This window comes from Xenopus tropicalis, chromosome 1, assembly GCF_000004195.4.
Source record: "Xenopus tropicalis strain Nigerian chromosome 1, UCB_Xtro_10.0, whole genome shotgun sequence".
Taxonomy (NCBI): Eukaryota; Metazoa; Chordata; class Amphibia; order Anura; family Pipidae; genus Xenopus; species Xenopus tropicalis.
In genome coordinates, this window is record NC_030677.2 from 40130847 (window position 1) to 40202935 (window position 72089).

The 72089-nt window shown below is 38.8% G+C and overlaps 1 protein-coding gene and 1 long non-coding RNA gene across 2 annotated transcripts; one reads left to right on the forward strand and one right to left on the reverse strand.

Annotated features, from left to right (window-relative positions):
• Nucleotides 1–7095: 7095 nt before the first annotated feature.
• Nucleotides 7096–13509, reverse strand: LOC101730516. Its single transcript, XR_004220949.1, has 3 exons — nt 13424–13509; nt 12273–12375; nt 7096–7123 (listed from the first exon to the last, which is right to left on the reverse strand). It is a non-coding gene; the product is annotated as an uncharacterized LOC101730516 (long non-coding RNA).
• Nucleotides 13510–28083: 14574 nt separating this feature from the next.
• kit (KIT proto-oncogene receptor tyrosine kinase) lies at nt 28084–59230 on the forward strand. Its single transcript, NM_001142073.1, is given in 21 exon segments — nt 28084–28229; nt 41163–41441; nt 41971–42249; nt 44399–44535; nt 46708–46867; nt 47315–47504; nt 47970–48085; nt 48171–48285; nt 48467–48651; nt 49317–49423; nt 49515–49641; nt 50222–50326; nt 50417–50527; nt 51161–51311; nt 51850–51929; nt 52275–52402; nt 53071–53193; nt 54918–55029; nt 55296–55395; nt 55526–55631; nt 56470–59230. Coding segments are annotated over 21 exon segments (2871 nt in total). The 5' UTR covers nt 28084–28180; the 3' UTR covers nt 56581–59230.
• Nucleotides 59231–72089: the final 12859 nt, after the last annotated feature.

Consider the following 72089-nt stretch of genomic DNA (forward strand, 5'->3'; position numbering starts at 1 on the left):
ATTTCATTGGGCACATGGTGCTTACCAAGGCACTGCTCAACCTTCACTCCACTCATTGCCACTATAAAGCTATAATAGCTATAGAAAGCTATGTCATGAACCAAAAAACAGAGGAGTGAGGAGCACACCCTTGAAATGTCTAGCCTATCACAGTTTAACACATTCATAAGATAAAATGCTTGTGACTCAGTGTGTTTATGCAGGATGAATGTACTGGCAGTTTAAACCACAAAGTATAGGGCCCCATAAAGAAAGGGAGCCTGGCAGGTGTGTCAGGGAATAACAGTGTTAGATAAGGTTGCTTGCCCAGACCTGGGTAACTGGACTGGTTAGATACTGGGGCCTAAATACAGGATATGCAGACACTGAAAATACTGACAGAGGACCTAGAAAAAAATCACATGGAACTTAAGCATTGTTTTTGCAAGGATGGGGTAATACAATAGAATTCACAACTTTGCACCAGATCTAGGACACCATAGTAATCAAACATGTAACCAGTGTAAATACCACATGCTAACTGTTTTTTATGGACTACCAGACCTGGTGTAAACTTTGCTACTTTTATTACTTTACGTCCTTCAAGCTGCACTTACCTGGCACAGAATAATGAATCTGTTAACACTTTGGAGTAGGGCTGCCATTAAATTCCCCTCTGGGGACAAAGAAAAGTCACAAAATTAAAGCATCCTAAATTGCAGAAAAATTATGTATTTTGCAAAAGTGTATTGAAATTGTGCAGCAGACAGGACCTCACTGGGCTGTCTACATTCCTGTACCCCATCCTACCTGTGCATGTCTTCATTCCCTATGGTTGCACCCACAGTTAGGATCATGTCCAAGTGGGACATATTTTTCCTGTGTGATGCACAAATAACAGCACTGCATTTTAGGGGTACAGATACCAAATACCTTGAGTTACGATAACAACTTTATATATCCACATAGTTCCATACCTTACAAACACATCAGAATTAAGGCAGCAGTTAGTAGCTGCTACTTGAAGCTGACTAGATACAGGCTCACCTGAATACTATTTGTGGATAGTAGTCTCCTTCAGGACAGAAAGTCCATTTCCAGGCTGTGTGTAGGAGGTGAAAGCAACTGCACCACTCTTTTCCCATTGTACCACTCTTTTCCCATAGAGGGCTCTGCTAATGATCAATAAGTTAGCAATTTAACCAATCAATGTCAGGACTTGTTGGGCCTAGAACATGGGACCTTATGCTGCCAGGCCAGTGCTCTTTTTGGCACAGGAGGCTTGTTGGCTAAGCCTTGTAAGTAATGTTTAAACTACTGCCTCTGATTGCATTAATCACACTTGCAGACTCAGTTCAGATACAGACAACTGCACAATAAAGGCCTATTGAAGCCTGCCCCTTTCTTTCCCCTGTGCTGGATTATTAGTTCTTTTGGTGATTTATCCTTTGTTCCAGTGGTCTTGAGTCCCTTCCTACCCTGATCTAATATGTCTACTCATTTGACAAACTTATTTTGCCTGCAGCCTGCCTTGACTATTAGCCTGATGTAAAGACTTGCCTTTCTGATTACACCTAGAACTCTATATCTGTGGTCAATGCTCATTTTTAGCATTAAATCATTCTTCTTTCATTGCATATTGTTACCAGTCTCCATCTAACTACTACCGTGTATTCTTAATGTTACACAGCACATAGGTTCCTACCAGAAAGTTCTACACCTATGGTACATAACACATGTAGGTCAACCAGTCAAATCACCCAAGAACTGGCCAGTGTGGGCATCTTGCACAGCAGTGCCCCAATGAAGGCACCCTGTGAAAAACAGGGATATTATTATTATTATTATTTTTATTATTATTAGGTGTCTATGGAATGCAGTTTGACATCTCTGGAATAACAATGTAATTTAGCTGTATCAGGTCACTGGATAATTGCAACACCAAATCCCATTTCAGTCTCACTGCTGTCAAATGACTACTTGATCTCAGATCTGAGAACCCAGATGAGGAGGAGATAAAGTTGTTAAGTAAATATTTACATTCCACCAGCTTGCAAAGCATCATGGATATTCTAAAAAAGATCATACAAGTATATATATGTCATAGGATTTTCTAACAGCGTAACAAAGATAAGATATAATGGTGTAGCAGTACTTGTAGCTTATGTACACTTTTTGTAAAGGCTTCATAACAACAAAAATGTTTTTTAAATAAAATGACCAGTTATTTCCATCATCTATATGTAAGGTCCTCCTATCTGTGACTTGTACATAGGCAACAGAGCACTATATATTAACCCATTGGTGAATACACTTCTAAAAATCCCATAGGAATGAATAGGTAGTGGGTGAGTGGGTAAGATTTGCCAAAGTTGCGGAAGTTTCCTCTCAAGGCAACTTCCGCGACTTTGGCAATGCGCTGCGACGCGTTTGCCATCCCACCGGTGATTTACATTCTCGCCGGTGGGATGGCATTTAGGGGAGATTAGTCGCTTGCGACAAGGGAGATTAGTCGCCTACGACAACGGAGATTTGTCGCACGCCGACTAATCTCCACGTCTGTCACAGCCCTTAATAGGAACCAGGCCACCTAACAATGAACAGGGCATAAGAGACAGGGGCTCTTGAATTTCTGGTAAAATCACAGCATTGTTCATAAAAACATGATGAATTGTCCCAATTAGTTTATTGTCACACTTTATTTCATTAGTAAATTATAGTACCAAACGGGAGAGAAAACAAAATGTCCAGGGAATGGAAAGAGAAAAAGAAATTACAATACCATTGTTAAGAAGAATAGGCAGGAATAAGGGGAAACATAAACGGAAGAGAGACAGAAGGAAAAACAACTAAATAAGAATAAAAATATCCTAAGAGGTCTGGTAGGGATTAACATTGGATGAACATTTGGGGCTACTGGGGGGGGTCAGAATGTCAGTAGAAGAGGCTATCCTTTAGAGCAGTGATCCCCAACCAGTGGCTCGTGAGCAACACATTGCTCACCAAGCCCTTGGATGTTGCTCCTAGAGGCTTCAAAGTAGGTGATTATTTTTGAATTTCTGACTTGGAGGCAAGTTTTGGTTGCATAAAACCCAGTGTAAAGCCAAACAGAACCTTCCATAGGATGCCAGTCCACGTAGAGGCTACCAAATAGGCAATTATAGCTCTTTTTTGAACCCCCAAGAACTTTTACCATGCTTGTGTTGCTCCCCAACACTTTTTCCATTTTAATGTGGCTCACGGGTATAAAAGGTTGGGGATCCCTGCTTTAGAGGAACTGTATCAGAAATGTAGAAACAGAGTACAGAAGAACTGGTGCTATTACTGCCTATAAATAAAAAAGAAAAGCAACAGGTGACAGGTGGTAATTTTATAAGATTAAAATGTTCTACAAAATGTCTATTATAAAAAAATAATTTGATAATGTTAAATCGATACAACCCCTATAATTAGAACTGCTCTCATAGCTTTCCAAGGCAGCAAATGCCACCGTGTTATTGATTCGTGGCAAAAAGTTACCATTTACCTTTTTAAGACTGAAATGCTTTCTTTTTATCTAAATGGGTGACCTCTATCCACATTTATTTGAATGTTTATTTGTACAGTGTTATCCATTAGCTCCCAAGTGCCACTTTTCCAGTGAGAACCTGCGCAATTTTGAACTAATCATAAGTTACACTGTGTTATCTGGGCTACAAAATCAACAGTTTTTAATGTTATCACAAAAGGTACAGCATACTCTGAGGACTTGAAGAAAAAGGGTTTCATTAGATACACGAGAGCAGATTTATGTGATTAAAAGAAAACTATACCCCCAAAATGGACACTTAACCAATAGATAGTTTATATTATATTAACTGGCCTATTAAAAAATCTCACCAAATTGGATTATATATTAGTAAATATTGCTGTTTTACATGTTTTACATTGAGCCACCATTTAGTGATGGGCTGTGTGCTCCCTCAGAGATCACCTGACCAGAAATAATGCAGCTCTGACTATAACAGGGAGAATTGTGGGAGTAAAAGGCAGAACTCTGTCCCTTAATTGGCTGATGTGATCTAACATATATGTGTGCCCTTGGCTTGTCTATGTGCAACGTGAATTGTATGATACCAGGGGGCGGCCCTTAGTACATAAAATAGTTTTTTTATTTAAGATTACCCAATGGCACATACTACTAAAAAAAAGTCTATTTTTATAAAAATGGTTTATTTAGATAAAGCAGGGTTTTACATATAAGCTGTTTATGCAATATATTTTATAGAGGCCTATATTGTTCACAGGTATAGTTTTCATTTAACATGAAAAAAACTTGTCTTGTTTCACTTTATCTCACAAAGGAAGCTTGTTCTCCTTTTCTTCAATTTATTTGCAATGCAATAACAAAAAAATAATTTTTTTCCTTCATTTACTGTTATTGAAGACTTGCCACACTCAAAATATTAGCCTAAACTTGCAACCAGTTTGCAAAAATGTACAGTTGTGTTCATTTTCATGCATGGGGTGCAATTGCAGTGGGCGCTTCTACCATGGCAGTTGCAGTGGGAAACATTCTTCAAACTGCCATATTATTCATATTCAAGCTGAAAAAAATGACCTTTATCAAATCTGCCCCAATGTATCATTTATTTACACTAAGACTGTGGCATTAGTTTGATGCCAGTTCAACCATACTATACACACACACACAATTTACCTCTGTCTAATGAATTTAATGGTGTTCACTGTAAACACTACTTTTATGCATCAGAGTATAAACTGTATAGAAGGTAATTGCAACTGAAACTGAAATCTTAAATGAGTCTGAGTATATTGTGCAAATATTTACTCAGCAAACAGACCGAATGCTGAACAGGCTGCGGTTTAATAGCTGTTGTGTATAGTATTTGCTCTTGAGTTATTCTCAGGAAGAAATTAGGCTCCTTTATGTAGATTGTTGTATTCAACTCTGTATGGGAAAAGTGACACGTTTACTCTTACTGGTGCAAGACTGGTAACAATGTAGAAGAAATAAATGAATGTGATTCAGTGCTATTCATATAATATTTATCCATTTCCACAAGCACAGAATGTTTTTCTTGGAATACCGAGCTGCTGTACTTCAGTTGCTGATAGAAAACACCAGTGGGAAAATTTTGTTTTTCTGGATAAAATAACTTTCTGTAATTTGGATTTCTATACATTAGGTCTACTAAAAAATTATGTAAACATTAAATAAACCCAACAGGATCGTTTTGCTACCAATAAGGATTCATTATATCTTAGTACTGTTTTATTATTACACAGAAAAAGAAAATCATTTAGATAAATCTGAAATATTTGATTTAAATAGAGTCTATTGGAGATGGCAGGACTGTAATTTGGAACTTTCTGCACAACAGATTTCCGGATAATGTATTCCATATCTGGATATAAAGATCTGTGGGATCATTTATGATGGTGGGGGAAAGGGGCAAAGCACAAAAAACATACACAAAGCATGGCATGTTGGGCATATTAGGGCACCTTGCCCGTTTGCAGAGCTGTCAACCCCCCGTTTCTTTGAGAGTTACCTAATTTTAAAGCTCTCCCCATTCTCCTGCCCCTGCAGCATTTTTGGCTTTAGCTGTGCACGTGCGTGACGGCAGTTCCCGAAGCGTGTGTAACTAAAAATTCAGCTACAACTTTATTGTGTTGCTGTTTTCATAGAGAGAAAGGAGTTGCATTTTTAGGAACTATGCTCTGGAGCCCATCTGGCCTTTTATTTGTATTTTAAATATAGATTTTATAACATAGGTGTTCTGTTGCATCAGTACAGTAATAAAGAAAATAAATGTCTTATTTTTTGCTATGGGTAAGTGTACATCTGTAATTTAGTAGCTAAGTCAATAAATACACTTCAATAATGAAAATATGACAAGTTGTAAGGTTGTTTTATAGTAAAACCTAGTAAAGAAAGACAGGACAGAGACAGAAGCAAATGTTTATATAAATCTAATAATAAGTCAGCATAGGGAATCATAGGAGACTCTGCTGTAATAAGGATAACATTCTAAATATTAATGATTTAATTCATACAAGCACTAGACATTTTCTTAGACAAGCTGTCTAGACAGAACTGAAACACTGCTATCTTGCATAGGAACGAATATAAGGTGGCCATACCATGCACTGATATTATTGTACATAATCGGTGTGTGTATAGTGGGAGCCAAGGCGACCGATATTGGTAAAAGCTTTGTCGTCTTGTTGATCGGACAGGACTGAAAATTTTGATCATCATCATTGTCAGATAGGGGTAAAGAATTCCTTTGTTTTTACCTTTATATCTGACAATTCAGCTATTAATGTTAGTAGAGTGGACTAACAATCTTTCCTACGACCAGTGGTCATGGAAAATATCGTAACTGTAGTGTGTACACTAAAAAATTACTCTTCCAAATATTAATATACATTTAGGGGCACCTTCACTAAAATATTTCTCATATTTTTAAAAATTCAACTAAACTCACTTCCACGAACGTCATGACATTTACAAAAAAAGAATTGTCGCACAAAAACCAGTCAAAAATTACAAAAATCCCTAGAGTTTTAAGGCAAAACAAGGATCTTTCAAAGAGAGGGAAGGAACATCTGCCATTGATTTCTATACATGATTTCAGCAACTCTTAAGGTGGCCATACACGAGCAGATCCGCTCGCTTGGCGATGTCGCCAAGCGAGCGGATCTTCCCCCGATATCCCCACCTACGGGTGGGCGATATCGGGGACCATTTAGGTAAAAAAAATAATAATCTGATCGTTTGGCCCTGGGGCCAGACGATCGGATTATGTGGGTGGCAATGGGGCAGTCGGATCGGGGACCGCATCAACGAGCCGATGCGGTCCCCGATCCGACCAGATTTTCTAACCTGGCCGATCGAGATCTGGCCAATTTCAGGCCAGATATCGGTCGGCCAGGCCGCTCTGCTCTCCCCATACACGGGCCGATTAGCTGCCGAATCGGTCCAAGGGACCGATATCGGCAGCTATAGTCGGCCCGTGTATGGCCAGCTTTAGCTGGCGAATTGTCAGATTCAGATTTTTTGCCGTTATGTTGCATAGTAAATCTCAAAAAAGTTGCAACTTTTTTTCTTGCAACTTTTAGCGCTAAAGATCCGAATCTAAAAAAAGAAAAATGCCATGGTTAGTAACGGTCTCCTTAAAGTTCCCTATAGAACATGTTGAACATGTTTCACTGATAGGTTTATTTTTGTAAGTAATTGTAACTTGAAGTTCCTAAACCCGGCTGTTTTGCCAACCTGACTGTTCCTTCTCAACAGCAAATGAATATTTGCTACACAAATATGGCAGCCCCCTCATAGAGGAACATGGGGGGGATCAGATAATGTAATGCAAAAGGATTGGGCAAAAACTTTTAAGGCAAAATTATAAATAGCATGCAAAGATGGTGTGATGCTAGATGTAAAAAAAGGTTTAATTTCTTTTTTTTTTAAAGGTATATTTTATTGCTTTTCATACAAACAAAACATAAAGTAACACACTTAACATTACATTAAAGAGAATATGCTGGTCTTTCTTTTCAGGTCTGTCATTAAGGCTTGTTACAAATATCAAAGGGGAAGATGTGACAATATAAGGTTTAAGCATGATTCTGGCAGCAGTTACATAAGATTGGGTTCATCTACCTACTGAGCTAAATGCTCAGGATGTGATGGAGAGGAGTGGAAGAGTGCCGGGGGTTTTACCATGTGAGTGGGAGAAAAAAAAGGTTTAATTTCTGGTGTCAGTATCTCTTTAAGAATCTAATTCTTAACATTCAGATTTATCCTTATAAATGGCCAATAAGAAGTGAGATGACTAAAGACTTTAATTTGCAATCATCTCACCTAGGTGACATTGTCTAGAGTATCTTTATAGAACTAGGAGGGTGGCAAGAGTGTAAATAGAATTTTATGAGTCAGTAAATTGCACTTGCAAGTAAGTCATTTCATGTTATATGCATCGGGTGGCTTTGAATGGACAAATGGACGAAGAGTAAGAATGATTGACAATAAAAACATGACCTTGTGAATCCCTTTAAATGGTGAAACTTGCAGAAGTTTCAGTAAATGATAAACAGGTATGCCAATCCTAGTATGTCAACTTAACAGAATGTACAAGAATGAGTGTAGGTTCATAGGAATGGGACATATCACTTATGAAATGCCTTTAAAGAACAGGAAAACACAATGGGAAGGGAAAGAAGACATATTTTTACAGATGAAAAAATCCTCAAAAGATTATGATAGCAAACTAATGCCAGACGAGGCTGATTTTGGCGATCCACTGGCTTATACTGACTCCTGCATTTTCATCAAAAGGCACTGCCTCAGCCATGGTGCAGATACATGAAGCAGATTTTTCCCGCGCCAAAATCTTCTCTGTGTCTACATCCAGGCTAATACAGTGCCTTTTGGTGCAGACACAGGAGCCAGCACAGACCAAGAATCAGCCCTGTGTGGCTATAGCCTAATATGATGCATGCAGCTCCAAATCGGAGATTGTTACACGTGGCGTAACTATAAAGGAAACAGGTCCGCTTCCTCCATAGTCACGTGCACACACTTGTGAGAGGGGAGTGGGGGTACGGGAGACTAGGCAGCCATGCACGCTGGGTCCCTCCAAAGATCTTCATGCGGGAGAGGTTCGGCGCAATCTTGTTACACTCTTGATTGTTACAGTGGTGGCTCCAGATGATAAGGTTCATGGGCCCTAGCTGAGAATTGTATATGTATTTTATGTAACTCTTTCTGATTATAAACTTGCAGCAATACTGGGAAAACCATTGGTTCTGTTCATAAAAAAAAGCCGATTAAAGCTGGTAAACCTCTACCTAGTACTCGCGTGCCTAAGTGTTATGTTTAGAACCATATATAGATTTATCTCACACCAAAGCTGCCATGCACCCACTTGCAGTACCTATTGATAAAAAAATGAAGAAACAGTTGCAAACTGTTTTTGACAATCAATATCTATGTCATACTAAAAGATTATTTAAAGGTGAACAACCCCTTTTAACACACAATGGGTGCCATTGCAAACTGAAACCAGGAACTACAAATAAATATGTAAATATATGACTGATTGTGGCAAGTGCAGTCATGCTTGTCGGCCAATATTCTGAATAGCAGGTGTTATCTAGTGATGACTTTAAACTGAGCGTGTACCAAAGAGGAGTGGCGTGCACCTGTTTTATGTCAATTCGCTAAGCAGATGTTAAGCAATGGCATTTTCTTCTCAGGAAACTCCATATAATAAAACAGAGCAGGGTGTGGAATCTTCATACAGGACAGCTCCTGTGCACCAACTAATTATTAGTAACTGGTAGGTTTCTCAGTATATCTCTTGCTGATAGAAGCGTACATAGTATAAACAGTTACTAAACTAAAAAGACAGGGTAGATATTAGCCTAAACCTTCCACTTCCATATCTGGTACTAACACATTGCAAAAAATGTTCTGTTTGTTGCACAAGTGATTTCAGGACCACAAATCCCAACCCCACCCACCCCGATATTGATACAATGTACTGTAAACACAAGACCCATAGTTTTTATGGGAATATTTATGAAGCTGCTGAAAAAGTGGCTTTAGCATACAATTTAAAGGAGAAGGAAAGGTGGAATCACTGGTGGCTGCCAAAATCTTAGGCACCCCTCAGTGATTGTATTCACTTACCTGATACCCCAGGCTGGTGCTCCTGTTAGCAAAAAAACGCGACATCCCAGGGTACATGCAGGCCAACGATCCTCTTCCACCTTCTTTCTTCGGACCAGCTGTGCATGCTCAGTAGAGTGAAAAGATCCACTTTAACAAAACTCTACTGTGCATGAGTGGGCTCCAGGATTGTAGCAAAAGGAGAAAGAAGAAAGAGAATTGCTTGCCTGCATGTACCCCAGGCTGGTGTGATTTTCTGGCACCCCCCCCCCCCACCTTTCCTTCTCCTTAACACTATGTATGCTGTTTAAAAACTTATGTCATCTTATGTAATGTCATAAATATCTTATTTATATCTGCATAAAAAAGCAGCATAAGAACGGTGTTGAGTGACACTTCTTTCAGCCTGTAGCGCATATGACAATGCATCATGCATTTTGGCATTTTTTCAGTACTAAATATTATATTTTAGATGTACCTATTTATGTTTCAGTTTTGACTGCAAGAAATGGATATCAGCTCAGTGGCGCTGCCCTTATACTATATGGCCTTTGGTACACCTTGTCACGCCATGGGCCATAGAAGCACCCCATGGAAGCAACTGCTTAGACCATTGCAAAAGGATCTATTTTGGTTAATAAAAGGTTTTATATTTCATGCGACTGTTGCCTACGGGGTTGCACATAAGGGATGTTAATTGAACTGTTCACTTATTGAAAAACTTCTCAAAGGTAACTATTTTGTGCAGCAACATAAGCTAAGTTGCCTTAAAGGTTGGTGGGAGGTAACAATATGGACAACAGAGGCCGTGGCTACATGGTTGGCCCAGAGGGGGACTTAGTGAGGTTCTGATTATATTCAGGTTTGGGGAGTCCTTATAAGATGTGCAAAATGGAAAGTGCAAAAAATGGACACCAATCAGCATGTCTTTTTTACCCACAATGCTTGGCATTCCCCTGAACTCCAGGGTCATTTTGGTTCAAAATACCATGCTCTACAACTTGTGCAATTTGCCATCATAGACGCTATCATAAGCTTTGGTAAATAACTTGAAAGATTTTAAAACATTTATCAATATATTAATAGAAATGTCATTAAAATAGTAAAATGTTACCAAAATCCCATTATTCCAATAGCACTTTAACAACATCATCAGAGTGATGGGGAAATGGTTGATTTTCACTTTATAAGTTATCTCCTGTGTGACACTATATTTATTGGTATGCGGATATATTATATATAGAAATACACTGCCAACATGTAAGAAACTACAATTCCATTGAATTATGGATTTTATAAATAGGACCAAATTCAGCCTGGTGAACTACCCTAAGGCTTTCTTGAACTCCCTAAAGACAGCTAGATTGAAGTTAGTATGGCTTGGAGTTTGATAATTGAAAATGGTTTGTTCTTGAGATGTAAAAGAATGAAAGAAACATTTGATCATGGTTTTACTACCAGCAGCAGCTTGGGAGTTTGAGGATGCTAGGAGATATGGTACAAAAGTGCTAGAGGGCCTTGACTTTCCTATCAGTCATCTAAAGGCTTATTAGATGCAAGAGAGGCTAAACTTGCCAACGCCGTGGAACAAGCAGGATTAGCTAATATAAACAAATTGCTGACAATCTTCCAAGTTGGACGAGTAACTTCCTAACCTGAAATGAATACTGTCTATCACTGATCTCAGCATCTGCAAAGAGTCTCTTTTTGAATATGTATGAATATGAAATAGACATAAGTGATTTTAGGGGCAGATATAATAAAAATGTGATTTGAGTTTACCAGAGAAAAACTCACTCGCTTTCTACTAATTTCTATGGTTTTTTAGGAGCATAATTATCTAATGGTGAGCTCAAACTTTCACCCATTGATAAATATACTTATAGAAACCCCATAGGAATGAATAGAAAGTGAGTGAGGTTTTCTAAACTCAAATCTCACATTTTGATAAATCTGCCTCTAAGGGGCTGATTTACTAAGCCACGAATCCGAATCGGAAAAATTCCAATAGGAAAACGAACATTTTGCGACTTTTTCGTATTTTTTGCGATTTTTTTCGTCGCCGTTACGACTTTTTCGTAACCATTACGACTTGCGTGAAAAGTCGCGACTTTTTCGTATCCATTACGATTTGCTCGTATCTTGTCGCGACTTTTTCGTATTGAGCGCTCGAAACGAGGTTTCGTACGATAATATCGGTGCATGTATGGCCACCTTTAGCATGATTTTGGAAGCCTCCCATAGGACTCAATGGCACTCTGCAGCTCCAACCTGGCCCAAGAAAAGTCACCATACTGAAGCTTGAATGAATCCGAAACTTTCGTACTCGGCACGAAAGCTGCGAAAAAGTCACTACTTTTCGCGCAAGTCTTAGCGCTATGAAAAAGTCGCGACATTTTGCAAAACAGTCGTAATGGATACGAAAAAGTCGCGACAATTTCCGAAAAAACCGCAAAATACCGATCATTACGAAAAAAACGCATTCGGACGCATTCGGAGCGTTCGTGGATTAGTAAATGTGCCCCTAAGTGTATGCCACACATCCAACAATTAAAAATTCCCATTGTAAACTGTAGATTTAAGTGCATGTGCAAGACCCCTTCCCTATACTGACCAGCATGTTGTGCTGTGTCCTTGCATTCTCTGGCACCTAGAGTTACCTTTAGAGGGGGTTCACATATGGTAGAGTGCTCATGTGGTGCTTCACAGAATAGCAGCTGTAGGTAGAAAGATACATGGATAGTAGGGCAAGATTTTAAAACACTATGGGTCTAAACAATGATTTCAGTTTCTACATATATTAACAAAAAACAAAATCACTAAATCCAAGTGAGACAAACAGCATTATTAGTCTGGGAACATTAGTTCCTAAAGCATTAAGTTAGGATTACATAGTAAAATGCAAATTATGCTCAAAAGCTGAATAACCAGTAGAGCCTAATTAACAGATTCTATTTATAAAGACTATGATAACATCTCCAAAACTCCCCTGTCTTGTTTCTTCTAAATTCCTATTTATTCCTGGGTAAATTGAAACATCCATGTACATTATTAAGCCCTTTCTTCATGAAGCCGATAGGCCTTTAGCAATTCTTTATGCTGTACACCAGGGCCGCCATCAGAAAATGTGGGGCCCCGTACAAGTTATTTATGTGGGCCCCCAATTAACACAAGCCACGCCCCTTGTGTGTGCAATATAACAGATGTTACTCTATAATAAGCAGTTCATACAAAGAGTTCTCTTAATTAATGTGCTAATTAACAATTCTTCAGGGGTCAGTTTGCCCTGAGTTTAAATCATACACAACCCCAGCTCTGCGTTGTCCTTGCTTGATTTGAAACTTGTGTGAATTTTTGCATCAGTAACATAAACTACATAAACTTAGGGGCCCAATAACTAGTCAGTATTAGTTCATAAATATATAGTAAAAAAATGTGCCAAGTCAGTCTTAAATTGGGGGGGGGGGAGGGGGCAGTGGGGTTTATAAGTAAGTTCTTTAAAAGGTTCTTTAAAAGTAATGCAAGTTTTAGGTAAGCATAAGTTACATAAATTGCATAGGGGCCCAATGATTTTGCTGTGGGACCCAAAAACCAGTCATTCTCTTGCTGAAAAGTTAATGTAGAGATACTCATATAAATCAGTAAATAGATCCCAATATAAACAGCTGACGTTACTCCAAAATAAACAGTCCATACAAATAGTTAATAAACAGTTAAATAATTTGCAAATAAATCAGTCAGTTAATTGGGGGGAGTGAAATTTACCTTAATTTTGAATGCACTGGTGGAGTTTGCCCCCTTCCTGCCCCTCTCAAGCTTCTAAGCCAGGGATCCACAACCTTTTATACCTGTGAGCCACATTCAAATGGAAAAGCATGAAAAAAAGTTTCTGGGGGTGCCAATAAAAGCTGTAATTTCCTATTTAATAGCCCCTATGTGGACTGGCAGCCTACAGAAGGCTCTGTTTGGCATTACACTGGGTTTTTACGCAACCAAAACTTGCCTCCTAGCCAGAACTTCAAAAATAAACACCTGCTTTGAGGCCACTGGAAACAACACCCCAAGGGGTTGGTGAGCAACATGTTACTCACGAGTCACTGGTTGGGGGGTCACTGTTCTAAGCACTGTATTTGCTTGATACACAAGTTTCCAGGCAAGTTATGATAAGTTGACTTTATATATAACTTATGTAATTTGCATAACTTCATTCCCCATTCAGAAGTAGAATTCACCAGGCACGGTACCCCCTCTCCCCCCACCAATGGTGGCCCTGCTGTGCACTCATGCTCTTACACATGCTCTCATGCTCCCGAATGCATTAAACCAGTTCACGCAAAAAATCCCACCCACAATCAGTGCACTTCCAAGGAAATAGAGTTTGCAATATTCAGCTGGTGTGTTGCTTTGGTTCTACCAATGGGTCAGGCTTTAGGTTGGAAAAATCTGGTCAACAGGCTCATCTGTGTACGTCATTAGTGGTGCTTAAAGGAAAAGTAAACCCCAAAAACAAATATGGCTAAAATGATGTATTTTATATACTGGACTTATTACATCAGCTTAGATGTTGGGCATCCCTATAATAGCCAGTGATACTTACCTCCTTGACATAACAAGGGAGATACTTATGAAAGAGTGCAAGGTAGAAAAGAACAATTCTCCACAAAACTAAACATACTTTAAAATCTGGATTGGGTGGTACGTTCTAAGAATTTTTACGAAAAAGTACAGGTATGGGACCCGTTATCCAGAATGCTTGGGACCTGGGGTTTTCCAGATAAGGGGTCTTTCCGTAATTTGGATCTCCTACCTTATGTCTGCTAAAACAATTATTTAAACAGTAATTAAAACCAGTAGGATTGTTTTGGCTCCAATAAGGATTAATTATATCTTAGTTGGGATCAAGTACAAGGTACTGTTTTATTATTACAAAGAAAAAGGAAATCATTTTAAAAATGTGAATTATTTGATTAAAATGGAGTCTTTGGGAGATGGCTTTCCATAATTTGGAACTTTCTGGATAATGGGTTTCCGGATAAGGGGTCCCATACCTGTACTTTAAAATATGATAAATATACCCTTTTATGCTTAAACAAACTGTAGTGCTAGTATTCAGTAAAAGAGAGGTATTTAAAAAGAGGTATTTAAAACAGAGAAAAAAAAGCTCTCGCATTGGGTTCATATAATACCCATAATGCTAAAGCTATAAGACCATTAATGCTAAAGCTATAAGACCAAAGTTATACCATATACTTATGCATTTTGCTGCAATTTTTTATCCCACATAAAAGTATGATTGCTGCATGAAAACATAGAAGGCGTTGGAGAAGTCGAAGGAACAAAACAACCAAGACCTGTAAACCTGAAAATAACTGTGGATAAGAACTCAATGAGCCGTGCCAAAAATCTGCTACTAAACAAGTGTAGCTGTTCAATAACTGGAGGCCGGCTGTCATATTTTTGGATAATAATTAACTGAAGGGTAAATGTTTGCAAGATGAATGTTCTACTCAATACACAATTATCCTATTAGATGTAATAGGGTCAGTAAGAAGATGGCAGAGACTGATTAGACAACACAAGGAAGGTTTAGGGATATATTTCTTAACGGCTGCCCTGCAATGGCTTCAGGAAAAAATATCCAAGATCTTAACGCAGAAAAGGTTATCAGTTGATCCCTCTACTGTGTGACCTATTAGCAATAAAAGTAAATGCTTGCTGCAGACTGCACTGGCTTGTATGCAGACATGTTAATTAACTGCTATTTAGCCATACAGTCTGAGGATTTAAATCGTCTACATTTTTTAGCAAATTAGTCGCAAACACAATTAACACTAGGCTACATGTATAAGGGGTCATTTAACACACATAATGCAGTGTGCAAAGTGCAAAAAAAAGGCTGTAATTAGCAGGTCTCCTTTTCAGAGAACAGAGGCAGGTAGATTCTCCCCCATGAATACAGCGCTCGTGCTTAAGTTAAGGAACAGCAGGAGGTGCACAACTGGCCATTACTGCTTTCCCAGGGTACAGGTGCTTGCTAAGTGAGCACTGAGGGGTAGGAGTTCGGAGAATAATTAATAACCCCAATAAGATCTCATTTTATTTAGGAAAAGGATTAAGCTGTAGTCTTTTATTGTTACTGATGCATTTACATGTAGACCCAATGGAAAACAATCATCACCAAAGACACTTGCATTGTGTAAGGGCTTGCTGTTATTTTTGCTTGTATATACTGTGCATAGATTCCACATATTCAACAGCACGTAAGACACACGGCACGATTACAAATGTATTTTAACATATTTAAAAAGTCACGGGGAAGTGCTTTGTATCAATATACCTCAGCTGATCTCTTGAAGACACAACAAGATGTCTGTAAGCCAAACACGGATTAAATGACACAGTTATGAAACATGTATGTATGTAGAAATAATTTTGCATAATTTGTACATTATGTATACTTCACAGTCTGCTCTCAGCTTCCCTATTAGTTCACTGTATTCTGCCTATGCACAAAGTGTTTCTCAACAATTGTTGTGCACAAAGAAATTGTTACAGCCCTACATGAATCTATAAACCCACACCTCTCATTACAAGGCTATCATTGAAAAAAAATCACAATTTTCAAAAACAGTTGAAAAGGTCAACAAAAACAAATGTGACTTCACCACTCACAGTAAATTTAATATTTATCAGTACACTAATGGTATCCCTTATCCAGAAAAATCCCAGGTCCAAAGCATTATGGATAACAGATCTTATATTTGTACTAGTATCGGAATAGCATTGTGCCAATCTGTAATACTGTGCCACTTATGTGTGATCTATAAAAACTGAAAGTAGGAAGCAACATATAACCTGAAAATAACTTGAAAATAGAAACAGAATAAAAGAGCAAAGGAGGGTCAAATACAGGAAGCTGAACTAGATTCAAGTATTATCTTGGAATGACTTTAAGACAACAAAGGTGCTGCACTGGTAATTGGACATATTCATACACGTCTTGGATTTTTAGAACTCTTGTTATTGCATGACTGCAATCTTTTAGCAACAGGTGTCTTGTTGAATGCAGTCAGATAAACAAACCTGATAATACAGCCAAGATGCATTGTACACTCGATTGCGCACATACTACCTGCAGACATGGGTGGGATCTATATTTCAGAAAATACCCACACAAGTGAGTCTAATACTCTGAGTCATCTTCCCACCTCCTCTAAGTTAAAAAATAACTTGTTTTGTAAAGTATGAGAAATATATGCAGAGCTTGCTGATTGGCTGGAAATTTAAATACCAAAGCATGGATGAAATGTACAGTTCTCCCACTTTTCCAGAGTGCTAGTTTGAACTGATCTTGGCACAGAAGATTCCCTTTGGGAAAGGAAAACTGCATGTCCAGGCAAGGCCCATTAAAAGATACCTTTTGTCCAGATTCATTTACCGTTAAAGATGCAGTAGGTGCAACTGGAACAGCCTAAGGCAGCTATACCCAAATTTGGTGGGAAAGGGTCTGTTTTGACAGACCATTATGTGATTCTAGTAGTCAACCTGTTCAGACCTTGACATTTATATGCTGATGCCTTGATGCGATGGAATGCAGTACTGCAATATGTAGAAGTAAAAGGAGCTGCAGTTCATGCTGACTTCCCCAAGATCCACTTGTTTGGTCCAATTAATCAGTTCCACGTGCCCTTCTTTTGGTTGAATAGCCAGTGTAGGGCAGTGTTCCTGTAGCAATTTCCATGAGATATTTGGTCATACCTTACAATACCTGACCATGACCCATTATGCTCCGACATGCCCAGACCACACTCCATCTTGTCTTAATTATGCCATGTAGATGCACTTTATTTACATGGGCACAATATTTCCTTGACATGCTAGTTCCATGGGGAAGTTTCTGTTAAAGGCAAATACAATCTGCCTGGATGAACTCCAGAGTGAATTAATTAATTTCCAAATATTCCCAATTCCCAATAATTACAGTAACTCAAACCGTTCTTCCTTAATTTCAAAATGTAAAAAAAAAAATTAAAAAATGTAAGATCTTTTTGGGAAAAAGCCCATTTTATGAATATATCCAGCCAACGAGACAGTTAGCTTCTAAAGTAAATCGTTGGACTCAAAGCAGTGGGGCAAGCTAACCCTATGATACACGCCAGAGGGATCAACAAGCAGCTATAGTCAGGAAAGGTTAGCTAAAGGTCTCTTGGGGAATTAAGGTGTTAACATTATTTTCTGCTTATTGCTCTAATATAAGTGAACAGGGATCAAGTTGTCTTTACACATTACAGTACAATTAGTACAGGCTGTATGGTACTGCTATTCTCTTTTATACTTACTGTAAATGTACTTATTGTTAATAACTATTTTATTTAAGACTGACTGTTCCTTTCTTGTGTGCTTCCTTGTTTAGCCAAAGGGCATTTGCTTGGTGAAGGCATTATGCTACTGGAGAGCCAGTACACTGTCTCCCCTACACCAACAAATACTTGGGGATGCCAAGATATCAGGCAGGAAACCAGGGTGCCAGAACCCAGAGGCTTTTATCACAAATATGATTCTTATATAGAAACTGTTATGTCTTTTGGGAACCTAGTGAGAAGATAAGGTGCCAGTAAGTATATTTTTATGTCTCATTTCTGTCAGAAAAGCAGTCCAGCCATGTATTATGACTTAGTTCTAAAATATGTTTTAAAGCAGAGTCCCAAGACTGCAAGATGAATGGAACTCTGAATGGAGTATTAAGACGTTTTTTTAAAGAGCATTATAAAAACGAGTATGTGCCAGGTACCAGGGAAATTCAAAGAGGGCTTGGGTCTGGGTGGGCCATTTCTCCACAACATGGAGCGTTAACAGTTTCCTACATTTTTCAGATTTTCACAGGTATTTTTCTTTATTCCCAGCAATATTCTTATTTTTTTAGAGCAAAATGATTTGGAAGTGCCTGGGATAGCCAGATCATATAGGAAAAGCATTTGAGCAAGATTAATCTAGGTCTGTTATAGGTCAGGAAAAATACAGATTCAAAATGTATAGCCAAAGGTGAACAGGCTGGCAGGGTCTGTAAATGGGAGAATGAGAACTCATCTGGGCTATAAAAACTGTCTGTCTGTGTTATTGGCTGCAGTCTGTCTGCAACAATGTTCTCTTGTATTAGCAAATGGAGCACAATGCAACAAACAGAAAACTTAACATTAGGCTTGAATATGCATTGTGAAAGCTGCCACAGTGGCTTATGTGATATGTCTATATATAAATATTTCCCATAGAGTACACTAAAATGGAATCCTTTATTCTAGAAAGCAAAGTGCTTTCAAAAACAATGCCTACATGGCTATATTAAGCAATAAGCTTTGATTTTCTCAGCAGTAAGAAAATACTTTGAGGTTGTTGGTCAGACATATAACATTAGGCCTCAGTCTGTCTTTGTGGAAGATGTCACAGTGGTTGCTGTGAAGAAAAAATACCACTAAGCATTTTCTTATTGCTCAGAAAATCAAAGGGTATTCCATAATATAGACAAGTAGGCATTGTTTTTGGAAATAATTTTCTAAACTGTAGGACAATGGAAATCTCTGCAAATGGCTTTTGATAAAGGTCACTCGAAAATTGGAATTCTCAAAAGAAAATTCATAGCTACTCAAGGTGCTTCCCATTGTTGGAAATTTAAAGCAAGGATTAGGGCAATGACAGAGGGGATGTTTTGTCACCTAAGGCTGATGTCCCACAGACCAGGTTGCACGGAGGGGCAGGGTAGGGTTGGGTGTCAGTCAACTATTTGTCAACCCCACACATCACTAGCCAAGATTAATCTTAGGCTGATGTTCCACGCAGCGTGTTAGTTGCCCGCGATAGATCCCTGCTATTGCGGGCGACTAACTGCTCCAAAATGCCTTTTCAACTGCAACAATAGGAGTCGCTGGTGGAAAGGCCTTTGCAACGCATCAGTTTTCCTCCAAAAACCAAAGCGATGCAAAGGTTTTTACACTGGCTACTCTTATTTTTGCCAGTGGAAATGCATTTTGGAGTGGTTAGTCTCCAATGAGAGCATATATCTATCGCGGGCGACTAACAGCCTAAGATTAATCTTGGCTAGTGATGTGTGGGGTTAACAAACAGTCGACTGGCACCCAAGCCCAATCTGCCCCTTAAAGTGATACTGACAGCCAATTAAATTTTTTTTTTTACACCTGCTGTTGTGTTTTAATTTGTATCAGTTTTAAGTTCCTTCTAAACTAAAAACAAACAAGCAGCCATGTTTGTTACCCTCTTCTCGGTTTTAATTGAAATGCCTCCCAAGTGAATAAATATGCCCAATCTGCTTTCAGTCGGTGTGTGACAAGAGCTCAGCTCCATTGTCTATGTGTAATGGTGGGGGGGGGGTGCACGGGAGAGCTTAAGTTGGCCTGCTATTTAATTCTTTGTGGGAAGAGCAGAGAGGGGGGCACAGCCCTTTGAAGCAGGCAGGCAATGGAAAGGTCAAGGCTGCCTGCTATCTAGTTCACAATGCGCTGCGAGGAGCAAGAGTGAGGGAGGGGGAGCTCTTTGAAGCAAACTCCAAGCTGAATCCTCCCAGTTTATGACGTAGTCCTTTTGACAGATTGAGAAGCAAGAGTCGGGTTGCCAGACAGTCAGGTTCAGGATCTTCAGTAGCATTTATGTAGAGAAACAGAACTTTTAGATAAAAACAGTCAACATGACCTATAGGTAGGTTTGGAAGTAGGTTCATATTTTTAAAATACATTTTTTGGTGTCAGTATCATTTTAATCCACATTTCCATGTCTATTTATAGACCCATGCTCCACAGAGGGGACAGGGCAGGGTAGGCAAGTGTCTATAAATACACGCTGCCAGAGCTTCAGTTAGGTCGCAGTTGTGGAGGGCTGCAGAAGAGCTTGGACTTAACCCGCCCACAAACCGTTTCTGATGTACAGATATCGGCCTGAATCAACTTAACCCGTGGGTGAATGCACGGGTCCCGCAAGCTTTGGGCGGCCTTCACATCACTAATCTTGGCTACAACAGCAAAACACACCGCTTATTTCCTCTCCACTAGCTAGCATGTGAATCTCTGCTGGGGAAACATACATGGCGCAAAGTTTCCTCTCAAGGAAATTATGGGCTACTTCAGAAAGTAATGTAAATGTCTCAAGGGAATTTTAGGGAATTCACTAATTCACTGATTTTTTATAATGCAATTTTAAAAGGAAAACTTACTCTGGTTTAATATTCTATGTTTATCATAAACTAACTTTCAGTTATATTTGTCTGTGCCAGAGAGTGCAGCTTTTTGATTGGTGCATGACTGAACTGGACATGCATGAACATTTTCTTTCCTGCCTACTCAGCAATAATGTGCTCTAAACCCTTCTTAAATGGCACTTTTATAGTGTTTCCAGAAAATGTATTAAAGTATACAGTGACATAGCTAGGCCCTACAGTAAGTTTTTTTACAGCCCCCAAACTTCTGATAAGATGATCTGATTTGCACACTTATACTGAAATGGTGTGTGAGTCAAGATCCCTACTGACCCCTTTATTTTCCTGGGCCCCTGAGCAGCTGCTGCCTCCATTGTTACACCCCAGTAGCAAAATGTGAGCACTTCTCCTGGGGAATCAGAGTTTTGCATAACCAACAAAGTGGCTCTTTTGTGAAAGAGATTTATAACCACTGATCTGTAACAGACACATTAAACAGCACTTACATTATCCTGCTTTGTTGCTGTTATATATTCTGTTCCTGGCATAAGCAACAATTACAGTCAGGCACAGAGGTAAACAATAAACCTGAATTCCGTGTTAATTCTTTGGAAGTTAACAGAGTCGTCTCTAAGCAAAGTCTGCAACAAAAGAAATGTTTAAAGCAAGGATAGGAAACTTTTAGCCTTACAGGTTTTTGTTGATCAACAACTTCCAGCATCTACTGACAGACTACAAGGGCTGATAGCTTACTGGTCTTTTCCTAATGGGCTACCTATTCCATATCTCACTGAAAATCAGCCACATATCTTTGGCAGGTTTGTGATTTTGTCAGGTGAGGAACACATCAGCACATTCATATGGTCATTTCCCGAAGTCCCCATTAGGATTGTTGGCCCAGGGACCAAATGATCGCATTATCCAGAGGAGCTGCAGCCGTAAGGCAAGCAAATAGACCAGCAAAAAGACACTCCTTGTAACTTTAAAGCTGGCTATACATGCACCGTTAATATCCAGGAGGCTGCTGATATTGGTCGACTCGCCGATCGGGCGGGTTTAAAGATTTTGATAGGGCGCCATAGAAGGCGCCTGAGCAAAATCTGCCTTCAGGGCTGAATCGGCAGAAGGAGGTAGAAATCCTATTGTTTCTACCTCCTTATCTGCCATTTCAGCCCTGAACGTTAGTGGCCGATTGAACGATCTTTCATGCGGCCGATGGACAGTGTTTACAAAATGACCCTGGAGCTGTCAGTAAATAAGCAATGCTCTGGGCTCACTATTTGCTTGGCTCAGCACCATCTCCTTAGTGCTCTGGTAGGTGAGATGGTGAGAGTAGTGAAGATAATAAAGTTAGTTGCATAGGCTACAGTCAAAGGGTTAAGCATTATAAATAAAATATAAATATCAAATAATTATAAAATAAAACATCAAATAAACAACCTTTTTTCTGATATCTGTCTTTTAAGGAAAAAAATCATATTGTCAAAAACAGAACTAAACACCCACCAGCATCAGTAGAACACCTGCACCTGCCCCCCCCCCCCTCCACAACTCACCACCTGCCATCCCCTTACCAATACTATATGGGCCCTGGCGCAGCTGTACCCCTGATTCGCCCTGGTACATACACCATTGCTTTTGGTGGTATCTCTCCAATACAGTATATCGATGTCAATTCCTTTTTTTAGTCTAGGTCCTGCAGCCACTTTGCACACATATGTTTCAACAAGGGGATATTGGATCTTAAAAGATTTTGCTGTTAAGCCCAAAAATTGGGGACAGTAGGTCCCCTAAAACCTAATGCCACTGAAACATTACAAACAAAATATAATTTATTTAAAAAAAATGCCTTTTGATCAAACAGCTTCTATGTAAAGGCAATGTTGTCAATACATATACTATTGTTTTTTATGATTTCTCATTTATTCTAAAGAACTAGTTTGTGAACTGGCTTGAATTTTCTATGGTATTTGAAAGGCCCTACAGCAGTAAAAGGTTACGTCTTCAATTTCCCATCTGACCTATCTGAGTGAGGAAATGCAAGCTGTTGCCTTTTATGATTACTGAGATGCCAGCTGCATAGGTGCAATGCACAAATGTCATTAGATTTGTAATTAGTTTTTCCCAGAAACAGTATGTGATGCTGGCCTTGATCAGAAACCCAAATTATAACCATTATAAAATAGGCTGATCTCTATTCAGACTTCTAATATTTAAAGGGAAACGAAAGTCAAAGTCACTTGGGGGTGCCAAAATGTTAGGCACCCCCAAGTGACTTTAACCGCTTACCTCGTACCCCGGGCTGGTGCCCCTGTTAGGAGAAAACAGCACCAGCCCGGGGCACCTGGAGCGCAGCGCTTCCGTCTTCCTCGCTTCCTTTTCCTGAGTGCCAGCGGTGGGCGCATGCGCAGTAGAGTGAAAAGCCGACTTTAACATTTAAGTTCGGCTTTTCACTCTACTGCGCATGCGCGCGCAGCGAATCAGCAGCAAGGAAGCGCCGGCAGCTACCCCGGGCTGGTGCTGTTCCTTCCTCACAGGGGCACCAGCCCGGGGTAAAAGGTAGGCGGTCAAAGTCACTTGGGGGTGCCTAACATTTTGGCACCCCCAAGTGACTTTAACTTTATTTTTCCTTTAATTTAAAATAAAAAAATAATCTAAAATATTTACATTTAGATCTATTACAAATACAGGTATAGGACCCGTTATCCAGAACGCTGGGGGACCAAGGTATTCCAGATAAGGGGTCTTTGCGTAACTTGGATCTCCATACCTTAAAGGAACAGTAACATCAAAAAATTAAAGTGTTTTAAAGTAATTAAAATATAATGTGCTGTTGCTCTGAAAAAAACTGGTGTTTTTGCTACAGAAAAGCTACTATATAAATAAGCTGCTGTGCAGCCATGGGGGCAGCCATTCAAGCTGTAAAAATGGAGAAAAGGCACAGGTTACATAGCAGATAACTAGTAGATAAGCCCCATATAATGGGGGTTTGTCTGTTATCTGCTAAGTAACCTGTGCCTTTTCTCCTTTGAATGGCTGCCCCCATGGCTACACAGCAGCTTACTTATATAAACTATAGTAGTTTTTCTGAGGCAAACACACCAGTTGTAGCAATGCAGGGCAACAGTACAATATATTGTAATTACTTTTATACACTTTCATTTTTTGGTGTTACTTTAAGTCTACTAAAAAATCAATAAACCATTATTTAAACCCAATAGAATTGTTTTGCACCCAATAACTTATTCTACTGCGCTGCAGAATATGTTGGCGCTTTATAAATAAATGTTAATAATAATAATAATAATGATTATTTCTATCTTAGTTGGGATCAATTACATGGTACTGTTTTATTACTACAGAGAAAAAGGAAATCAGTTTTAAAATTCTGAATTATTTGATTAAAGTGGAATCTCTGGGAGACGGGCATTCTGTAATTCAGAGCTTTCTGGATAATGGGTTTCCGGATAAGGGATCCCATACCTGTACTTCTATAACAATCTAGCTAGAAGCTTTACCTGGTCAATTGCTCTGCTATGGTCAATTGGCCCCAGGGCAATTGACCAGGTAAAGCTAGAAGCTTTACCTGGTCAATTGCCCTGGGGCCAAACAATCGTATTACATTTGTGGTTATGGGGCAGTCGGTTCGGGGACCGCATCAACGAGCCGATGCGGTCCCTGATCCGACTGGATTTTCTAACCTGGCCGATCGAGATCTGGCCAATTTCAGGCCAGATATCGGTCGGCCAGGCCGCTCTGTTCTGCCCTTACACGGGCCGATTAGCTGCCGAATCGGTCCAAGGGACCGATATCGGCAGCTATAGTCGGCCCGTGTATGGGGACCTTAAGGCTTTATTGTGTAAGATAAATTAAATGAAAAAAATCTATAGGGAAACAATGGTCAGAATTTTGGCATCTGGGACCAGTAACCTCCAGCAACCATATAGCATTTTACATTGCAAGCTAGAAGTGTTAAAAATAAATGTAAGCAAAATGAAGACCGACTGCAAATTTGTTCAAAATAAGACATGCTAACTTTAAAGTTGAGTTTTAATTTTGCAAAGATTCCTATAGTGCCATAGTGAGTGACTGCACACAACTACGTACGCACACAAGAGACGATTAGCTTTGGCGAATGAGCCTGGCTAGTGTTTGCTCTGGGGAGGCTTTTGTTAGCACAGCAGGAGATATCAGTAGGAAGCGGCCGTTCAGTTGCACAGACAGAGCCAAAGTACAAGCGCAGAGCGGGAATCCGAGAGGGAGAGACGCCCCCCTTAGGGCACTTGTGTCTCAGAGAGATCCTATCAGGGAGGCCCAAACAAAAGCAGCGGGACACATAAATCTGCACTTGTATGTGGGCGAAGATAAGGTGGGAGATGAGGAAAAGGAGAGGGAAAGTGACGGGGCCTCTGGTTTACATTACAGGGATAGATTACTCCTCTAAACTGTTTAGTTTTCTCCCAAATTCTTCCAAGCGCTTACATTATGTTCAAACAACACTGAAACTGTGAGAATAGATACATCATGTGGAATTCCTGGTGTTTTTAAAGTAACTTCTAATTGTAAAAGAAATAATAAAGTAGAATTATAGTTTAATTTTGATAGCAGTGCTGTACTTGCTGTGAACAGTTAAAAAAAAGTTATAAAGAAGGAGCCCAAGCCCATAAAGAATCCTGGAGGGCTACAGGTGGAGTGTTTGGTGGAAACATACAGGGTTTGTGTACCAAAGTGCGGTTAATGTATTTCACTGAACATTCCCTCCAAGTCTCTTTCTTCCCTATTAATTATATTGGTATTTATCATTATTTTCACACCAGGTGGCATCGGTCACCCTAGATGGGATTTAATGCAGTAATGCAGCTGCACTGAAGTGTATTATTAATGCACCAGTACTGAATACTGTGATCCTGAGTGTTAATAAAGTGTGGAAAAATAATTGTTTTTTGGGGGGCACTTTTTATAACTAACATTTTCTTGTTTGTTTATTTTTATTATTATGTGAAAAGGGATTGTTTTGGGGGGAATTTTTATAACAGACATTTTTCTTGTTTATTATTATTATTATTATTATTAATAATAATAATAATAAGGATGTATAACGCACCAAAATATTATGCAGGTGTATACAGCAAACTTACAGATTGCATACAAATAGTACTACCAGGTACATGATGTATGTAAACTGTGAAAATAGTACAAGAATTAAGGTGTTTAAGGTAAGTGCCAATTTGCCATAATTCCTGTAGGCAGTGTAGGACTGGGACACCAAGCCTCTCATTGAGAAAAAGTGATGTAGCGTAGAAGGCACTGCATTTGACCACTAGATGCCAGTTCACTGAAGTTATAGCAACCAGAGAGCTGCTTCCAAAAAAGACACATTCAGGACTAATTCTGTGTGGGTGTCTGTGCTCCCATGCATGTTCACTATGTTGCATTATTGCTAGAACAAGCAGTGTAAAGGTGGCCATACACGCACCGATATTATCGTCCGAAACCTCGTTTCGTACGATAATTGGTGCGTGTATGGCATGTCGGCGAGTCGACCGATATCGCAGGAAGCTGCTGATATCGGCCGACTCGCCGATCGGACCAGTTTGAAAATTTTGATCGGGCGCCATAGAAGGCGCCTGACCAAAATTCTCCCTTCAGAGCTGAATCGGCAGAAGGAGGTAGAAATCCTATTGTTACCTGCCGATTCAGCCCTGAATGGTGTGTGGCGGATCTTACGATGTTTCGTGCGACCGATGGTCGTACGAAACATCGTCAGATCGCCACGTGTATGGCCACCTTAAGACGTGGCGTTTCTAGCCCTATTGCTGCCTGGGGAGGCTTTCTGGATGCTGCCCCCCTTTCGCTTACTATTACTACACTGGAGGGGGTCTTGGGGGGTCGCATGGCTGCGCTAACAGAGACGAATTTCCGGTTTTAAAAATGGAACTTGGGCTCTTAAAGTTATCAGGAGTGGCTTTTGCTGCCCCTGGTAACTTGTGAGCTCCCCTAAATCTAAGGGCACATTTACAGCAGCAGTGCCCCCTGAGGCTAAGGGCACACAAGATGCAGCCTCTGCTTCTCTCCACTTATATTTTATGAGTTAGTGAAGAGAAGAAGCTGATGTGCTTCCCTCCACTTGTACTTGACTTAACCAATGCTATTTCATGGCATAATTGCCATAGATGAAGGGGTAGCAATGGGCCTGCCCTCTATTAGAGACTGGGTAGACAATGGAAATTTTGCAGGTCTGCTAAAGTAATGGCTGGTGACAGAAGGTTGCAAAACTTGCACATGGGCTCTTGGATTTCTTCTTGTGCCACTGATGCTAGAAAAACCTAGCTGCTTAGGCTGTCACCACATGCTCACCCCCAGCTGCCCCCATGAACCTGAAACACATAGAAGTGCAGGTATGAGGGATCATCTGTCTGATAATACTTGCAAGGTTAACAGAATGGGAGCTGCAGGAGGTAATCATGGGAGCTTTTCAGCCTAATCAGCTATGCTGCCAAGCAAACAATCAGTATCAGTGGCCTTAAGGTCTGGTAGATTCTGTTATGTAACTGGAGAACTTTGCTGGGGATTTGTGCATTGAGTGTTACCCTAGTGATGCTGTTCAATGCCATAGTTTGTGGGCCAGTGTGACCACAGCCCTTTATATTGTGCAGCCTAGGTCTGTCAGAATTCCAAAGTGGCATGGGGGGCTCACGTACCGGTAGTGCCCCTAGTAGGGACTCTGCATTTCAGTATACTTTTATGAAACAGATCATGTAGTCAAAATGATGGGCCCTAAAACATTTTTCTGTAGGATCCCAATCGCATACACCACTGGCTGCCAAAGGAACAAGTGTGTGGTGTTTGCTCTAACAGACTTGTTTATAGCAACTTCTGTCCTGGTTATACATCTACAAATTGAAATGCATTGCGGCTAATGCACCATGCGAACATTTCCTATATACAGGTGTAATAATGAAACTAGATGGCCAAAAAGCGACTGTAAAGTGCATGTTGGTTGAGGGTTACAATCCTATAGTAATATCTCACTGTCAATAAAGGGCTGTACGTGAAAATGAAGGGTGACTGTTATTCTCACAACATGCGCTGCGCATTCGTCACACCAAACAATAATTGACGGCGCACAAGCAAACATTGATAGTAGGAAAGGGACTGGAAGGGAGGGGCTTCCCAGGCAGGGGGGCGTGGCTGAGCGGCAAGGGGATCAGTTACTACTGTACCTAGCAGACTGGCGAGGGCTCAGAGCGAGCAGAGATAGACGAGAGGCTGGGGCGCGGAGCTGCGCTACAATGAGCCACATTCTCTCCCCTACAGCCACAATGAGTTGGACTTACGTGTGGATGCTACTCTTCCTTCTTCCCTACACAGGTCAGACATGGGGTCGGGTAGGCACGACTGTATCAGGGATTAGGCTGGTACTGCGCAGCAACTTTCTCACAGTGCAGGTTAGACGGTGTAGCATCCTTCCCTGCTGTACAGCCACCTGCGGATCCAAAGCCTTGTATTATTCTGACTTTATGTAGAGTTAAATAGTCCTGTTTATACCGGTGCTTGTCTGTACGGCTTGTTGAGTGAGACTTGTTTTGCTCTTAAGCAATTGCGCAGTTTTTGAAAGTAATTTCAATTTCTGCTGTGAAATGATGCTTCTCATGCTGGCTATGGGGTGATTTGCACTAAAGAGCTTCCATATTATGCCAATGCACTCATTCATTTTAATATTACACACTGGTTCACATACTAGTGTGTGATCTATGCAGAACCTTAAGTTGTTGAATTGCATTTCAGCTGTCAGGGGTTGTAGTTTGGCAGCATACAGATGAGCAAAGTGTACTTTCCCTGGTGCTGTTAAATGTTTAAATCTGCTACTCCTTTCATGATGAACAGCAGGTAATGAAGTTAACACAAGGAATTACTGTCATTTTGTATATTCTAATGTCATTGTTGTTAGTTCAGTCCCATCTGAGTACAGGCTAGCAGACATCAAGTAGGTCAGAGGATTGTGTCTTTAATTGTGTTCGGTGGCATTCTGGTTGCCGTGGAAGTGAAAGAAGACTTTGGTGAAACCTAAGACCGCTCTTTGTGCTGCTGTAGAAAATAATAAGTTCCCTGATTGTGTTGTTAGGGATACAGGACACAAGATAAGAGGCGACATTCAACAATACAAGCCGCTCTATTGGTCTTTTGCAAAAGATTGAGGATCAAGTAGGGGATACTGGTTTTGATGGTGCTTAGTCCGTTTGTATCCATTTCCAATTCTGAAATAACTGGTTATGATGATATATTTCAGTATTTTCACTCTATAATACTGCATACAATATTAACGTGCTTGCACTTAGTGGTCCATATGCAAACATTAAACATTAAATGCATATTACACATGGCTAACAAGCTTTTAATTGCTATTGCATAGTTCAGTGTTGTGCAGAAACCAGTGCAGCCTGCAGCAATTGTCCAGATTGTTTGCCAATATTACATGCACTGTGGTGGCAGTGTTTACACAACCCCCTCCCCACTCATCTCTGAATTTAATGTGGAATTTATGAAGAATTTCAGAATTATATTGATTTTCAGTTTAGGGTAAACTGTAACTGTCATGAAAATTGAACCCCCCCTTTGTATATGGAAAGTTAGTTTGGTGTCCCTGTTCCTCTGGGGTGCCCATATAATCAAGCATGATTGCCCAACCATTAGAAGCACTTGTAAACTTGTTTTGGAAACAGAATCCAGTCAGTGAATAGGAATTTACAAGCATATATATAGATTGTACCAATATGCTAAAAGTGTGCTTCTTAGCCACACACAGGTGACCTTAATTCACAGTTTAGGAAGAATTAATCTATGGTTCTAAAGCTCTAAAACTAACAAACAAGCCTTCCTGTCACAGCTATCATTGTTCCCTATTAATAACATTGGTATCAAGCATAACTTTTACTAGTGGAGCTGATAAACAGCAGTATCGGTCTGTACATGGCCAGCTTTACTTATTTTACACAACCTGCCACAGTCCTTAAGACATTAAGGAAATTAAAGTGCTTGTTGCAACCAAATATGTTGCATTTTTAGGGTCTGTCTGGGGTTTAGTTTTGCTGAACCGAAGTTCCGTAGCAAGGTAGCTTAGAAGGACATATGCATTCTGTGGTGCAGAGCTGATGGAGGATAATTTATTTAGAGCAGTAGGGCAGGGGGCCTCTAAAACCCCTGCAGTGTCCGGGGACCTCCTCTTCTTTAACCCTAGATCTTTTCCCTCCTAAAAGAAAAAAAAATCAAGAAATTTGTCAAATGTTTTTACTCCCCTAATCTTCCCTCTTATCCATGCGTAAATTGCCAAGTGGAATTTAAAACTCCACTGTGGTGGCCGCAACAGCAGTTGTGGTCAACGGGGCTGCTCTGCTTAACTGATGGGTAACTCTTTGGCTTCCCTTGTCCTTTAAATTTGTAAAATATTTCAGTGAGAGATCTTGTGTTTCTAGTTCTATATAAGAACTTTGCACAGCTCTAGAACAGTTTCTGTGTTGTCACAAGCAATGGTACTTGAGATGATCAAAACAAATAAGGAGTCTTGGTTTAGATTAACCTACCCCTTGGTTCTTTCCTCTTATCAATAATCTCTTCTCTGAAACTAGTTGGTTTGCTTCAGTTCAGAGTTATCTTTCTAAACAAGCTTTGTAGCTATCAGACAGAAGGATTGTGTGTGTGTGCACTGCAGAGGGCTCTTATCATTCTTAACTTAAATTGGGTTCAGGGAGGAATCTCAGAGTAAATGAGAGAAGTTTTATTATTAACTGCTACTAGACCAGCACTCTGTTACAGACACCTGCTAAGAGCTTCCGATTGTGTTTTATGGTTTATTGATCTCTTACTGTTGATGCTTAAGGCATTTACATTTAATGGCTTAATATACTGCTTGTTATCAAGTGGGCTGTTTAAGCAGATTGAATTAAGCTGATCTTTTGTGGTTATATGAGCAACACATTTTATTATAAGATAAAAAAACAATATATCTAGCTCCTTAATAACCACTATTAAGGTAAGAATTTAATTTATGGATAATGATCATACACACAGTTAACATAGGCAAGGTACATTCCAAGGGGGCTGTTTATAATGTAAATGCTGAGATATCACTGGAGAAGGCAGACATTAGTGAAAGTGAATGAGCTTGATCTTAAAGAAAGCCAAATATGTACAGTTTATAGTAGTTTATATAAATAAATTAAGTATTTGTGTAACTTTAAATTTAAATATTGTTAAATCTACAACACAGCTATAAAAGTATCAGTAACCCACAGACAAAGAGTGTGTTATCTTCAATGCTACTATAGGTACAATCTCTCCCTATTGTACCTCCTATGCCATAGCCACAGTCCCTTCCCAGAGGCTATTATCCCCACTGCTACTATAGGCACCATCTCTCCCTACTATACCTGCTTTCCCACAGCCACAGTCCTTTCCCAGAGGCTATTATCCCACTGCTACTATAGGCACCATCTCTCCCTACTATACCTGCTATCCCACAGCCACAGTCCCTTCCCAGAGACTATTATCCCCCACTGCTACTATAGGCACCATCTCTCCCTACTATACCTGCTATCCCACAGCCACAGTCCCTTCCCAGAGGCTATTATCCCCACTGCTACTATAGGCACCATCTCTCCCTACTATACCTGCTTTCCCACAGCCACAGTCCTTTCCCAGAGGCTATTATCCCACTGCTACTATAGGCACCATCTCTCCCTACTATACCTGCTATCCCACAGCCACAGTCCCTTCCCAGAGGCTATTATCCCACTGCTACTATAGACACCATATCTCCCTGCTATCCCACAGCCACAGTCCCTTCCCAGAGGCTATTATCCCCACTGCTACTATAGGCACCATCTCTCCCTACTATACCTGCTTTCCCACAGCCACAGTCCTTTCCCAGAGGCTATTATCCCACTGCTACTATAGGCACCATCTCTCCCTACTATACCTGCTATTCCACAGCCACAGTCCCTTCCCAGAGACTATTATCCCCCCACTGCTACTATAGGCACCATCTCTCCCTACTATACCTGCTATCCCACAGCCAGAACAGTCATTTATTAGTGCCGACATATTCCACAGTTCCTTTGCAGAGATTATATATATATAATTTACATTAAACCCTGTCACAGACATTCACACATACATACACTGTGGTCAATTTTATCAGGAGCCAATTATTTATATTATATATATAATTATTTATATTTTTTGGCGTGTGAGAGGAAACCGATTATCGGGTCAGGAATCTAGTTGCATTCATGGGATGCTGGGAGTTCCGGCAGCAGCTGAAAGTCAGAGGTTGGTGGATGCACTGTGTGTTCATGCAGGTGTCCATTTGTGTATCACCGCGTGGTAGAGATTGTTTGTACACATTCTACTGACATCTTTTATTTCCCCTGTTTGTTCTGAGGAAACAGTTGTTTTTTAGAGCCTTCTGTATGTTTTCCCCAAATCTGTGATGAGGCTCCATTCTATTGTTTTACTAAGTATAGCCAAGGGGCACATATAATGACTTCTACTTTAAAATCTTATCCTGTGACTTTGTTTGATTTGATCCCAGTGACACAATTGTACTGGAAGGGTATACTTGTGCCTTATATGTATAGTGAGTTATTGATATGCTAACAAAATGAGTTGTTTCCCCCCAATCAGTGCATTAGCAAGGATTCGGCATACAGCTCTTTCATATGATTGGTGGGAATTTGAGCTGCATACCCGACAAGAAGGGAAAGCGTAGTCACTTCCTGCTAGTGTGGTCAAGCAGTGCCTATTTGGTTTCCTGGCTATCTGGGACACGTGCCCCCACACCATACTTACTTGTGTTTCCGCTATAGAATTGTTTTGCTTTAAAACTGATTACATGAGACTACCGTATCCATGTCTTGTTGAACAACAATCCAATCCTCTTCATCACCAAGAGCATCTGATAGGCCACAAGTAACATATAAGATCCTTTCATACTGAGCTTCCTCCATTGGCATTCAAATTAAAGACTGGATGGAGGCAAATATGGTGGCATGAGAATCACTTTCTCTTCTTTAATATTCAAGTTTAATTTTTTTGACAAAGGGCATTTATCCGGAACTTGACCAGTTTCCTTCTAGAAAAGATATCGGGAAGTGAAGCATTCATAACATCCTGCAGGGGCTTTCTTCCCTTCTCTACTAAATTGGTGCTTAGGCTCATTATGAGGGAAATGTCTTTCATTTGGTTTAATTGGGCATCCTTTTCTGGAATGTTATATTTATCGTAATTGTTATAAGAATTGGATAAACTTGCACCTCAAATGAGAGCCACTTTACAGCTAAAGTGGATCAATTTTCTCTCTGGTAGTAGCATTCCACACAGTATATTTTTTTATGAGATTTGCGGTGTATGGCAGGTATGGGATCCATTATCTGGAAATTTGTTACCCAGAAAACTAAAATGATTTTTAATAGACTTAAGGTATGGGGATCCAAATTACATAAAGATCCTTTATCTGGAAACCCCCAGGTCAGCATTCTGGATAACTTGTCCCCATACCTGTACTATGAATTCCAAGTCTAAGTAATGCTTAAATTAGAAGGAGTTTATTCTTATAGAGCTAGGCAGGCATTAATTTTATGTTAATATGACCACTGTGGGAACTGTTTTCATTTGAGCTAAAGGCTAAATAAGTCACTTTACTTCTATAGATAAAATGGAATCTATATAGGTAAAGTGACCTCTAAAATACTCTCTTGTTTTGAATAACAGTGGTCATACCTACATATTTCTGTATTTGACAGAGCGGCTTTAGTGACATTGGATTGTGTTTGCCATTGAGCTTTCTTTACTTTGTCTTTGTGTTTTTACTTTTTTTTTTTTTGTTCCATGCAAGCAATAGTATTCTGCATGTCAAAAATCTGCCTTGTGTAAGAAAATATATTCTTACAGGCTACTGACTGTTCTATTAAAAAAAAAAAAAAACCTTTGAAAGATGTAGAGTTGCTATATTTAACATTCAAGTTTGGCAATTTTCAAAAGAAGGAAATCTGAGCAGACCTTTAGGTGTGTCCTATGGAACATGGAACCTGAGCCCAATGAGTGCTGTTGTAATATGTGATATACAGAAAGCACAAGCATTGGTTCGTGGGTGAAAAACCATTACTTTCATATGCCTGCATGTCCCCACATCTAGCAACAACAGTGAATCATGAATGACAATTAATAATACTGTAAACATATCCACATCAAAGAATGATTTGGTTTTTAACAAAACCTGGTAATGGTATTATCATACATACTGTTCGCTTGGCAGTGGTTCCAAAGCTCCCCCGGGGTGGGGGGGGGGGGTTGCTGGAACAGGGGAGACTCATCTTATAGGATAATTTGTGTGAGATTTGAGGACAGTGCCTTTTTGCTCTACTTGATACACCTGAAAGCCCAACTGAAAGGCCAGTTAGGGTGAGATTTGGGTTGAATACTTACTTGCTGTTCTACAAACATTCTGTACTTTAATTAAGATTTTTTTGTAATCCAAATAGAATTTAAAAAAAAAAATATCACATTTTGTGAGTGTAAACAGCACCTTTATCAGTGTTCCTTAGTAAATAAACATGGCAAACACCGAGTAATATTCTCTTTACACTTTAATGATGCATGTTGCTCACATGATTGTTTACTAATGTTTTTCTTCTCCTTGCTGAGGCAGAGATTGGTTTATGGTTTTTAACGTTTTTAACCACTGCTCCCACGTGTTGTATTGTAGATTGTAATGTAAAACTTTGTACTGGGTTTAGTAAACACTAGCAACCAATAATCAGACAGCCTTACCTGGTCACTTGTTTGAAATCACACATATGATTAGTTGCTGTGGGCTACTAGGCTTTGGGAATTCTCTGTGACTTTACCTTTCCACAGTAGAAACTAGCATTTGCTTTTGTTTGGCAGGTTACACAATATTTGTTTGTCAGCTTCTTGCAGTTATGTACCTAGTATGAGCTTGTGGGAGTGGGCTACATTCTTTTGGTTGAGTCCTTTTGTTGTGCTTGTTGTTGTGCCTTTGATGCTGACAGGACCAGGTGAGCAAAGCAATTATGAGAGGTAAATCCTTTCATTTGACAGGAAGATGGATGTGTGGCAGACTTCAAACATCAGAAACACTTAATATTACTGTACTAACAAGGGCATAATGGGAAAGAACCAAGTCCACGACTGATCAGGGATTCACCAGAATTCATATTAAGATTCTGGCGAAGGAGCTTTGTTCTGCATTTGACAGTAGATGTCATAGATTTAACACTCTCAGGAACATAATTGCCTACAGACTATTCACCCATAATGTAATAAAAGGTTGTTGAAAGTCTACAAATGACATAAAGGTGGTTGTCAAAAATATTCTGATCAAGCCCCTCCTGAAGGTTAATGTTTGGTCAGGCCCACTCTTAGTTTAGCTGTCATTAATCATAGTTTCAAGTATATCTATGATTGAAAATACATATACTGCCCAAATATCACCTTAACTGACCTTTAAACTGGGATTTGAGGTGTATTTAGAAGAGCTAATGGCCCTTCTCCCCATTGGACTTCAGGCTGAGACACCCTACCACTGCACCAATTCGGCCCTAAGGACTAGCCCTCATTATGCCTTTTATAAGTGTTCTTATACGATTTACAGAATTCCAGATTGATTTCCATGACCTGTATAAACCTCTGAGCCTTTAGTTACATAATTACTTGCAGACTTAAATATTTTTAATATTCTTCACCCGTACATATAATCACAATGATAATTCTGTGTTTGTCCCTTTGTCCATACACTCAGGTTTTTCTCTACTATATGGAACAGTGTGTGTCTAGATCAGCACTAGTGTAGTTTCTGTTAATGATAAAACCCTTAAATATTTGTATTGCTTTTTTATTCTTGCTGCTGACTTTCCAGAGCTATCATTATCGTCATATCCTTCTTGCCACAGACTCATTTAGGGCTGTAATTGATGAATAACTAGCCAAGCGCACGTGTCTGTTGCTAGGTATTGATTAACTGATATATTATAACACATCCCTTGTAAACCTTCTTGTAATGTTGCCACTATGCCTGTACTTACGTGATGCAAAGACATGTAGATCTATTCTCCAAAACCTGTGTCCTTTAGGCTATCGATTTTCCTTTCCTCTTGGCATTTGTTGAAGTGGTAGAAAGCCATATACTTCTGCTTTGCTGATCAATAGACAAGATGTTTATGAAATGGATGCACAGCAGCAGTCTGTTGCCACCTTTACTGATGCATAGGATATTGCTTCTATTAGAGTACATCATTGCTGGGTAGAGTTTAGTCATTTGTGTGTGCTGGAGAACAAAGATAACCTAACTTCTGACTGACCACATTTTCTGTCTGTATAATATTGAAACATACAGGACTCTCTACAATTCATTCTAGCATATAGTATGCAAGTAAATGTCACAATTGGACATATTTGTCAAACTTTGCAACCTGAATTAACAGGGGGAAATGATTATAAAAGCTATGAGTCGGTTGACTTAAATGGCTAGTGGCTTCCACTGCTTATTTATAGATGGTCACAGAGAGAGCAGCCTGGTTCCATGAAGTCCTATGCTACAACCCAGTGAGTTGGTTTGGAATTGTTATTGAATGGCATAATTATTCCTGTCCTAGGATTTCATTCTTGTGTGCATAAGCCATTTACTTTACTGCTAAAGGCGAAGACAGTCGCAGTGGCTAATAGAGGCAACTAGTCTCCATGAAAAATACACAAATTGTGGTACAAATTGGCATGATTTTTAGTGGGGCCGATTGAAAACATAAAGGGACACCCCACGCTGCAATTTTTTTTTCAACACAAAGAAAATTATTAGTAACACTACACATATTTGGGGATTATTTTACCCGTGGACATCGGATTATGATGTGCCATTAAGGGGCCCAATGCTTTGGATCAGATTACATGACAAAAAACACTAATGTTTATTATGGGCTTTAAACACCTGTTGAGTGTGTGACTTTCCAAAAGGATGAGAAATTTTACAGTGTATAGTTTTTCAGCTTTTCAGCGCTCAGTATAATATTATCATGAGGATTAAAAGACACAGAGTTTCAGTAAATCTGCATTACAAAAATATTTTCTTATTTTTTTTTTCACTTCTGTGCAAATAGCTGGTGAGATTTTCCCAACTGTGTAAAGAAATGTATCTATGCTGAAACTGATATGAAGTTTGCTAAGCACTCAGCAGCTGCTGTGTTTCAGACAGACCCACCGCTTTTCAGCTTTGTTCTGAAAACTAGGGCAAAATAGGGCTGAAAGTTTACCCTTTTCTTGTATTTTAGATTTGCTGATTCAACTGTGTTAAAGTATTTCAATTAAAATTTTCATTTTAAAATGTATTGATGCCTCAGTGGTGCACTCTTCCACTGGGGACTGCAGTTATCCTTACTAGGGGCTGATTAGTGTAGTAATGCGCAATACATATTTCCCTTGAGCCTTGAAAGGAGCATGCCGTTGTGTTCTGGTGGCATATTTTATTAGTCAGTCTGTGCTAGAAATATTCTCAAGAAGATTTAGGATTATTTATCAGAATAGTAAGGATGTAACCCCTCTCAATTTGTTTTCTCTTTTAAACAATTCACACTACGTTTGCATTTTTAATTTGCATTTCTAGCTAGTCGCTTTACACTTAATTGACTGTTTAATTGTGCTTTGCCTCTTCCTCTCAAGTTCTGAAACTGGAAACAGGCAAATGCATATCCACTGTACATCTTCCATTGTTCTGGGGCCACTTACTGAGCAGGCAACATGCCAGGCCCATGAGGGGAATGACACTGCCTTACAGGTCTTGCAGGGTTTCTAAGTCCATTGTCAGTGCATTCTAGAAATGCTGAATGGGCGCAATGGACTGAAAAGAAACAAAGGCAGGTAAAAGGGATGTTTTTGTGTTGTCTGTATATGACACTTGTTAGGTCTAATGACCTCTTTTGTTGACTGAATACAAAATCAAATAGCGCTGTGACGTGGGCTTGGCCTTTCCTACTATAGCAGTGCAGCTATTATAAAATGTGTATGACTGAGAAGCACACCTTATTTTAGAAGGGCTGGGAAAGAAAACCTTTTTTATTAACATAAAGTCCTGATATTTGTTAAATGTAAAAAAGTCCTTCACACTTAACCTGTAGTTAAAGGATAAGTTTAATCTGTACTTAACTGTGGTCACATATAGCACATAATATTGCTTGTAGGTCTTCTGTTCTCTCTCTTTTATCCCTACCAAAAGGCTAGTGCAAAACATTTCATTCGTTTTATATAACAGTTTTTCATACGTGAATTCTTGAAATATTTTAGATTTGCAGAGACCAAGGAGCAGAAAGGGGCTCCAAAGGACTTTTTTTTAAGTATGTTACAAAAGCTTTTTCAAAGTTTGCACTTTATTTTTACCTGCAATCTTTGCATTGGAATGAACTGGAATATGACACATGGTGCCACAGTAACAAATGCTTTGAGTATTTACCACTGACTTATGCCTGAATACAAGCAGATTTTCCCAAGCTCTGTAAGAAAAGCACAGCCAATCAGATGTTTTCCTTCATTGTTTTACCTGCATTAGAAAAAATCTAAAAGCTAACTTCTTATTTTTTCCTCTGGGTTGCACGGCAGGGCCAAATGTCAATGTCGGTGGTAAACCCCTTTATTTTCATTGTTTCAATGGCTATTCTTTCTAATTCATTTAGTATGTCCCCAGAGGTGCTTAGGATGGAAAGGGGCATTTCAGCAAACAAGCCATGTCAGGCCACTGTGGTTGGTGTCTTGGTCAGCTCTTACACATGTTGGCAGAAGCCAGAGGGACCCAATGCAGTATTTATGGCATTCACAAAGAAGTGATATGCCTCAACCTAAATCTTCATCCTTTGAGATAGAGAATGTTGCTTTGACTAAATGCTCTTTTATATAGATATCTAGAGTGTCGGTAAAGGCAACAGCACAAGGGGCAATTTGGGGTAATTTGGTGCCTTTGATTTACAGTATTTCAGGAGGCAGCACTAAATAGTTCCCCCATTGGCTGCTGTGGCAATCACATGAAGTTTCTAGTTGAATTGCTGGTCAAGTAGTTGATGACTGCAAATTGGGTTGCTTCCATTTCCAAGCATCAAACAATTGGCAGCTTCTAATTCTATAGTTCTATAAACTGAAAGGCACCAAAGCACCTAAAATTGCCTTAAAGGAATAGTAACACCAAAAAATGAAAGTGTATAAAAGTAACTAAAAGATAATGTCCTGCTGCCCTGCACTGGTAAAAGTTGTGTGTTTACTTCAGAAAGTCTACTATAATTTATATAAATAAGCTGCTGTGTATTATGGGGGCAGCCATTCAAAGGAGAAAAGGCACAGGCACATAGCAGATAACAGATAAAACACTATTGTATTCTACAGAACTTGTCTGTTATCTGCTATGTAACCTGTGCCTTTTCTCCTTTTTTCCACCTTGCTACACAGCAGCTTATTATATAAATTATAGTAATGTTACTGTAGCAAACACACCAGTTTTACCAGTGCAGGGCAACAGTGCATTATATTTTTATTACTTTAAAGCTCTTTTATTTTTTGGTGTTACTGTTCCTTTAAAGCAATAAAGCAAAAATACCCTGCACTTTTGTCCACTTGTCAGATATAGATTCCACTTCAGAGACTAATAAACACATTTTTATGACTCTGTTCCTTTAAATATGTTACATGTAAGTTGCAGAAGGATGACTGAATTGGTCAGAAAGGTAACCAGATAGGATTAGTGAATGTCACATCTAAGCATCTATATATGTCTGCTCTTTGTCTCTCGGCAATATTTATCTTTCACTCCTGAGTCTGGTGACCTTTGCAAGTTTTCTACATTCTGGAACCTTTTTATGTGACATTTGGACTCCCAGGAATAATGATCTTACAAATGTGGGGGCAGCTCAGCTTTCAGTAAATTAGCCATGAACTACAAGCTATAAAAATGTAATGTCCAGGTCCACAGACAATTTGAATCCCTGGTCAACAGAAACTATTTAACTAATTTCATTTTTTTTACAAATGTAATTTCATGTATTTTCCCATTAATTTGACAATTTAAAACCATTAAAGCTCTTCTTACAGTATCCCCATTTATCTGCTTTATATGAATCAAGCTTTGAATAGCACCTCTGACTTTACCCCTCCTGGGCAGAATCAGTCATATGTCCAACAGATTATCCATGTGACCCTCAGATATGTCATGTGGAAAAGATTCCGAATAGGATATGTAGCCATTCTGAGCTTTCAGTATTGAGCACTGTCATATATTAACCATACAGTATGTCGCTCACTTGGTGAACAAACATGTTTTGAACAGTGGGACATTATACTGATCAATTACTGATCACGTATGAATTTTCTTATGTTTAAATAAATGACAGGTCCAACTAGCATGATTAATTAATGCAGATAAATGAGGCTCATATACTCCTCTGCTTGTCAGAACCAGGATATGCTAAAGTGAAACTGGTTCCATTCTTTTCTTTAGTACCAGGGATAATAGCTATTTTTGATATTATTAATTAAAAAGTGGGCAAAAAGTATGTTCAGCATAAGCCCTATACATTGTACTCAAGATAGAAAGGGATGTATGCTGTCCTGGAATTACATTTACAAATAAGTTTAAAAACACTGAAAAGCATTTGAATTTATATTGGCAATTTACTGCAAAGGTGTGCATAGATCATATTTTTCTTGATGCATAATTCCTTCTGCACATGGGGTCATGGGGAACATTAGAGGACCACTTTAGGGTCATGAACATCTGTTTTCTTTGAAACCAAGAAATCAAATTATTTAGCTGCGAGAGCGTAACCAAGATCAGTTTTGGAAAAGTAAAAAATAATGTTTATGGCTGCAGCCAACAAATTTTTTGAACTAAACAACTTCAGGGACATTTGTTAAGACTTCGGTGTATGACTCTGCACAATACTTGTGTCTTTGCTGTGAAAAAAAATAAATAAAAACGTCTTTATGTAACTTTTGGACAACGTTCTGTGAAATGATTCTGTAAAACTGATTTTAATATTTTCAAATGTAGTGATTCACTTTGGAACAGCAATGAATAGCTAATTGTATACATTCATTATAATGGATTCTTTTATGATTCCTCCAGCAATGTCATGATCGGCACCAGCAGGCAGTTTTCTGTACTGTAATCATCATTCCCTAATTGACATGTTAAGGTTTACACTCTAATTTCATTGGACTATTGAATCAGATGGGTTTTTTTGTTTTTTTTTTCTCTAGGGGATGCTGTTCCTAAAATTAATGAAGGGCAAGACAGATTTACTATTAAAGTTGGTGAGAGATTTCAGTTGATATGCAGAGATGCTCAGTTAGTAAAGTGGACGTTTCAAAAGTCAGGCCTTGTAAAGAAACCACGAGATGTGCAAAGTCGTCCATATAACAAAAGTGAAACTGACCAGATTCTCTTTATTGGAAAAGCCGATCTCAAGCACGTTGGAAGGTATACATGCACAAATACAGAGACGTATGAGAATACCTCGATCTCTCTCTTTGTAAAGGGTAAGTCATTCAGTAGGTTCCAAATCCATTCCTTCAGTTGAAATACTTGATTTATGTTTATAATAATAAACAGAAAAGTGTATGCGTATATGATTTTTTGGTGATCTAAACTCTACTCCAGCAGAAAAGGTCACTGGTAGTAGTCTTTACCCATTCTTACCCATGTCTCATCATTATTGGAAGTATGACAAACTCAGCCCTTTCATTTATGTGTTTACGTATTAACAGTATCATATTGAAGAGCAGGATCATTTTGGCAACCTTAATCCCAAACTGTACTCAGTCCCATTTTTTAGTAGCCAACTTTTGTTTAATGGAATTTGGAAAATACAGCCACATGAGGGTTATACCACCACATAAATAAAATTAGAGATTTGCAAGGAACAAGGGCTGACAGCATTTTAATTCCCATAGAGACAGTTTTGCATGTGCCACAATATTTGATCAGCTAGCTGTATATATATATTGATTATATAATGGACCTGGGCCGGCGCTTTTTAAAACTTTTAAACTGTTGTGCTTATTTCAGATCCGGCAAGACCATTTCTTGATGTCCCATTTATCGATGTAATAGAAGGATCTGACGCTGTTGGCATGTGTTTTCCTTCCGATCCTGACATTGTTGATATTGCTATAGAGAAGTGTGATGGTTCTCCCTTGGCAGAGGATTTTACCTTCACAACAGACATTGAGGCTGGGATCACCATCAAAATGGTGCAGGTGTCCTTTGATGGTTGCTATGTATGTACTGGAAATCAAAGTGGGACAGTGAAAAAAAGCAGCACATTCTCTATTCATGTAAAGCCAGGTGAGATACAAAATGTTATATCTAGCAAGTAGCCCAAAACAAAATGAGTATCTTGCCACATTGCTTTTAAGGACAAAACAGAAGATCTGGTGCCTGTAATTTGAGTTTATTGCAAATAATGTGTCTACACATCAGCTGATCCTCTAAGGTTTCCTGTCAACAAACTGATTGACACCATACAGAAAGCCATACTCAATATGGACACCTTCCCATTGTTCTGTTTGTTTAGGACAGTTGCCCAAATGATCAGAACTACAAGCTGCGCAGATGGTACATGGATTAATTATATTTCAAAACTGCCCAATCAATGTTCCAACTGATATCAATGGTGCAAGGATATCAGTCAGGATCATCTGTTTATCATAAAATTTTATCAGCTCAAGCTTTCCCCTTGGGTTGGCAAGTGCCAAGAAGTAAAAAGTGCTGCCATTGTTATGGCTGGATGATGATATGATGCTAACAGCACTAAGTAAGGACTTCACATGTTGTGGCCCACTTCCCATAGTTATCTCTTCATTGCCTGAGAGCAAGTGCAGCAAATATAGGAGGTTTGGACACAATATACTGAGCTCAGAGGCATAAAATATCCCCTTTGACTCTGCAGCATTGATGGGGAGGGAGTTAGTGTGAAGTGGCCATACTTGGGACTGTTAGAGTAAAAATACAAAAACACTTTAAATAAGGGAAAAAAAAACTTGCATAATGTCTAGTGGCTCCTTCAGTATATAAATCAGAGCTGTTGACAAAACATAAAAATGTTTCTGTTTACTAAATGGCGAGCATGGTAAGTCGTTTAAAGCATGTCACATCTAACATGCCTCTAACAGTAATGAGCAGTGCTTTTCCCAAGGCACGGAGAAAATTACTTTTCTTTCACTCCACTAAATGAAGTCATGATTTCAGCTCCAGCTGTAACAGTGCCTTATCCATTAACATGCGACCCCCACACTAATGATGCCAAATTCCTCCCAGGAGTACAACTCTATCTACCCCTCCACTTGTAACAGGCAGATGGGGGAGCCTTTATCTTTCTTTGGATAGATAGCTGCAAATAAGGCCGGATCTAATTCTCTTGTCAAAACATAGAATTTAATAAGCAAACAATATGTCTTCATTCATAATGAAGCTAAATCAATTCTTAGAGCTGCTTTTATTTTTAAAGATTATGTTGTTCTCCCCTTTATGGAATGTTCTGAAATGATGTGTATCTTTGCCATTATTGTTGAATCCACTGAGCTTTACGAGTGCAACACAAAAACACAATATATTTTGCCTGAATCAGCATATTTAAAGGAAATTATTTTTAAATTAGAAAGAAGTGTTTATGTCACATAAAAAGAATCACAATCCAACTTGCTTTTATTGTTATGCTGGCTGTGCATTAGTTTTAAATACCCTTACTTTTTCCACCCAACTACGGATGGATCTGATCTGTTAAAGCAGGGATCCCCAACCTTTTATACACGTGAGCCACATTCAAATGTATAAAGTATTGGGGAGCAACACAAGCATGAAAACAGTTCCTGGGGGTGCAAATAAGAGCTAGAATTGGATATTTGGTAGCCCCTATGTGGACTGGCAGCCTATAGAAGGCTCTGTTTGGCTTTACACTGGGTTTTTATGCAACCAAAACTTGCCTCCAAGCTAAAAATTCAAAAATAAACACCTACTTTGCAGCCACTGGGAGCAACATCCAAGCGGTTGGTGAGCAACATGTTGCTCACGAACCACTGGTTGGGCATCACTGTGTTAAAGAATAGATGATTGGTGCCTTGGGACAAGCTGGTCAGCTGGTCAATTGCCAGACACACAGATTTTCAAAGTACTGAAGCAGCGTCCACTCATTTGAAGATAGAACATGCCAGGTTGGCGGGAAGTGTAGTTCATCAACAGCTGAAGGGCCACAATTTGCTGTGTATAATGAGGATGTATAGTAGTTATCTCACATTATAAAACAGGCCATACAGAGACTCTTTCATTTGGCTTTGTTGCCAAACAAACAGATTTTAAGCCTATTTGTAGCCAAAGTTTTGGTCAGAGTTAGGCTGCTCTTATCAACAACTGAATTATGTTATTTTCTACATTTAGCAGAGCGGTTATTCGTTGGCCTAGGACCTTAAAAATGTTTTTATTTATTTTTTGTTTACAGAACCCAAAAAAGAACCAACTATATTTCTGACCAAATCCAGACAACTTGTCAAGACTGGAGAACCATTTGAAGTCACCTGTACAGTAATGGATGTCTTTAGTACTGTAAAAGCTCAGTGGTTGGATGCCAGAGATATGGTAAGCCCAGTGTTAGTACTAAGACTGTGAATATATTATACGTGCTTATCTTTCTATTCTGTAAAGTCATTGACAGTTTTAAAATCAACATTATTTCATTAGATTTTAGTATTTATAACACACTCACATATCCAGCAGTGCTGTAAAAGAGAACAGTGCATGCATCCAACATTGAGATTACATACAGCTACTGACCAATAATTCAAGAGGGCAGCTCTCATTTGCAATTCAAATTGAATAGATATTGCTGCTCTTTGCAGATTTAGACATTGGTTAATTCACATTAATGTCAGATTTTTTGTCGTGTAATATAACCAGTTTGTGGGACTGCTTCCCTTGCAGGAAATTTTCCTCTATAAGGTAGCCCAATTTATTTTGCCAGTTATAAGCTATTTGTACAGACATTCACAGAGGCAATACCTTATTGAGACTGGTAGTAAGGCTACTCAAAATTGGCACTGGGTACCCCTTGGTCATAAAAGAGCACCAAAGCAGCATGTAAAGTGGTTTTATCTGGGCCATTAATGTGGCCATTACTCTTTGAGTTTAAACTGTCATATTTCCTGAACCATTGTAAAACCCCAAAAATAGGAAAAAAGCTTCAGCAGGTCTGCTGCAAAACATTTATTGTGGGTAGTGGTAACGCTTTGTACAATTGTATTTGGTTGCAGCACAGAGCAACAACTAGGAACTAAAGCTTTCCTTCACAATGTACTTTATACAAAGTTCACAGACAATGTTTATTTTTTGGATATTCCCTAAACCAGTGGTTGTCAGTCTTTTTTTAGTTCAAGCACCACTTGAAGGTTCAAACTTTGGTCAAGTGGCCCAATTAGCTCATGACCAGGATATTGATATAGGAAACAGTATCAGTCATTCAGCTGTAGTTCCATAAAGTTTTCACCCCAAATCTCAACTTGATTTACCTTTAAAGCTGGGGCATTCAGATGTATGTAGAGGAGCAAGTTAGAATGACTTGATCACATGGGAACTAGTACACATACAACGGCTGTTATGTCTACACAAAAAAATACTACATTTTTCTCCAGGGGTTTAATGCCACAAATATATTTGTCATTATACATCAATTTCATCAGTTTGGCACGGTCAATATTTATCATTTTTTTTAATAAATGTTGCTGTTTACTTTGGCACGAGTATGTTATTAAGTTATTATACTGACAGACAGCAGCCTTCCATTGCCTAGGGTCCTGTCTCTCCCCCTCCCCTATTCCAACATTTAAGGGAAGGCAGTTTTCAGAAAAAACAAGGTGGTTTCTATGACGTTCTGTGTACTGCGTCATGGTAACTTGTGTTTCCTTACACTGAAATTGTGTTTTGTTAGTGAATTTACAGGTCTGGTCACAGATCACTAATTAGCTGTAGTTGCCATTGCTCTAGAGCAACCTGTGTTGTCAGACTGCAGCTCCCAGCAGCCCAAGGGCAGCCAACAGCAACCTTTAGGCCACTACAAGTTGTAGTTGAGCAGTAGTTAGGGAGCCACATATTAAAGATTCATTTTCTGCCATTATGTTTGTACTTGTGGAAGCTGGGTATTCTGTGAATTTTGTTTCAAAGCACTCATTATGGCCGAAATTTAGCCATCCTTCACTCAGAACAAAGGGGTTTCTCATGCTTGCATGTGCGGTAAAATCATACCACGCGCTTTTTCCAATAATATAAATATTTGTTGACTTCCTCTCACTCTGTCTGTTATGAAAATATACACATTTAGACTTACGCACTCTGAAGTTTGCCTTTTCTTCCTTCCTTCCTTGCATAGAATTCCCTGCAGCATCATTTACAGTTTCCCATCTACAGACAGTTTCATTATGTTTCTTTTGTTTGGCCATAATGACATTCCCTCCATTTTGCATATTGTAATAGAATAGGAATGCTTGGTGTTTAATATCAGAGTGGAATATGAGAATTTTGTACATGGTCCCTTTCTTAGCAGTAAATTTACCTGGATGCAGTAATCCAGAGCAACTGTCTGATTGGCTGCAAGGAGTTACCAAATGTAACATTTTTATTACATAGATATATTTTACTGGAGGTAGAACATGCAAGAAGTATTAATGTACCATTATATGTTATAAGTCATTTATCCCACCTCCATCAATATAAAGTTCCAGGTTAAATATTGTGTTCTAATCTGTTTTTCTTTAACAGGAGAGTACAGAACGTGCCAATTTCCTACCAACTCGCATCTTCAGTCTAAATTTAACTCTGAAAAGCGATGGTGTTCTCTTCAGTGAATCCAGAACTTTCACCTGTCAAGCAGAAAACGCTATTGGCCAAGTGAACGCTACATTCACCTTAGATGTCATAGGTATGGTGCTGGGAGTGAAATATTCACATACATTCCCGTATTACTAGTGCTTTCAGTCTACATTGTTGGGGAGCTGCATACAAAAAAATGCAGTTTGTATGTAACGTATAGGGAATTTATACAAAGTACTGAGAAGTTTGCTCACCATAGACATACAGTTTGCAGCTTTTATGCTTACAAGTGTGTTAGTCCGTGTCCTGTATATATGGGCTCACTAGCTACATTGTCAGATGGTGTAATAAGTTTGGCCTCTGCTGCTTGCAGCCGTCAGATGGTGCAGTGCTGCCATCTTAGTTCTTTTGTCCTCATAACTTTACCCTATGTTCTACCATGGCTATAGCCACAGTGAAATATACACCTCTGTGATGCTCATGCAAAATCACTTGAGCTTATGGAGATATTTATATCAGACTGCTTCAGCATTGAATTTTTCTCCACTCTCACCAGACGTTGGATACGTCAACCTGACTGTCCTGGAGAACACAACAATCAGTGTTAATGCTGGAGACAACCTTGTCCTTAGGGTGTATATCGACGCATATCCTCCTCCAGATCAAGGATTTTGGACTTATTTAAATGAAACACTTCTAAATACTTCGGACCATTATGTTGAGATCAGAGACGAAGGCAATAATAGGTAAGAACATTTTAACAGCAGCAGTAATCTAAATTTTACAGATCACCACTCAAACCAGGGAATGCCTAAATCTGGGATGCATTCATTTCAACCTAGGCTTTTGCCGGGTAATTATAATGTGTCCTCACATAAATAGAGGATCTGGTAACCTTACAATAACCTCTTGTGTATACACGTACCAGTAATTCATTGTGGAGTTGATGATTTGCATGCAAAATACATGTGTAAAGGTTGGCAGTGGGGGCTAATAACAGAGCACACCTGGGTAAGCACATTGTTCCTCCATTCTCTCCCTCTCTGTTTGATTAACACTTCTATGGCAACATTTACCTGTTTTTCTTTTTGTAATAATGCTTAGGATTGTGCAGTCAGCTGAAGGGTTAACCAAGACCGGCCTGACTTGCATAACCCCCAGGCAAATGAGTTCTTAATTACTAAACCACCAACTGTTCTTCTCTGTGACAGGTACGTTAGTGAGCTGCATTTGATTCGTTTAAAAGGAACAGAGAAAGGAGCTTACACCTTCTATACCTCCAATTCTGATGATTCCGCTTTTGTCAACTTTAATATCCAAGTAAAAAGTAAGTTTATATCCTTCTTTGCAACTCATTAAAAGATTTGCATTTTACTGAGTGACTAATGTCTGTCCTTTTTTGTACCTGGCAGCAAGGCCCGAAATCCTCATTGCCGATAGAACTAGTGAAGGCACGTTACAATGTGTAGCAACGGGATTCCCTGTTCCCGCTATTCAGTGGTATTTTTGCCCAGGAAGTGAGCAGAGGTAATTCAAGTGGGATGTAATAAATTCATTAACTCAAGGAAGTTGTTGTATGCTTAACCCTTGCCTCTCCACCTCTACCTCTTTTTTTGTTTTTTTTTTATTACATGTGGAGGTCATTTTAAGATTACTCGAGAATCCTATTGTACTGAACTGTACATTCTTATTCTAATGCTTCTTTTAGATGCACTGACTATCCCCCGATTTTACCTGTGAATGAAAAATTTATCCAAGAAAATTCATCCCTCGGCCGCGTAGTAGTGGAAAGTACCATTGATGTCAATCATATTAAGAAAAATGGTACTGTGCAATGTGTCGCATCCAACGAGGTGGAGAGTGCTTCTTCAGTATTCAGTTTCGCCATCAAGGGTAAATTCAAAACATTAACCGTTGGTTAAACTACACAAAAGGTTACACAGTAGGCCTTGCATGCCCCAATTCTAAAATATAGTGCAAACAGTTGCACCTTTCTCTGTATGAGGTGCTGGCTGCATTCAGCAGTATTACATGGGGGGGGGCTATCTATTGTGTCATTTGGAATGCAGAAGCCAGGAGCCCCAGCTACTTATGGCAGATCACTTACATATCTAACCCTTGGAAGGGCTAGGCAAAAGTTTGTAAAAGAGCCCTATGGTATTTTAGTTAAATATATATGATATGAAATTTCTTAAAATACGAAGTTCATCTTTAAATTTGAATATGTTTTAGGTAAGGATGCTTTTTTTGTTGATATGCATTACCAGTATTGTTTTGCAGCTCAGTGGTTATAGTTACAAACTGGAATAGACTGGAGAGCTCCTGTAAGGAAAACAGAAACATAAAATATAAAAATCACGCACATAATTCAAACAGATCCTACTTAAAACTGAAGACAAGAAATGCAAATAATCTGAAAGCCACAAACAGTGACATTTTAAGGGCAGTTATAAACTTGTTTGATTGCTTCAGTCCTCACAAGAGTAAAGTACATTTGTAGGCAAATTGCTTCATTAACTGAAAATGTGCTAATTGTCTCTTTGTTTTTTTCTCTATAGAGAAAGTTAGAGCCCACACTCTCTTTACCCCCTTGCTGATTGGATTTATAGTAGCAGCGGGATTAATGTGCATTGCCGTTGCCATCCTCATGTATAAGTATTTGCAGGTATGGTTATTACTCAGTTTTGCTTTCATTCTTTTTATTTGGTTTTAACTCTACAGATGTAAATATATCAATTTATTTGCTTTATTTACAGAAGCCAAAGTACGAAATACAGTGGAAGGTTGTGGAAGAAATCAACGGGAACAACTATGTTTATATTGACCCCACACAGCTTCCTTATGATAACAAATGGGAATTCCCCAGAGACAGGCTCTGCTTTGGTTAGTTCAATGTTCGTTAATTTTAAAAGCATTCTTAGCCAGTGTGGATTTATATTATATAAAGTAGTGCTAGTGAAAGCCAGCATTTGCTCAATTTCAGCAGTAATCATAGGATGGCTGGCTCTAATCTGCACCAGAGCTCAACAAACGTTGGGTCTGATATATGTTTTTGGTTCTGATATCATATTGGAGACTAAAATATAAATGGTGTTGAGGCGAGTCCAAGACCAGGTTGGGTGGGATTTAGAATAGAAATTTTTTTTTCTAGATACTTTTGGAAGCCCAGTAAGGTTGTGATCTGGGGGAATAGCTATTTACTGGACTGCAGATTCTTGAAATGATGAAGAATGGCTGATACTACATTATTCATGTATATCTATAACTTTATTATACGTTAAGGAGGTCCCTGGCAAATTTTTTTCCCACCAGGGGGGCTTGGACTAGACTATTAATTTCTATAGAACATGTTCTGAATCCTGTTTATCGGACTATAATGTATATGTTCTGGTGCTGGATTCATTCATGTCTGTTTCCTGTGAACATCTTGGGTCATTCTCTTCATACATCTTTTTGTGTACAGGTAAAATTCTTGGTGCTGGAGCATTTGGCAAAGTGGTTGAAGCTACTGCCTATGGCCTCATTAAAGAAGACAGCAGGATGACCGTTGCAGTTAAAATGCTCAAGCGTATGTATCATTGTTATTTCCTTTCATAGTTTTACCACCTGACTAATTTTGTTTAAATACTGTGGCTTATGTCTACTCTTCTTCTTGCAGCAAGTGCTCATTCCACAGAGAGGGAAGCCCTTATGTCAGAACTGAAAGTTTTAAGCTATCTTGGCCATCACAAAAACATTGTGAATCTTCTGGGTGCCTGCACAATTGGAGGTAAATTAAAGAAAAAACTGTTTCCAGACCTTTCAACTGGGCCCTTCCAGACAAAGTTGACAGTTAATTTCTGTAAGGGAGATTCAATGATATATCTGTCATACAGGTTAGGAGATTCTGTTTAAACAAAGGCTGTATCAACACGTTGATGCTATCTTTTTACAGAGGACCTTGCTGGTTCCCAGTTGTGATCCTTTTGGTGGCACATAAGCCAAACATTCCAATTTAGCACACTGTGTTGGTGGCCAGAGTGGGTAATGATCTGCAAGTTTGGCGAGGTCAACAGTATAGTGCCAGATAACATTACATGTTAGTCCAATTGGTTCCTACCAGTTTTGCTCATCCAATTCTTTGCTGTTACAATTGGATTTATTAAGAAGTGCGCAATATAATTGTTCCCTACTCTGTATATGTAGTGTATTTAACATTGTGATGCATGTAAAATATCAACTGTGCAAAACACAGGGTAACTAGGTGTTTTCCCATGTTGCTGAACTTTCCTGCATTAAAATTCAACAAACCAGTTCCAGTTCTAGAAGCAATGAGTTTAATAAAGCAGCATTCAGTAATTAGCAAAGAAGCATATTAGAAGGTTAAATGGTCAAACTAAAACACTGGCATTTTGCTTTTCAGGACCAACATTGGTCATTACGGAATACTGCTGTTATGGAGACCTTTTGAATTATCTGAGGAGAAAGCGGGATTCTTTTATATGTCCAAAATTTGAAGATAACTCAGAGGCAGCACTTTACAAGAATCTTCTTAATTCAAGGGATATGGGCTGGTAAGAAAATGATAAATATCCGAGTTTCCTTCCGCAGGTTAGAAATAGAGATAGAACTAGCCAGCAAATGGACTAAAAGACAGCAGTTACAGTTGAAAGGCCAACTAAAAACTACACTTGCTTAAAATATCCCTTGAGACCAGTGTATTGTTCATTACTTGATCCTTCCTCTTGCTATCACAATCTAATGGTTTTACCTTCTGTGCATAGCATTTTGTAAGGTCTCTGACATATGGCATTTTACAGTAAAATAACTGAGACTAAAAAGACCTAGGCAAGAGGGGAATTGTATCATGGCATTAACCCTGTTGATGCCAGAGTTGAACAGCAGTATGTTTTTCTTTAACAGTACAATCAATTCAGCCCCCGCAATTAGCTTTGTATCCTGTAACAGACTAATGTAAATGACAGGGCATTGTGATATTTTTCCCTGCCAAATAAAACAATTCATATCCTTTTCTTTGTTTGTGGTTTCTTTATTTGTGGCACTGTAAACAGTGACAGTGTTTGGAATCTAATCCTTCCTCTTGTTCTGCAGCGAAGGAATGAGTGAATACATGGATATGAAGCCAGCTGTGTCTTATGTTGTCCCCACGAAGACTGACAAAAGGAGATCTGGTATGTTACAATTATACAGACTTAAAGATAACAGTAAACATTTGCATAGATCATTACCTTAAAGAATACGGTTACACCTTAGTGAAATTGATAGTTGTAGTTTTATAGGTAACATGTCTGTATGTATAAATTGCAACAGACCAGGCAAAGAACGTGTACATTTTAAGCTTATAGGTTTCATTAGAAAAGGGGGTTTGTCTTATGACGCACCTTGTATACCATCCATTTACAGAAAGTGTACCTCGTGTATGTTCTTCATTTAAGATAAAATAAAAGAAGGAATTACACTTGTTTGAAATGTTTGTCTATATTGTATTATTTATGTGATATTTTACCTCTTAACAGGTTCATTTGGAGATAAAGATGTGTCTGTGTCAATTCCCGAAGAGGATGACTTAGCTTTGGATACGGATGATCTGATAAACTTTTCATATCAAGTTGCACAGGGAATGAATTTTCTTGCTTCAAAAAATGTGAGTCTTTGGCTTTATAACTCAAACTAAAAAAATCACCAAGCATTCAGAAATTCTCATAAGCAATAGTACAGTTATCTGTTTAATAAGTCAGCTACTGTATAATGGCTGTGGCACATGAGGTGTGTTGATCACTGCTGAAAAACAGATCCTATATGCCTGTTGATACTGCCCATTGCTCATAGTAAAGTTTGGGATTCATCTACATATTTGGCAGTGACGGACATGCAGAGAGCTGTGTTCAGAAATGCTTAAGAAAGCTTTTCACTGCTGTGAGGCACCACATTTCCCATAGATGGGAAGCAGCAATTGGTTGATTGGGACCTTTTGACCATCTATGTTTTCTGCCTGATTACAGCTGCAGTTTTATTGGTCCCATATGTCATTAGATAATATGGAAGATCTGCATAGCAAGATATTATACATTCCTGCTGAGGTCCTTTTGCCAAAGAGCAGTAACGATAGCTGCCACATTCACCCTGCAGTAGAATAAACTGCTTTTGTATTGGTGTATACAGATATTTTTTATTGCAAAAAACTGTTACCATTCCTTCAGATCTAGTTACAGAACACATTGGGTGGGCTCATTTATAAAGTTTAACTCTACTGTAAACTGAGTGGTTATATTTCCAGTAAATAGAAATTTACATTTTTTTTATTTTTTATAGTGCATTCACCGAGACCTTGCTGCAAGAAACATCCTCCTCACTTATGGGCGTATAACAAAAATTTGTGACTTTGGACTTGCTCGAGACATCAGAAATGACTCAAATTATGTGGTGAAGGGAAATGTAAGTATGAGCAGGTGTAATTTCGTTAGTCTTTCTAAGCGCATTGAAATTGACTTAGAATGCATTGAGAAGAGTGCAAATCACATCAGGAGACTGTCTCTTGTAGGCCAGATAATGGTTGGGTGATATAATGTGATATTTCTTTGTAAAAAAAAAAATACACCTTTTAGTTGCATTTTTTTGTTGTCCATAATGGAAAAATTAGATGTAATGTACATTTTCATGGAGAGAAAAAAAAAAGCCTATTGATTTCCCTAAACTTAATACCAATACAAAGGTTCCAGTTTTACTATGTGTCGAACAGGATAAAGGTCTCTGTGAAGTCACGGTGTTGGCAAACACAATACTGGGCTTAACGCCTTGAAAGGAAGAATAATTAAATGTGTTTAATTTCTTATGTAAATATCCAGGAACGGTTCAGGAAATTTTATGCAAGCAAACACAGCATAGAAAAATTTACCAGTCTTTTGGTCTTGACCAGATAACACATTTCTCTTTGCCTGGCAATTATTTTCATTGTGTTTACTGCAAGTATCAAACATTTCTTATTTGGATGCCAGGGAAATGTATAGAAAGAGATGTTACTACATAAACCCACAAAAGCAGTCCTCAAGTGTTCTATTTCAGGCCTTGAGTTTATATGGCTATCTGTAGTGGGAAGTCTTATATATCGGGGAAGTTGTACCATGTACCAACAATATATATCTACTGGAAGTAGGGATGCACCAAATCAACTATTTTCGGATTCGGCCGAACCCGAAGCCTTCGTAAAGGATTTGGCTGAATAACGAAGAAAAATTTTCAACTTCCGTGTTTATGTGACAAAAAGTCACGTGATTTTAAGGATTCGGTTAGGCCAGGAGCATGGATTTGGCCGAATCCTGCTGAAAAAGGCAGAATCCCGAACCGAACCCTAGATTCCATGCATCCCTAAGGGCTGTGGCACACGGGGGAGATTAGTCGCCCACAACAAATCTCCCTTGTCGCGGGCGACTAATCTCCCCGTGTGTCACAGCCCTAACTGGAAGAGCACACGTAATTGTTTTATAAAGCATCACAGTATCTTTTTAAGGAAGTCAGTATGGTCCGTAATTTACAGGGACAGTATACACACCTTTTCAACATGAGCAGAATGAATAGGACTTGTGCTGAACATAATTTTTGTCTAAAACTTTATGTTATTTCTGGCAATAAACAATAATATGTAGCCAGTTTCACTTTAGCACTTCTGGTCACTTCCTGACCCTACAAAACTTCAAAGGAGCTGATAAAACTAATTACCATTCTACAGAGAAGCCCCTGATAATGAGCCGCTCAATGGCAGATGCTTAGAGAAGGTAGGGGTTTGTTTGTTCAAAAGTAGTGAGCTCTGAACAAATTGCCCTTTTTATAAAGGAAGGAGGTGAGTTCAGTGAACATAGCCCAGCTTTCAAATTTGTGCTTTATAATGACAAGAATTAAATTTCATCAAGTCCTATTCAGTGTGCTCTTTATTTAGCAAAGGTGTTTTTAGGTATATACTATCCCTTTAATATAGTCTCTGTTAAATGCCCTGAGACGCTTAAGAGCAAATGTCTGTTCAAGAACCGAATCGTCAGTTTTAGGATATTTTACAACCAAAGAGACTGCTAAAACTTTTGGTTAATTGCATCATCTATTTATTTCTTATCTTTATTGCATTAAACTCCAGATTAGAAGCTATAAAATGTTCCTTGTTTTTCTAGGCTCGACTTCCAGTGAAGTGGATGGCTCCTGAGAGCATATTTCATTGTGTCTATACATTTGAGAGTGATGTTTGGTCTTACGGGATCCTTCTCTGGGAGATCTTTTCACTGGGTAAGTAATGCTGATATACTGGCTAGCCAGCCAAGGCCATACAGCACCTAACCCACAAGCTGTTGTTAAATTATGTCTTTATATTTGTATAGTAACATAGCAGATGAGATAGAAAAGACCAATATGCCCAACAAGTTCAACTTTTTTTTTTATCACACAGCAAACAGGATAATGATTTGTTGACAAACCAGTGTTGCACTTATAATATTTTCTTCTATATTCTCATTATCTAATCTGTCACTTGCTTATTACTTTTTGGATTACAGGAAGCAGCCCTTACCCTCGAATCCCAGTGGACTCCAAGTTCTATAAGATGATCAAGGATGGCTACCGAATGATGAGCCCTGAATGTGCTCCTCTTGAAATGTAAGAAATGTGTTTGTTTTGGTTGAGCGGGGATCATTTTTGTCTTTTAGCTGAATAAACAAAAAGCCATTTGCCTGATATACTATGTAATAATGTACATATTTCTAATGCCAAACAAAATATTCTGCAGGTATGAAATAATGAGAAGTTGTTGGAATTCAGATCCATTAAAACGACCAACTTTCAAGCAAATTGTACAGATGGTGGAACAGCAGCTATCAGACAGCAAGGCGAATGTAAGTAACTGTTTTTATTATCTCTTTGGTTGTAGAGAAAAATATTAATTATTGAGACAAGGTGGTTGTTAAGGTTTTCATTCAGCTGTACACTCATGATACCAGCAAACAGAAAATAGGTGCATGAAACAAAATGGGTGGCAGTCACAACTCAGCATTTGCTTAAACTTACCAAGTGTATTATGCACATTTTTATAAAATGTCTCCTTAGACACACGGCCCACAAAAAATTAGAAGGAAGATTTGTGCTAGGGTGCATTATTACAGCCTTTTGATGAAGGGTTGGGACCTCAGAACATTGCATCCTTCATAATAAACACACTAGGAACCCACTTGCACTTGGTTTGTTGTTAGAGTATTTTTAATGAACTGGAAAGATGTAATTTCCTTTTTATACTGAGCATTCATTTGGGCAAGGCCAGGCGTACTGGTGACTCTTGCAGATGCATTGGAAAAGATGGACATACATGCCCAGATTTAGTCCATGACAGAACTGGCCCCAACATGCATGGAGCGGTTTAAAATGATAATCATGATTCTGGTGGACAGAGGAATATTTGTGCTGCCTGGCTAAATATGAAATGGAGCACAACTCTTTGGCTTCTTCACCTTCTGCTGTTCCAACCACTCGGGTGGTCAGCCAAATGACCTGAACAATAAAAATGTGACCATACACATGTATGGTGCCTTGTACATTATTATCCATCAGTCAGATACTGTGCCTGGTTGACCAGTGTATGGACACCTTCGAAGTCATTGAGCTTTGTATCTTTGGAGATCATATGTGAAGAGGTGCTATTGTCACAGCTAATTTTTAATATATCTTTGTTCCCATCAGACCTCTGTACCGTACCCTGTAAGTCACGTTCCACTGGACCATGCAGTAAGAATAAACTCCGTGGGGAGCAGCACCTCTTCTCAACCACTGTTAATGAACAGTGACCGCTGAACCTTTACAAGCAAACACTCATGGCAAGGGATATTGCTTCACCTGAGGCTGACTGCAATTTTCCAGGCATCTTCTTACCATGAAATGACTGAAAATGTAATGGGTCAGTGATCCCATTGCAGCACAAAGAACCATTGTGTTCGCTGAAAGAAAGACCTTAGCACTGTTGTTTGGTTATTAAACTGTTTTGAAGACACAAGAACCCACAACAATCCTTTGCCTGCTTTTATGACATAGGATTAGAAGATTCAGAATTGGCTCTGTGGTTACAGTGAACATACTTTGAACATTATCATCAAATTTTTTTTTTTTTTTTTTATATTTTGCGTTCAGTGCAATTCAGTGCTTTGGTCAACAAGGTTCTCAAACTGGGCAAAGATACAGAATAAGCTGTTTCTCTTCACTGGAGCCAATTAGTTTGGATGCTATTTGAAGAAAACATTTTGAAATACTCTTAATATGGCAAGAAGACTTTAATTGTAAATGTAGACATTGTGTCTGAGGCTTAATCCTACATGGATATCTTGTTTCTTAGACTCCACCTTACTTGTAGCTGAGGCCTTCAAGCTGGGTTTTCTCTTTATACCAAGAAGCAGAACCATTAATGTTCATGTCTGTGTAGTTGGAATGGGATATCCCATTTGATTCTTTTTCACTTTAGTATTTATTTACCATTTGCAAGCACTTACATCAATGATATATACAATAAATAGGCTTGGTACTGCAGCGAGAATTAAATGTTTTAGCTTTAATACCCTAGATTCCTCAATGCTGCAGGAATTTCTGAGCAATGTCCATTCCTGCTTTGTAGGATTGCACAGAAAGGAATACTCCTGCTCAGACACAGGTTGCATAGGAATGAAAAAAGCTATTTGTAGCATTTGTTTTTGTGTAAGTTTTCCTGAATGTGGTTTTTCCGAGATCTAAAAAAACAACAAAAGTTTTGTTTGTGGGTTAGATCAGTCGGAGTTGAAAAGTCAGAGGGAGAGCAATAGATTGTAGATTGTTCATCCCTCAGATTTTGAGCATGTTGTTTTTATTTTGTGTTTTTGGTTTATTCTGGTGAATGCTATACAGGTGCACCAACTGACCACCTTTCATTTACTGCTGTGTATATAATAGTGTATCTGCCAATAATAGTACAGAATGCTGTATTTTCCTGCTTTGTGAACATTTGTTATGAGGAGGGCAAGGTGAAACCAAAATGGCTATAAAACAACCAAGATTTAGATGTTAGTATTAAGCAAATGGGTGCCTTTTGATACACCTACCTACCTCCAACCTATGGTGAGTTATTACTAGACGTTAGCCCTCCTATATACACACTGAGTATACTTACGAAAGATGCTGAAAATGTGTTTGCGCTAAATTTAGTTGTTTTCATTCATCTGCATCTGTGTATGTGTGTGGAGCCCCAGCTTCCAGCCAGCGTAGGCCCACAAGCAGCACTCACTTATAATGCACCTTAATACAAAAGTGGGGTACTGCACCTAAAGGCACTCCAGGTCCTAAACAGTACATAACTTACTAAAATGTTTGCCACTAAGCTTGTCATTGTATTGGGCTACTGTCCATTTTCCTGTGCAAATGTGCAGCAATGCAGTCCTCCTATTACATAGTTCATGTTTGGTACCTTCCTCTATTAGAAATGTCAAGCCTAATGTTGTACTCCAACATGCATAACTCCACAACTGGTTTCTGCAAAGTTGTTATTACAGAGAACTATATTTTAAAGGAAAAGCATTCGTAGCTCTTTCCACAAAATGTCCTAATATACTGAAATGAACCGCTGTATATGGCTGTGGTACAAAGGAAATCATACGGCTGTCCAATGCGACGTAGGAAAAAATACTTTTGGGGTCTTTTGCTGCTTGTTAAGATAATGCCACACTTTGCTTTTAAATCAAGCTTCTCTTAGCTGTGCTCTTTCTGTCACCAACATGTCTGCTTTAGGCACAGCATTTTCGTTTCGACAAATAGCGGCCCCTTGTAGCATTAGCCTAATGTCTTTATAGCCATTTTGGAATGTATTATTCTTGAGCAGAGGTGGTCAGTATGCAGCCCTGCTACTGTTACTGATTGGCTGCCACCAGCAGGCTATATAACACACCTTGCTCTAGAGAGATGTTAGAACACAGCATCTCAGTTTTGCATTTGCACTGGACTCATATTTGCTGTTGTGCCTTTTCTGTATTCCTGTTTAAATAAAAATACCCCATTTACCCCATTGCTGCTGTGGGAACCACCAGTATAGCCAAGAGGTAAAGTCAGAAATCCACTGTATCATGTCTGTAATATCATTGTTGAATAAATCCTTTATGCACACACAGAGGTACTTTGGGTGCACTTAGTTGGACACTTTTTATTTTAATGGTTTCAAGATGTAATATATTTTTGTATATTCCTGTTACAATGCTACCATTTTTTTTACTGTGACTGGATGTTCAAATTCTTTTCACCGTGATTTTTTGTTGTTGTTGTTAATACTAAACATGTAGCAATAATTTGTTTGCAAAGTCCCCAACACCTCTCAAAAGTATTTTTCTATGTATGTAAATATGTGTATTATATGTTGCAAGCCTATGGCATCTTGCATTATTGCTTGATTGTTGAAGCATTTGAAAGTAATAAATGTTTGAACTTTGAAGATGATGGTGGTGTGTTCCATGGAGTTGGAGACCCATGCACAGGCCAATCTTACTGGGATTCAGGCTGGGCTGTCTAATCTGGCCAACCACACAAGTGACATAAATAACAATGAATCATTCATTCATTCAGGTTGGGGGTCAAATGATCAGATCTAAAGCTGGCCATACTCGCACTGATAATATAAGAAACCTTGTTTCGTACGATATTTAGTTGGTGTATGGCAACTCGGCGAGGCACCGATATTGGACGACTCGCCGATCGGGCGGGTTAAAAGATTTTGATTGGGTGCCATTGAAGGCGCCTGAGCAAAATCTATGTTCAGGGCTGAATCGGCAGAAAAAGGTAGAAATCCTATTGTTTCTACCTCCATATTTGACAATTCAGCCCTGAATGTCAGTGGAGGGTTGGAACGATCTTTCGTGCATGAAAGATCGAAAATTGCGACGTGTGGCCAGCTTAAGGTTGGTGGGACCCATAGCTCCTGTCTGCATCTGATGTTTAGTTTGGTCTTGTTAAACTGCACTGCCTAAATTACCCAGGTAGTACAGTCGAAATTGCACAGATTACCTCGCCAAGTGTAGAGCCACCAAGGTTCAGAGCAAACCTAACCCTATGGTGCAGCTCATTTCCCACTTAATGTTTCTGACCCAATAGCTATGTGGAGCTGTTTTGAGACAATTTCAATAGGGGTTTCATATCTCTTATCAAATAGTGTTGTTTGTTTTTGTTTTCTCTACACTGGAGACTTGGAGAGCAACACAAGCACCATAAAAGTTCATGGAGGAGCCAAATAAGGGCTGTGATTGGCTATTAGGCAGCCTTTATGAACAGTATCAGCTTACAGGGGGCTTTATTTGGTAGTAAATCTTGTTTTTATTCAACCAAAACTTGCCACCAAGTCAGGAATTCAAAAATAACTAACTGCTTTGGGGGCACTGAGAGCAACATCCAAGGGGTTGGTGAGCAACATGTTGCCCCCGAGACACTGGTTGGGGATCACTGATCTACACTGTAATGCGGTTTCATGAACAGCAGCTAAGCCCAGAGCCTCCATTTGTCTGGGGCTTATGTTTTAGGCTGAAGCTGTTGAAGATTTATAGCGCCATGACGAGCCTCAGCAAAACAGCAGGTAAGTGATGCCACACTTCTTTGTGGGGTATTCTGCCTTTTTGGTTGTATATTGATGTCTTGCAGCTGGTTATACTAGTGAAATAATCAGATATTTAATATGATTCCATGGTGCATGCAAGGTTGGAAAGCCATTAAAAGAGTTTGTATGTGGATCCTACTAGATGGGGAAATGGAGTGACTGCATGGGCTTGGTCCTTACACCTTGTGTTCTTCATGTACAGTTTTGGAAAAATGAAGAGCAAAATGTTTAAATAAAGTTTTACTAGGAAGAGGTTGTCTCTGGGAGGAGAAAAGAATTCTTTATATTGGTAAAGTAGATCATGATGATCCGTATTGCCTTGTCCCTTGATAGTACTGTAACATTCTTCTCTAATGTTTCTCAGTGTTTTGTGTTTAGCAGAGAAGCACGAGCCACAAATGTAAATAACAGCCAGGCATCCTGTGTAGGTTTTCTCTGCTCTTGTTCTACATGGTGATTTCACAACAGGAGCAAGAATGTTTTATGAGCTTGACCCCCTTACTGTACACTGTGGTTTGTGGCATGGAAGCTATTTCGTGTAATATGTTGAATAGGGCACAAGACAAGGAATAACCACAAAAACAAGATAGAGTGTTCTAACCGTTTCTCTCACAACACACTTCAGCGTGGGGTGTGGGGATCTTGCATTTAGCAATAAACGACCAAATCATTATCTCTGTTGTACTATTAGAAATAGTAGTTCATCAGAATGATTAAACCAACAAGAAAACAACATACAAATCTACCTACCTACCTACCTACCCAATCTAATTGCTGATTGGCCCTGGGCAACATTACCAGTAATGCTTCACTCCACTTTTTACACAGCATGATAAATAAATATGTTTTCACATAATGTCAATTAAATCCTTATAGCTCCTGTATTTAAAGGGGTTTTTCAACATGAATGCAATAAATAGGGTTTGTGATTGTCTATTGTTTTAATCTGTGGTTATTTCCTGAGCTAAACAGAGAAACTGAAGCTACTCTGTGTTTGGTCCTTGCGAGGCAGATAATTAGATTACCAGTGCAAAGATGCAGATTGAGGCATTTTCTAACAATAATGCAGGATTGCTGCATGTAAAGCATTTTACAGGTGCCGATCCACATGTTAGTAAAGGGAAAGGCATGAGATTTTTTTGCTTGCCTGTAGTGCAGATTTTGCGCAGGAGACAAATCTCCCCGTATGCCTCTGCCCTAAGGCTTACAGTGACAGGTTGAGAATATAAATGCTCTTGAGGAGGAATGTGGTGGTCATAAAAACCCTCCTTCACCTGCAGTTGCTTCCCATTTGAATGAATAGAAATACACTGCCATGTGAAGAACTGCAAATGCCCCTTTGTGTCTTATGATTTGTTTGTTCATATTCTTTGTTTGGCAGATCCCAACTCTAGTTAATAACCCAATGTCTGCCTTGGCAATTACACTTTTGGAACCAACTACTGCTGTAAAGCTTGATTCCCTAGATTTCTTCCCTGTGCTCACGCGACAAGCACCTTGGCACCACAGTAGTGTACTTAGGGTTGCCACCTCACCCCTTTAATATGAAATCTACATTTAGCAATGAATCAGTTCAGTATGCATCTAAATTAAGTTCTAATTAGCCAGGCAGGATGTAGATTCAATATGTGGTCGGCATTAAAGTGTTGAGGTGGCAACTCAAGTATTCTATGCAGCCAATTACCTTTACAAGTCAGTAAAGAATATATCAGGGAATTGTATCGAGTCTTGTCTGAAGTCAAGGCCCAGGTTTTGGTAAATTCAGTTCTCAATTCATCTACCAACTGATTTTAGCCTAGTGAAGGCCGTTCCTATATTTCCTGGTTGAAAATGGTATTCTTTCCATAGGAAGACACATAACCTAATAATACCTTTTACAAATTATTTTCAGTCAACAAATGATCTCTGTCTCACAAATCAGTACAATGATTAAAATGCAATCTCCATGCCCATGCTTGGCCTGCATCTCAAAGAATGCAGCCATTCAGGGTCTGAAATAATAATCATTATGTACGCTGCTGTCAGATATGCTGAGGAGGTACGGTAACACAGGGAAAACCAAAAAAACATGTAACCATGAATGAGAGAACATTTTGGCATGGCAAGCAATAGTTCCATACAAATATAATAAAACCAGTGAGTAAAACATACACTAACTTGGGGTGTTCATACTGACTGGCATTCCAGGAGGCTTCAGAGATCACCTTGTATATGGCCTGCTCCGTATTCTGCTGGCACGGGCCAGATCTGCAGCACCTGCTACCTGTGCATGGAACCCTGTTTCCTGCTTGGCATAAGGCTAGTGGAAAATACTAGGGCCAGGGCATAGCTCGCTCACCAGACCAAGGCCATGTGTGGCGCAATTATCCTGGAGGACATAATGTGCACATCTGTGGCACAGCATGTGCAGAAAACAGACAGGTATATAAAGCCACATGTTTGCAGAACAACAGGAACAGGCCAATGAGTTGGAACATGACCAAAAATGCTACAGGACGTTAAACGATTCTATTACATAATGCATTCCATTTTGGAATACTTACTTTAACTGTCAGTCATCATTTCCTTCATTTGCTACTTACGTGGCTGCCAGAAATATAAAATTGCTCTGTGATTCCAGTAAAATAACTTCAGAATAGCCTCTGGTGGTTTCCTTCTTTTCCAAATTAGAGCAGATCTTCCTTTAATCATTACTGAAATATGGCAAGTCTTCCTGCGACTGCATGTGATGGTCATGTGTTTGGGCTGCATCAGGCCCCTTTATAAACGGTCAAGGAAATGTATTTATAGTGGCTGTATAAATTCATTCATTCGCACAGATTCCGTTTTGAACTCTGAAGAATCATTAATCCATTGAAAATGGGCCCCTTACTGATCTTATAATTCAGGAAATCTCTATATCAGTAATTAATGTGTGTGTGTATATGCAGGTTTGTAACTGGCTTCAGAAATACTTTTAGCTCTTTGTTTCCAGCAATTTAATTTGTCAGGAACAGAGATTGAGAGGAGTGAAAAAAGTATTTGGTGCAAAAAATAGGAGAATAGGAATTCTGCTTTAACTATTCATTAAAAAAGGCCTTTCCTATATTATGTCAACTTACAGCTGCCCAGCAGCACTGGTGAAATCAATGATTCTTTTATCCGAACCATGACGTAACTATAGGTAAGCTAGCAAGGAAAGCAGAGCAGACTGTTACCCCTTCATGGAGAACATTCTAAATATAATTATATACTGACCATTTATACATCTGGTAAATATGGGTGGAAAGGGAAGGCGTCTCCGGATTGATGGTGGACCCAAGTCCCCAGCAGTGAGCCTTCAGATGGGGGGATAGATATACAAAAGAAGGACATTTTTAAGCTTTCCTAATCCTTAGCAATAGGGCTATATAAGTGTTGATCCTGTAGGGTAGATATGTCCATGGCACCTTTATAACTGAGTCATTTAACCAAAGAAAAAAGAGGGTGCAACCCAGTCTTGAGATGGAATCATAAAGAACCCATGTCTCCATCTATATCAACAAGCCACTAGTAAATCTAGATTAAGGAATAAATAGGTGGAACATTGGCTTCTGACTTAATTGACCATAGTATGTGTGAATGTGAAAGGGACCTTAGATTGTAAAATGGGCAGGGACTGATGCGAATGATGAATAATCTCTGTAAATAACAGGAAATAAATAAATTTAAAGTAACGTTGAATTTATGGACTTTTGTTTCATATAGAGAGCCACTTCAAATATATCTTGTTGCTGTTTTATCACATTTGGTTTGGTAATGGTCATGGTCACATGACATTCTACTACTCTGCTTGGATAAAGGGTTTGGCCGCAAATCACAGATCAGTAAGAGAAATAAAAAATATTATAATATGTGTTCTCAAGTAAATAGAATGTGCATTATACTGCATAAAACAACTTTAAATTGTGAATAAACTAGGGAAAGAACATAAATACTGATCTGAATTTGTATAATCATGTTCATTTTCATTTAATCAGACAGATATTTATGATATGGCACCCTGACCCTAATTATAATATATGCTTTGGCTAACTATAATGCCCCATGGAGACATGAGTTGCCTTAGATAAAGGCATACGCTTGCCTAAGTCGCACAAAGTTGCCTGCAGGTGTAGGCATTTTGTAGAGAGTAGTCGCCTGCGGTAACAGAGATTTAGCTCTCCGTGGGGCATTAGCCTACAAGGTACTGTTTTATTATTACAGAGAAAAAGGAAATCATTTTAAAAAATTAGAATTATTTGCTTATAATGGAGTCTATGGGAGATGGCCTTCAAGTAATTTGGAGCTTTCTGGATAATGGGATTCCAGTTAAGGGATCTAATACCAATCCAATAATAATTTCAATCCAAAAAAGCATGTGATTTCCGTCCTTAGAATTAGAGAAGCGAACTATAAATGACTCAATCTGAATGAACCAGAATGGATTTTTAAGGTACAATTTTAAGTTTCTGAATCTAACAAAATAGAAAAAATAATCATGTAGTCATTATTTTTATTATGTTTAAAAAAATCAAAGGAATTTAAACATGGAAAACAATAAAAATGTTCCCCAAAAACAAGACTAAGCTAGCCTGTGTACAAATAGGGTGGATAATGTATATACGTAAGGAAATTCACAGTCCATTAGGTGATTTATATAGATTGTATTTCTTTTGTTTTTACGTTTTTACATGAAACTATAAAGAAGGTATCTTGTTGCTGAAATTGACTTCCATTATCTCTTAAATAACCTTCCCAACACCTTACTTTTAGCATTGCAATTGAATGCAATATTTGCCTTATTATTGAGTTAACCCTTGTAAATCAATACCAAATTATCCAATTTTAGCTTTGCTCCAGCCCTGGGATTCTGGAACATTATCCTTATGCTACAAGATTTCTCACAAGCAGAGACACTGGCGAGGCATAATTTATGGCGTAGACATTTGCAAAGGGCAGCAGTTAGGGCTTGTCAGGTATTTCTTTCTACATGCACAGCAAACATGCCAAATAAATCATTTGTCGAATAGGGGTGGGATTACAGCTGGGATTATGGGAACCTTTACTTTACTGGGCCTGTCTGGACCACCTGTTATTACCTTTTTACTACTCACCTAGGTGAGAGTTGCTTGTTACAGGGATTAAATAATAAATAGAAAAAGAAAATTAGTACTATGGTGTTTTATGCACTGCAATCCGCCTCACTTTACTGCTAAACCAGTGAGATAAAAATGTCTAAAGTTGTTTTTAGCCACTTCCTATTATAGTCTATGAGAATGTACATTAGAAGAATACAGATGCCCATGCTTAAGGAGTATAGGCATCTACCCTGGCAGCTACCCCGGACTGGTGCAGAGGATCAGGTAAGCGGTTACAATCACTGGGGGTCAGAGATACAGTCTTACCATTCCTTCTACTTAAAAGTCCCAACATATTCTGCAGTGCTATATAATAGGGTTTCTAGTTATGTACTGTTTCATGTGTATTGCATATCGTTTAAAAGAATTTTGGAACTGGAGACATTTCCCTTGCCTTTATGCAAATGCCTCTAAAATGTACATAGGCCCTGGTGATGTGCTGTCTCCGATGTTCTTGCTCCTAAATGGGTTCATACCAGTTGCTGACAGCTATCAATAATTAAGACTTGGTTTATCTGCCAAAAATGTTCTCTGGTTTGGCTGCAGAGATTCAAAACCAATTATCACATTATATACACGGTCTAATCATCAATAATGAATCTGTTTTTCAGTTAAAAAAAGATTTGTTGGTTGACGTTTTACCCTGGCAAGCACTGAATATATACCCCTGTGTAACATGGCAAAAATAAGTCTTGGATTGGTTTTCTATGTTTACTTTGCACTTTATATTTAAACCATGTTCGGCACTTATGGAGCAGAACCTTAAGAATACGGCCAGAATTAGTAAGTGCATTATAATTGCAACCCCAAGATAAACTATTGACATGAAATGGAAGCTCTTTGTTAAAAAAGGATCTACACATTCTTTATAAGTCATATTTTTTGCTACAAACAAAACAACAAAAATGTAATGGCTCCACATACACATACTGTAAACATAATGTGCCCGTCTCCTATGTGTTTGCTTCAGAAACTCTATGGGACTTATTTACTCACCGTGCCACTGTGTGCAAAGTCCCATGGTTTTTTTTTTATTCACAATGTTGTGTTTTCCCACAATTCTAGCATATTTGTGTCCATGAGGTGGGGATGTGTCTGACACAATTGCTAAAATGCGTGCAATAGTGATGAGCGAATTTTTTTGCCAGGCATAGCTTCACAGCGAATTTCCACATTTCGTCATTGTGGTTGCATCAAATTGGGCGTGGACACATAAAAAAAAGACGCGGGCGACAAAAAAAATACGTGGGAGACAAAATAGTTGCAAGACAACTGTGTTTTGCGGATTTTTTTCACCGTTTCAAAAATTTTCATCTTGTTTTTTCACTAATTTTATGGCAAAGCGAAACGGGACAGATTCGCTCATCACTAGTTTGCAATCATTTCTGTGTCAAATCTACTCCCAATTCTTTAGGCCCAAGGTTGCTGTGTCAGTATCATCAGAACCCTGGAGCTACCACTTAAGGGTTTCCCTGTGTCAATAGGCACTCAGTACAATTATGAGAAAAGGAAAGTACAGGTATAGGATAACTCATACAGAAACCCGTTATCCAGAAAATGCTACATAGACCATTATAAGCAAATAATTTGAAATTCTATAAAATTTTAATAATAAAACAGTACCTTGTACTTGCTGGTAACTGAGCTGCATGAATTCATTTTGGGGGCAAATTAATCCTGCTGGATTTATTTGTTTTTTAAATGATTAAGATATGAAGGTTACAGAAAGGTCCCTTATCCTAAAATCCCAGGTCCCAAGCATTTCACATAATAGATATCATACCTGTTACAAGGAATGGCACTGCAGCACATTTTGCGTGGCTGGAACTGCACTTGCTAGTTGCATTTGCATATCCCAAAGTCATTTTATATCTAAATTAAGCAAAAGTGGGATTATAAACATTTTATAGAAACATAATAAATCCCTGTATTAGGAATAGAATGATGTATTCTAATGTTAATAATTTGATTACAAAAGAGATATATCCATATACAGTATAGAAGAAAACTTTAAAAAAAAAGTGGGGTTATTGTTTCATTGGGAGGTGGTGGAGGTGAAAAGAACTAGGGCAGGGATGTCCAGCCAAAATGGACTATAGACTGCCTTCCCCAACTGATCCTGTAGGGGAGAGGATAATAAAAACATAAGAAACCACCAACTAAGTTGATAAGATACCCCAACTAATAGTTATTGTATGAATTTATTAAATTAGCCCAATACATATTATACTGTACATATAGCTGAGGTATTTGTACAGGTATGGGATCCCTTATCCGGAAACCCGTTATCCAGAAAGTTCCAAATTACGGAAAGGCCATCTCCCATAAACTCCATTATAAGCAAGTAATTCTAATTTTTAAAAATGATTCCCTTTTCTCTGTAATAATAAAACAGTAGCTTGTACTTGATCCCAACTAAGATGCAAATTAATCCTTATTGGGGGCAGAACAATCCTATCAGGTTTATTTAATATTTAAATGAATTTTAGCAGACTTAAGGTATGGAGATCCAAATTACGGAAAGATCCCTTATCTGGAAAACCCCAGGTCCCGAGCATTCTGGATAATGGGTCCCATACCTGTATTTGCTTATTTGGTGGGTTCTTTAATGACCCTGTCATTACAGTAATAGGTGAAAGTGTTCCCTCTGTCTCTCCCATTTTTTCAGCATTTTTACAGTTATAAACATCTTAATGATTTTGGATATTAGGTGCACTTATATATATATATATATATATATATATATATATATATATTAATATTATATAATTAATAATTTAATATATATATATATATATATATATGTAAATGTATTTGGTTAGACAGGAACAGCGAGTACCATCTGCTCTATTCTAATTGCCCATTCTCTATGTAGGAACACTGGTTTCTCTTTATTATGCCATAATGACAGCCTTGAAGGGGGGATTCATCTGATCTCATACTAGATTGAGAGCCCCTGGGAACCACTCAGGGAGTCTCCGTGTATTACAGTATTTGTTAGGATGTGGCTATTTCACAAGGCAGGCAGTACAGATAAATGTGGTCACTTTGACCTGATGCCTTGGCATGTAAATGGTTATTTGAAGCAATTATGTTAGAGATGTTAAATCATAACTGAATAATATGGACATTTTAAAATGTGATTTTTTAATGGGAGATGCATGTCCTGTGAGCAGAGCAGGGTCAGGAGGAGTATGATCTACTATTAGGAAATTACTACTATTATCTACTTATTAGAAAAAGCGCACTGTTTAGGAGGACTTGCAAGTAGAAATGACTGTATATTTTTATGTATTTGCTGTGTGCTAATAAAGTATCAATACAACAATCACAAAAGTGTCTTTAATAAGTAATGAGTGTCTTAAAGCAAAGCTAGAGCCAAGAACACTGCAGGTTTCTTAAAAAGTATACTGCATTATAGTACATTGTAAAACCCATATTTGAAAAACCTTCTCACCAAAAATATGTGATGTGTGACATTGGATAATCCAATAATACCACAACAATTTCAAAGGATAAGGAAATATAAAGTCACTGGATGTGGCAATTTATTAGGGACAGTGCAGTAAAAAATGCACCAGCCCAGGGTACTCGGAAAAAGTTCTGTAGTGCGCATACAGTGACACAGCGCAGCCAACAGGATACCTGGGAATCTGGAACATGTTTGCAGTGGCCCACTGTGCACAAAAGTAACCATATTTGAAAGAATAGGAGCCTTGGATAGGGTGCTAGTGATTGGAGTCATTGGAGGGTGCCACCCAGAAAAAAATATTAAACTGCTGGGAATCCTTCAATAATCCACAGTTCCAAATGTCATAAATTAGCCACAATGCCTCTGTTTAGCACCGGTTTCACTTCTCTTTAAATAGTTAATCAGTTGTTAATGAAAATACAAGTCCATTATTGAGTCTGTTTTCATTTGTGTTGTCTTATCATCACCTGAATTCTTAACCACCTGGATTAAAAGTTTACCTACCAATGACATTTTAGTGGTTTTTGAATTATTTAACTTTTTGTTCAGCAGCTTCTTTGTTTGGAATTCAAGCAGCTATCTGGTTGCTAGGGTCCTAGACAAGCAATGGTTAGAATACTGGGAGATGAATAGAAACAAAGGAATGGCATGATAATAAAAAGGAACAATAATATTTTAAACTCACAGAGCTATAGTTTTTTGGATGTCGGTTTAAAAGTTGGAATGAGGCACAAAGAAAAATCAAATAATTCTGTAACCGCTTTTTGGCTGTAAAACAGACAAAGACCAGCTAGAATGGCTATAGTGCATGGGGTTCTATTGACAGAACTGATTCATTTGTCCAAAACAAATGATCTACAGGGATATCAATACTCACAATGCTGAGGTACAGCAAATGAAATGGCTAGATCAATGCAGACAAGCAATATAAAGACACTTTGGAGAGTAGTTGGTAAGCACTCTTTATCCTAAGGGTTTCCACCTTAATGGACCAGATCTCAAATAGCAAACGTGGATCAGGGAGAAGACTATGCCTGATACCCTTGTCACTGCTGCAATCCCTAAAATTCAATAATAGGCAATGCACTAACCCATAGCATCTAATAAGGTGGTTGGTGACCAGTAAAGGCTACCTGCTGATTGGTTGTTAAGAACTGCAGCAAACTTTGCACCTTATAGTACATAATCCCCAAGCTACCTGGAAGTTAAACTACCCCTTTAGTGAATAGATCTGTAGGGTAGGTGAGTTTTTTGATATAGGATGTCTAGTCTACATTAAAGTCTTTATTTTGGGTATATTGTTGGGTATAATGTTTTGATTTACTGTACCTTAAAGGTGCTCCATGTTAGTATTGCATTATGATAAACCAATATATGATGTGCATGTCTTCTATGTATGCTATTGATTTATATTTCACCTAAATTACTTCTGAAAGCAGCTAGGAGCTGTTCAAAAGGAAAGGGGTATCCCTGCCTTGATTTGTTTTTATTTCAGTCGCTTTTTATGATGTATCATACATGCACCTAGTGAATCTTATATAAGACATGTAGTATATTTGTACACATATAGGACCTACTTTGTGGAATGCTTGGGACCTGGGGTTTTCCAGATTTTTCCATAACTTGGATCACCATACCCTAAGTCTGCTAAAAAGCATTAAATAAACCCAAAGAAAAAATCATTTACCTTTTTGCCTCCTTTACCTCCTTGTTTACTAAGTTAGATCCAACACAAGGTGAATTTTCATTCATATTGTTGAACCCAATAGGATTGTTTTGCTACAGATATGGTTTCATGCAGCTTAGTTACCAAGTTATTAAGAACAGGGTGCTGTTTTATTATCACAGAGAAAGAGAAAATGGTTAAAAAATGTTAAATTATTTGCTTAAAATAGACTAAAACAGTAGAATATTCTTAATTTAATATATTATTCTTAAATTATTGTTTAAGTATTGTCCTTAAAATGTTGTTTTTTGTATTGTAATGCCACTGTCTATTAAGATAATGAGTTTTTAATTGTCCTGGATTACATGGATTTTTCCTTTTTGTGTGGAGAACCCATATTGACCCTTCCAGTGACTATTTGGCAAGTTACACACAAAGTTAATGCATTACTGCAGACCTGAGATGGGAGACAAGCACAAATCTTCTAATAGCCTGCTGTAAATCCGTCTGAGCCCAGGTTTCTACCAGACACTAATGATTTAATTGTAGTTAATACTCTGTCCTGTGTTATCTGTGATTCTAATAAAAACTGTAGCCAACCAGGTTTTCCCCTTCTCAATTCTAGACTTTAAAATCCCTTATACAAGTCAGTCTTGATTTGGTTCGGATCATCACTGTTATCTGTTTTTTTAGAAACCTCTGCTATCTCTTTAGTGAGGTACTGACCTATATTCTGCCCATGTATATACAAAATGGCGGTATGCACGACAACCTGCTCCAGGCATTAGTGAGGTAATGGTGGGGGATTCTACCCTAGTTGTGGCCCTAATTGTGGGCTCTGCATTGTATAGGCGTTAGGTGCAGCTGCAGGCAACTTATTTAAGCCTCCCTCTTCTCCTATCCCTTTGGTGTTGCTAATGTTCCTATGAGTCTGTTGCTGCCTTGCTGCGTTAGGTTCTATCAGGGGCGGGCCAAGCCGACCGGGGGTGCATGCGCAGTCGGGTTTTGCGATGCAATTCGATGGATCATTGCCCCCACCGTGTAAGGCCAAGCGGCGTGGGCAATGACTAAAGAGAGCGGACTAGGGGTAGGCAGGAGAGGCCTGGCCTGGCGCCCCCCAATCATTGCGCCCTAGACAGCTGCCTCTTCTGCCTACCCCTAGTTCCGGCCCTGGGTTCTATGCTGTATTCAAGTGACTGCCACCAGTAGCAGCCCAGTCTTGCTTTATGGCAGGATGCAACAGTCTTATAAGACATATGGATGGATAATCTAAACGATTTGTTTATAAGAATCATACAAAACCAAATCTTTCTTTGTCTTTAATATATTCTGCTTCTCTTTTCTTTGTTTCCTGAACTCCCTTCTCTGCACTACCACCTCTTCTGTTGCTCTTTCCCTTGCTGGTCTTGTGACCCATCTCCATCTTCTTTTCCC